Source organism: Artibeus jamaicensis, unplaced genomic scaffold, assembly GCF_021234435.1.
Source record: "Artibeus jamaicensis isolate MK-2021 breed Jamaican fruit bat unplaced genomic scaffold, CSHL_Jam_final contig_311, whole genome shotgun sequence".
Lineage (NCBI taxonomy): Eukaryota > Metazoa > Chordata > Mammalia > Chiroptera > Phyllostomidae > Artibeus > Artibeus jamaicensis.
The window spans coordinates 10686987-10759075 of NW_026521717.1; positions in this window are offsets into that span (position 1 = coordinate 10686987).

A 72089-nucleotide genomic window follows, 5' to 3' on the forward strand; every position below is an offset into this window, starting at 1 on the left:
ATGCAAATACTTAGATATCCTTGATGATGACCCAAAACTACTAAGTCAACCTACCCTGAAACTCTTTTACCTTGGGTCTTCCTGTAATCCATATTGCTAAATTTTCTCATTATATAAATCCATTTGATTTGTATTTTTGTACCTATAATAGAAACCCTAATCAATGTGTCCTAACATTTATTAATTTGATTGACATCATATTGTTTTTGGGGTCTGTGTGCTGGACAGTTACCCTTCCCCACACACTCCAATCCCTTGTCTGTCTTTCTCTGCATCCCACTTTGGACTGTATTATCTGACTTATCATGCTATCTTGCTTCCAGTTAGGGTTAGAGAATGATAGGCATCAGTAGGATATGTGAGGACAGAGGGAGACATTGGGGTGTTCAACATTTCCACCAGTTTAGAAGCTGCCTTTCTTTCTGTAGGCAGCTATGCCACTCCATGACCACAGCTTTTAGAGGGGGTCCTTCTCCTTGGCTCCAGGCACTTTTCCTTCCTTGTTTCTTCAGCCTTGGGTGGTAACAGCTTTCCTTTTTGACTGCCTCTGGCTTCCCAGCATTTCTTGTTAATTTTTTAAAGTTTGTCCATATTTCTGAAAATGGCCTTTTATTAATGTCTTTTCATTTAAACCATCTGTGGGGAATCCTGTTTTCTTCCAGAACTTTGACTGATGTAATTTGCCTTCTGCCTCATTTCCTGACCTTTATGGCTGAAATTGGGGTTTGGCAAGGAATTAGAGGATTTCTTCTGCTTATTGATTCACTTTGTATGAGTGAGGAACTGGTAATTTTATTAATGCAAATATTTTAGGCTTTATGGACTGTGCAGTCTCTGATACAACTATAAACCTTGCCATTTTTAAACAAATGGGTATATGAGTGTTCTGATAAAACTTTATTTACAACAACAAGTAGGGTCCAAATTTGGTCCCCAAGCCATGGTTTGCTGACCTTTGAGTTAGTTCATTCAGTTTATGACACTGAAATGAAATAACTATTGGAAAGGAGGAAGTGAAACTATCATTATTTGCAGATGACATGATAGTGTGCATAGAAAACCCTATAGGCTTTGCCGAAAAAACAAAAATACTTGAGCTAATAAGTGCATTTGGCAAAACAGTGGGATACAAAGTCAATATTCAGAAATTGAAAGCATTTTAATATACTAACAATGAAATATCATAAACAGAAACAAGGAAAAAATTTCTTGTACTATAGCAAGAAGAAAAATAAAGTACCTAGGAATAAACTTAACCAAGGAAGTAAAAGACATGTAGTCAGAAAACTGTAGAACACTAAAGAAAGAAATTAACAAAGATACAAACAAATGAAAGCATATATCATATTCATGGATTGGAAGAATTAGCATCATTAAAATGTCCCAAAGCAATTACCCAAAGCAATTTATAGATTCAGAGCAATCCTTATTAGAATACTAAAGACATTTCATAGATATAGAACAAATATTTCAAAAATTTATATGGAACCATAAATGACCTAGAATGGCCTCAGCAATTTTTAGAAAGAATAAAAAATTATGACGGACCACAATACTTGATATCAAACTATAGCACAAGGCCTATAATCAAAACAATCTGATACTGACATAAGAAAAGACACATAGGTCAATGGAACAGAATAGAGAGCTTAGAAATAAATTCATTTCAATGTGATCAGTTAATAGTTAACAAAGGGGGCAGGAACATAAAGTGGAGTAATAATAGCCTCTTCAACAAATGGTATTGGGAGATCTCGACAGGTACATGCAAAAAAATGAAACTAGACCACCAACTTACACCATATACTACAATAAACTCGAGATGGATAAAAGACTTAAATATAAGTCACTACACCATAAAAATTTTAGAGGAAAACACAGGTAGTAAAATTTTAGATATCCCACACAGCAATGTTATCAGCAATATTTCTCCAAGGGCAAGGGATATAAAGGAAAGAATAACCAATTGGACTACATCAAACCAAAAAGCTTCTGTACAGCTAAAGAAAACAATAGGAAAATGAAAAGGGAACCAACCGTATGGGAAAACATTTGCCAATGATACCTCAGACAAATCTTTGATCTCCAAAATATATAAAGAACTAATAGGACTCAACACCAGGAAGACAAAAATTCCAATTATAAATGGGCAAAGGGACTGAACAGACCTTCCTCCAAGAAAGTCATACAGAGAGCCCAGAGACATATGAAAATGCTCAACATCACTAGCCATAAGAGAGATGCAAATTAAAACCACAATGAGATACCACTTCACACCAGTTAGAACAGACATCATTAACAAATCAACAAACCACAAGTGCTAGCAAGGATGTGGAGAAAAGTGAACCCTAGTACACTGTTGGTGGGAATGCAGACTGGTGCAGCCACTGTGGAAAACAATATGGAATTTCCTCAAAAAAGGAACTGCCTTTTGATCCAGTGATCCCACTGCTGGGATTATATCCTGTGTAAGAATCTTGAAACACCAATCTAAAGAACCTATGCACCCCAGTGTTCTCAGTAACATTATTTACAATATTCAAGTGCTGGAAATAGCCTAAGTGTCTATCAGTAAATGAATAAATTAAAAAACCTGTGATACATTTATACAATGGAATACTACAAAGCAAAGAGGGAACTCCTACCCTTTGTAATACCATAGATGGAACTGGAGAGTATTATGCTAAGTAAAATAATTCAGGTGGTGAAATACAAAAGCCATATGATTTCACCTATAACAGGAATTTAAAGAACAAAACAAACAAATGAGTAAAATAGAGCAAGAGACAACAAAATAAGGGAAAAATTGACCATGGCTAGGGTAGGGGGAAGGGATAACAGGGGAAATAAAGGGAAGAGTCTAAACAAGGAACATATATAAAGGACCCATGGACATGGACAACAAGGGTAGGGATCGACTGTGAGAGCCAGGGTGGGGGAGGGTTGGCAGGGCATGGGAGAGCAACTGGGGAAAAATTGGGATAACTGTAATTGAACAACAATAAATAAATAAATAAATAAATAAATAAATAGAAGAACAAGATGTTAGTCTCTCAGAGAGTTTACAAGAGAGAATGCTTTGTGAGGCAAGTTTTTTTTTTTTTAATACAAGATATCTCTTGCATGTACAAAGGTATTCTGGAGAGATAAGTTTTATGTCAAAGATAGTGTGGGGAAGAAAATCTCGTTCTCCAGAGCACAGATGCAGTAATCAACAGGGTGGGAACTCCCACCCTTGGCCAGTTCTTCCAAACTCCTCTAGTGAGTCTGAGCTAGATTGTTAGGTCCAAGGAAAGGCTGGATTTTAGAATCCACTTTCTGCCAGTACTGTATTTTGTCAACCAAGGACAGGAAACAGGCATTTCCAGAGTGGCTCCTTTGGCTAAACAATACTTAGATTGGTAAACTATTGAAATCTCAGTTCTTCTTAGAAGGCTTTTGGATTTTTCAAGGTCATACTGCCTCTGCCTCTGTGGTGTTTCCATAGGAATCTCCCTATATGTATCTTTGCGTTGATGTTACATTTTGGTGTGTGGTGAGTTTGTGGTGCCCATCTCTGCCCTCAGCTGCTAGGCAGTACAGGCTTTGAGGACAGAGATAGACTCAATTTACCTTTCCATGTGCCAATAAAACCAAGCACTGGGCCTTACACACAGTGGATACTGACTGCTTAATTTACTGAGATGAATTTGATTATTAAATAATTATAATAACACTTAAGAGCACACCTTGAACATTACTTGAGACAAAAGCATAAGTGAAGGTCCATACATTGCATGCTTAAGTATGTGACATCAAACTATGTCTATGGCCTCACTTGTCTTCCCACCCCTGGCCATATAGCTTGCTCACTGGCAATTATACATGTGATTTGGGGTCAATGCTCTCCCCCCAGCCAGCCCTACTGTACTCAGCCTGAGAGATTACATAGACTTCTAGGGGCAAAGCAAAGTGGAAGGTGGGCCCAAGCTTAGGATTTCTGGGCTGTCCTGGGGAATCTGGACTGAGTACTGAGTGCTGAGCACAGCACTCTTTTACTGATGGACACTTAGGTTGTTTCCAACCCTTGGCTATTGCAAATTTTGCTACTATAAACATTGGGGTGCATAGGTTATTTTCAATTGGTGTTTCAGGATTTTTGCAGTATAATTGTAGCAGTGGAATTGCCAGGTCAAAAGGCAGTTCCTTTTTTAGTTTTCTGAGGAAATTCCAAAGTGTTTTCCACAGTGGCTGCGCCAGTCTGCATTCCCACCAACAGGGTGCCAGGGTTCCCTTTTCTCCACAACCTCACTGGCACTTGTTGTTTGTTATTTTTTTATGATAGCCATTCTGACCTGTGTGGGGTGGTATCTCATTGTGGTTACAGTTTGCATCTCTCTGATGACTAGTGATGCTGAACATCCTTTCATATGTCTCTGTGCGCTCTGTATGACCTTTTTGGAGAAGTGTCTCTTCAGGGCCTTTGCCCATTTTTTAATTAGATTGCTTGTCTTCCTAGAGTGGAGTTGTGTAAGTTCTTTATATATTTTGGAGATCAAACCCATATGTGAAGTAACCTTGGCAAATATATTTTCCCATATGGTTGGTTCCCTTTTCATTTTGCTGATGTTTTCTTTGGCCATGCAGAAGTTTTTTATTTTGATGAAGTCTCATTTGTTAATCTTTCCTTTATGTCTCTTGCTCTAAGGTAAATATTGGTGAAAATATTGCTGCATGGAATAGCTGAGATTTCCTGTCTATGTTTTCTTCTAAGTCTTTAAGTTGTCACAACTTATATTTAGCTCTTTTATCCATCTTGAGTATATTTTTGTGTATGGTGTAAGTTGGTGATCAAGTTTCATTTTTTTAAATGTAGCTGTCCAGATATGGTACACTTACACAATGGAATACTATATAGCAAAAAGAAAGAAGGAGCTTCTATCCTTCATGACAGCATGGATGGATCTGGAGAGCATTATGCTAAGTGAAATAAGCCAAGGGTTGAAAGACAAATACCATTTGATCTCACTTATAAGTGGAACCTAATCAACAAAGCAAACAAGTGAGCATATTATAACCAGAGACATTGAAATAAAGAACAAACTGACAGTAACCAGAGTGGAGGGGAGTGGGGGGGTATTGGGACAAAAAGGGGAAGGGTTATCAAAGAACATGTATAAAGGACACATGGACAAAGCCAAAAGGGGGTAGGATCAAGTGCAGGAGATGGGGATGGGTGGGCAGGGGGTAGTGGTGGGTGGAAAATGGAGACAATTGTACTTGAAAAATAATTTTAAAATAAAGTGTCTAAAAGTTAAAAAAACCCCACAACATTGCTGTATATGAAATAAACTCAGCAAAGATTTTAAATAACCATGGTTCTCATAATTCCACAGATGTGCTATAGAAAACCCTAGCTGGCACTAGACCTAAGATAGTGTTAGAGACTTATCTTTAATCACTGGGAAAAGAAGAGAAACATTTAAAGCTACAAGTAATTTCCAATGTCTAAGTGTAGTGACATGAATTTATCTCAAAGGCAAATTGTGGTATTTGGTCTGGGAAAGCAACTTAAGTCTCCCATTTGTTTACAAAAATGTAAGTTAAATATTCACTCATTGTTCTAGAAGGGAATGTGAGGTTAATATTAACCGGAATACAGATGTTTGAGACAGATGTTAAGCGTACTATTTGATAACATAAATTTTGGGGGAAGATTAAGCCAAACCTCTGTTTGGGAGACATAGATGTGTGGGTGTGGGTGTGGGTAGGGGTATGGGGTGCATGTTCTAGTATTTCTAAGCCTGTCCCACTCTAAGGATACTGTGTATGCAGCTGTTGTTTTCCAGAACTCCAGAGCTGAGAGTCAAGGATGAAGGAAAGAACAGTATCCTTAGAAAAACAACTCTACCAGGTACTTGATATATATCCCACAGGGTTATTTCTGTCACAATAACCCCCATGTAATAAAGCTTAGTTATAATTTCTGATGTACTTTTTCTGCTAGGGTATTTCCTCTGGAGGAAAGGAATATTGACACTATCAGCCTACCTGGCTTATCATCCTAGCAAAATGAGAAAAGAGGAGACAGTTTTCTGAGGAAAGGGATGCTCCCTTCAGTGCTTAAGGCCAGCTGGTCCTGAATTCTGAGGACCACAGGTGATGGTGGGAATGGGAGGTGGGCATGAATTGGAATCTTGACTGGAGAAGGCCAAAAGACTGGCCTTGAAGACATAACAGTATGCATGGACTCTGAAACACACTACTTCTAGTCCAGGTTGTACTTTCTTTCTCTAATATCCAAGGTTTTGTTGAGATAGTGTTGAAGTTGAAGTTTGATCTCTGAGTGCTAATGAGTGTTTAAGAAAGGATATCTTACCTACTTGGAACTAAATGTCCAAGGAGAGGGCAGGGCTAGATCTAAAGAGAGTACTTTTTAAGAGGGTTTCTCAAGGATTGCTGCAGGGGTAGAACAGAGAAACAGGAGGGTCCTAACCATGTGTAAAATTGAACAATGATGAGCAAAGGTAAATTTCTTTATAGGCAGGTTGGAGCTCAAGACAACCATAATTATGAAGCTATGATATGATAACACTGGATGTTTGAGTTATAAGTGAAGTATAGTTGCTTAATTTGGTTATTAACTAGAGGTAATTTAGGAATAGACACTGCATATGAACAGCTATGCTAAAGATCAGATCCAAGTAGAAACTAGCCCCTTTCTTTAATAAGATAGTGTAATTTAAGTCTTTATGACAAGTGAATATATCTACATAGCTACATCAGCAAGAAATGGAACTCTTTATCTGTAAATCTGAGATAGGAAATGAAGTTTTATTATATGAGCTTCAAAAACTTCCTCTAATTAGGCAAAATGATTTCAATAAACTATTAATTTCCCATGACACATATATAAAAACCCTAAACATGAAAGAAATAAGATCATGTTATAGAAACATAAGGAATTGGTAGGTACAGAAGGTCACTAAAGGAAGTCAATTTTCTACTAATCTACTTGAGAGATCAAAAAATAACAAGCAAATACCAATTTGAAATCAGATTCTTCCCCACTTCATCATGGCTTCAAGGGACTAACATACCAGACAAGACCATCCAGAAGGTGGGACATCTTGATTTTACCCCAAAATAAGCATACTTATACAGAAAACCAAAACAATATGAGAAGAAAAAGCCAACATGTAACACATACTGACTCCATAAAACAGTAAATTTATATCTGGTACCTCAAAGAGCTGGCTCTAGGACACACACAGTGGGTGCAGGAGCCTTGGAACTGATTACCAATAATTCACACTAGATCAACAGGTATATGCTGAAAGCAGTCATATAATGCATAATGATGCCCATTGGCTTCTTGATTTTAATAATCTCACAACAAATGAGAGTATATTACACTCTTTTTTTGATGAAAATGGAAGCTACTATTTTTCTTCAATATAACTGAGTCCAGATCTATGCCCAGAAAAGTTACAATCTCATTGAGTTGCTTCTTAATGCATGCCTCAATGTCTCCTTTCAAAAAAGATTCATATTTCACTGATACTGTGAAACATATTTAAAAAGTCACTTTACACAATTAACATTAAATAGAAAGAAATTATGTTTTCCACTTAGAATATATTATAGATTAATTATCATTTGATAATATTTCTTGAAATACAGCTTTTTTCCCCCTGCTTACATAATTTCCTTTGGAAATCTGATGGTATGATATTATCTTTTAACCACAGTTTTCTAGTAGAGATTTCTGAGAAATCTTACCAATATTTTCCCACCAAAATATCTTACCAATATTTTCCTACTCATCTCCTGGCTGGAAGCAGCAATTATTTCCCTCCTTTGAACAGTGAAGACAGAGAAGAAAACACCAGTGAAGTTTGCTCAAGGTCACATGGTAAGTCAGCTGTGGTGTCAGGCACTGACTTTTTGGGCTCCAGACTCCCAACCAGGACTTATTGCCTTAGTCAACAAGACTGTTCCACCTCTAATGGCCATGGCCTTTAGTGGTGTTGACTGCTGTTACCATTTCTAACACCAAACTGTAGTAGAAGAATTACAGGAATGCTCAAAAATAGGACAGTGGAGACTGGAGGACATTCTACTTTGCTGGAACTTCTTGAACTAAGTTTTTGTCACATTTGATGAACTGCAAATATTTTCTTCTTAGGTTGTAAGACCCTGTTATTCCAAAGGCTATCAGACAGTTCTGATTAGCTGATCCTTCACTCATCAGAATAGTTGTTTTGCAAGGTCCATTTTAATGCCAACATATTTGGGGGTGAGTTTTAAAAGCAGGTTTTGAAGAAGTTTCCCTTTGAAGTTATAAAAGTTTTTTTGGCAAATATGAATGAAATTTAAGTTCTAATTCAAATCTACACAGATTTGAATTAAGTTTATATAGACTCTTGGATAACTTATCATGTTTGGCAATTTTATCTTTTACAGTATTTATCAAAATATTAGCTGTTTAAACTATTGCCTGGAAAAAATAAGTAGTAGAAAAGTGTCTAGGAACGCCAAAACATGAGGGTCAATATACTGCATTTGTACATGCCGCCACTAAGTGCCTGCTCTTGGAGGTAGCATGATCTTTACTTTCAAGGAGTTTAGCTTTGAATGACAAGAAAAAACTCACAAAAAAGTAATAAAAGCTATAATGTATACAAAGTATTAATGTTATGAAAGTATAGAGGAGTGGGAAATCATTTTATGGGAGACAAGAAAGCCTTCATGGCTAAGACTGACTTTTATCTTTCCAATGGTTGGGAATGTTATACAGGGGGATGAGGTTCCATGGCTCTCACTTCACATGGGCAAAATGAAACATGAGCTAATTCAGGAAACAGTGATTGGACTGACACATGAGTTTTCCATCTTAGTAGCAGTCTCTAAAAATGCTCATGAAGCATTAAGTAGAGACAGTTAATCATGATTTACCAACTATACATACTTGTGTGGTCTTTTTACAGTCTCTATTTTATAGCTAGCAGATGGAAGATCCTGTCACATGGCATGTGAAAATTAGAGTGTGATGACCTGATGGGCCTCAGGGACACTATTTTCCATTTGGGCAATCAGCACACCCTTGAACTTCGTACCATGCCCCTGGACCCATGACTGCTTTTTATGTATGGAAATTTGCCTTTGCCTCTGTACCTGGGCATAATCTGTTATTTAATAACATGATGCTTATTACTTTGTCCAGATATTTTTCAATACCTTATCAGCATGTTCTTTTTCAAGTAGATCTATTAATTTACTATAGAGGATCTATCATTTATGATGAATGAAAGACAACCCACAGAATGGGATAACATATTCACCAACACATCTGAGAAGGGGTTACTACCCAAAATTTATAAAGAACTTACAAAACTTAACACCATAAAAACAAACAATCTAATTTAGAAATGGGCAAAGGACCTGAATAGACACTTTTCCAAAGAAGATATACAGATGACCAATAGACATGAAAAGATGTTCAATGTCACTAATAATCAGAGAAATACAAATTAAAACTACAATGAGATATCACCTCACACTTGCAGAATAGCTATCATCAATAAATCAGTAAAGGAGTGCTGGCAAGGATGTGGAGAAAAAGGAACACTTCTGTACTGCTTGTGGGAATGTAGACTGGTGCAACCACTGTGGAAAGCAATATAGAGATACCTCAAAAAATTAAAAATGGAACTGCCTTTTGGTTTGCAGGCCTGTGCTCAATCCACTGAGCTATACCAGCCAGGGAATTTCAGGGGAAAAGGGGAAGGATTTACAGGAACTAATAGTATCAAGGACACATGGACAACACCTAAGGGGGGTGGAAATGGGAGGGAGGTGGGGAGCACTGGGGGGGGGTTGCTGGGATGGGAGTAAAAGACAGAAAACTGTACTTGAACAACAATTAAATAAAAAATGGAACTGTCTTTTGACCCAGCAATCCCACTTCTGGCAGTATATCTGAAGAAACTCAAGACACTAATTCAAAAGGACATAAGACCCCTATGTTCATTGCATTGTTATTTACAATTGCCGAGACATGGAAACAAGCCCAGGTATTCATCAGTAGATGAGTGGATAAAACAGCTATGGGACATTTACACAATGGAATACTACTTGGCCATAAAAAAGAAGAAAATTTTACCCTTTGCAACAGCATGGATGGACCTAAAGAATGTTATGTAAGTGAAATAAGCCAGTCAGAGAAGGAAAAATACCATACGATTTCACTCATATATAAAATATAATGAACAAATGAACTAACAAGCAAAATAGAGATAAACTCATAGATAGAGAGCAGGATGACACCTATGGAGGGATGGTGAGGGGTGGAGTGATTGAGCAAAATGGAAAAAGGACTTGGACATGGACAACAGTGTGGTGACTGCATGGGGGAGGGGTTGTAAGGAGGTTAAATGGTAATGAAAAAATCTAATAAAAATTTTTTGAACAGAAAAGAAAATCTTATCACTATAAAAAAGAGTTGTTTGTTATTAAAATGATGTGCCCCCTAATATGTATGCAATACTTTTCATCGAATGTTGGATAGACGAATGAAAATTTGTTTCTATTTTAATATGAAAATAAGAAGTGAAGCTTTACTAACTTATAATATGCAGCATCAGGGATACATCAGAGACTCAAGTCACCTCCAAATGTGAGTGTGAGGTCAGAGGGATAATAGGCATGACCTCAGTCATTTGCAATCATTGAAACTTGCATTTATAATCCTATTTTATTGCATTTTGTTTTATTGTTATCAAGTTTAAATGAAATCTGCAAATATCTTAGAAGAAATTCCTGTAAAGAAACTGTAATTCAAAGATATTTCTAGTAATGCAAGCCCAAGTTAAAATAATGAAAAAGGCATGGAACAATTACTTTGTTTTACAAGGTCTTCTGCCATATTGAAGTTAAAAACATGACTGCATATTTTAATCTGATAATAAATTGGCCCCAAAAAATATAATTACCAAGAAAAATTTTTAGATAGAAATTTATGACTTGTTGTTACGAATAATATGGCTCTAAGAACATATTGTGCCTCATTAGATAATAACAGTAGTAAGTAAATATGATTTATAAATAAATATGCACATATTGAGACATAAATTTGAAATGTTAGAGAACTTGAGAAAGAGTATCTGCTTGTTTGTGTCAGGCACCTAATAAGATTGAAATCATTCCTATGACCACTACTCACCAGATGACACCTGCTGTTTCTGCCCATAACAAAATGAGATCCCATGAGCCCCTTCCTTGTGTCAACACTGCTAAATTATGGTGCTTTGAAATCCCATTTGTAGACTTTATGTTGAGTGTCTCCATTCAGCTTAACATTCTATCTGTAGCTATCTTAGTTATACCCTGTTTGTTTGGCATTAGGTCTAAGAAAATTGGATAATAAATGTTATTTCTATGGTTATACTTTTATTTCATTCTATTTTAATTTTGTTGTACTGGAAGTGAGGAAGGCCTTCATCACCATATATGCCATCTGCAAAGGGCACCTTCATTTATGTGGGACAAAATATACCTTCCAATCAAGATGGTAAAAATACTAAAATGGGTTCCTTCCTAAATTTGACCTTCCTATGCACTATAGAATTTCACCCATATCATAAGAACATAAAAACAAAACTGTGTACCTTACTGTGAGATGGCATAGGGTGGCATATCTATGTAGTAAATAGGGGCCTAGTTGTATTGTACTTTCCCATCTCCTAAATAGAGGTGTTGGAGAAGGTGGTAATAATTAGTGACTTGTCTTAAGTTGAGCCAGTACTAACTCCCAAATTTGACTCTTGTAAAATCCTTTTTTTTTTCCCCTGCAGAATCCTTGGAAGGGATAAAAATGCTTAGTGTTACAGATACAAATATGTATTTTACATGCTATAGATAGTTATAATTTTCTAATTTATTTTTTAAATTATTTATTTATTTATTTTTCAAGTACAGTTTTCTCTTTATTTCTCCCATCCCAGCCCACCCCGCCCTATGCACCCCACCTCTAATTTATTTTTAATCTCTTCTTCCTTTTATCCAAGGGCTCTGGGTAACTGATATAATTCTCTGTCAACTCCTGAGGTTTAATAAAGTCTTTTGATAACTTTAATATTACTTGAAATCCATTAATTTTGTAATGTGCTGCCTCTATCCCAGCAGTAGTGACCATAAAATAACAAAATAGAGTGCAAGAATTTGTTCATTGTTTGTAGGTTGGGGATAAAAGTCATATTCTAAGACAAATTTACTGAATAAGATGGGGGCACTAGCTACAACAGGCTAGAGATCTGTTCTGACCTTGGGCTTCTTTCAATTTGGAGTGACAATTAAGCCAAACCAAGACAATAACAATAATAACAACAACAACAAACAGAGATATGGGAGGGGTGTGGAATATATCATTTCAAAATGGTGAAACTGAATACTTCAGTACATGATGTTAAAAATGATTGGCATTAATTACGTTCTCTTAGTGGATTACTTAGTGACTCTATGCAATATTAATTTTATTGTTTCTTGCTAGGTGGTGTCAAGTGCCTGATCTGAAGGAAGTAGGTTAGTTGACCAAACTCCCTACTTTAAGGGGAGTCATGTATGCCCTCAGAGAATGTAGCTTACTGTCCCTCTGCAACTTAAGTCACTGTCCAAGAGCTGTTAACTTCCTTTCAGTTCTTTGCTCATCTATGTTATGGAAAGCTGCCTTTCTCTCTCCATTTGCCATTGAAGTTTCCTGAACTCTGCTCAAGGAGGTTGGCTCATGGGATCTCTCCCCATATCCTACTAAGGATTTCAATCTAAACTTTGTGTTTTTTTTTTTGCAGGATGTATCATGTCCTAATTGAGGCCCAGCAACTCTGAAACCAATTTAGAGGCCTCTGGCAAATCTGGACGGCCCCAGCCTCTTCACAAAATGAACATATTTTCTTTTTATTATTCTAAATATTATAGCAACAGGGCCAAACAGGTCCCTGCCAGCTTACCTGTTAGCTCCCCACTGTAGGGCAGTGGGACCAGGGAAATACCCCATCATGTCTGAACACAAGGAACTAGACACTTTGGCAAGATTGGGGAATTGGGTTTTAAATTTTTTACCTTTAATGGAATTAGAATTGGTTGCCACATAATTGCCATACATAAGCTTAGGTATGAAAGACTGAATGCAACACCTCACACTCAAAAAAATGATCAATCACATACCATCACAAATACAGGTGCCAACAATGCTAATTCAAGTCAATGGCAAGGAGAAGTTCTTAAAGTTATGTGGCATGGCCTCCACCTGCTTTACATTGTTTTACAACACTATAAAAATTCATGTTTCCTTTTATCATAAGAGAATAAGGGCTTCTAGGAGTGTTGGGGGATGGGTATGTGTACACATGCATGCGTGCAAGTATATGTATGCTCACAAGTACACCCTTGCCTTTGCTCATGTGTATTTGTCATAAAACTTGATAGAAATACAAGTTTTGGCTGTAAGAAAAGCTTTTTTTATGGCAGAGTTATAAATTGCTTCAAGAAGTGATTTTTCAGTTAAGAGCTGACTGCTTCCTCATGAAGTGGCCAAACCAGGCCTGCCATTCAATGAAGCTTGGAGACCAGTCTTAGGCAAGATGGAATGTTCCTCTAATTGTCACTGTCTTTAGATGAAAATAGGAGGAGGTGTTAATATGATGTAATATATAATATTGAGTATGAAATGACTAAGCAGTTATATACTGAGCTACTGTTTGGGTCAGAGAAGAAACAGAAATGCTATTTGTTATACAGATGATGTCTGTCCACCATATTTCTATTCAATAAATGACCCATTTGTAGTTATGACTGAAGGCAGTAAATTTTTGTACCTGTGTAGTGTGTTTTACAACTTTTTCCCATCCTATAATTAGAACTCCAAGCCCAGGGAGAGATATCAAACACACATGTCTAGCTAGACTTCGAATTTCATAGCACATCAGAATTAAAGCTAACATTAACAAAATATAATGGAGGTCAACAAAGATACTCATAAAAGTCCATTGAGAAAGACTCCTCTTTAAGCAAGAGATTAAATCATCTGGTCTCTGAAGCAAGAAGTAGACGTCCCAGAACACCAGTCCAAATAGCTGTGAATAATGGAGGACACACAATGTATAGACTAGATGCACACTCACCTCCAGTAACCGTTTGTAGCACCAGTTTTTTAGAGTAAAGCAGCAATTTTCAAACAGAAATTCAGCACACTGATTTTCAACCAGTGTTGCAGCACACTGGTATGCCACAAGAATTTTTAAAACAAGTAATACCTATTTAGTCAGGGATGCTGACCTCTTTCTTCTTAAATTATTTTAAAAAATATTGACAACAGACAACACAATAGCTGTCCAGTGTGAATGAATCAAAATTATACCTATACTTTTGTAAGATTGGCAAAAAAGTATAGTATATTTTTTGGTAGTTTATTAATTAGTTTGTGTGTGCCATGAGATACAAAATATTGAAAAGAGTCAGTGATCAGAAACCACTCTATTTCTATTTCTGTGAGAGTTCACTGAATATAACTGTAAAACTTTGGTTCAAATGTTACAATAAAAACTGAAAAGTTATGGGATTGAAAAATGCTTAAAATACTTTTTAAAATAAGAAATGTATATTGGTTGCCAAAATATGTTTTTTCTTGCCATATCAACTATTATATGAAAAATAGAATATTAAAATGAGCTGATTTATGAAATAAATATGAACAATATCAATTAGAGGCAGAAAAATTTCTAGAAAAAAAACTTGGATGTTGTTCTCCATACGTTGTTAGAAATTCTTGCTGAAGAAGCATCTCTTACCTTTAGGGATAGCACAGATTAGCCTTTTGCTATAATGTTTCTGCCACAGACTGCTGCTGTTCCAGGGTCCTCTCTAAGGTGATGCAGAAGGCCAAAGTTGGCCTGTGTTCATTGTTTTCAGTGTAGCTAAGAACTTTTATTCTATCTGGAACTGTGATACTTCCCTGTTCCTTTTCATTCATCATTTCCCACAACAATGTTATCCAGTATATTCCTTACTTGATTTCACAAAACATTTAAGAAAATAAAAAGCACTGGGAAAATATATGCATTCAGAAAGCAAAATCTCAAAAACTATTGCATCCATATTTTTGAAAAATATTAATTGCTTCTTCACTTTATCCCTTTATATAGTAGAATTTTAATATATAATTTATGTACATATAATTTATACATTATATTTATATATTACTATAAATCTTGAGTAGATTGATAAATGACTACAATTCTTATTATACAGAGTTTCAGATCTATTTTTCAAGTTTTGTCATGTACAAAATACCTGAATCAGTACACCGATTTTCCCAGCCAAGATCCTACTATACCAGCAAAACTAGAGCAGGCAAAACTAAAACGAGCAGCATCCTTTGCAACCTTTGGCTTAGTGAGGCTGATTTCTGTCTGGGTATGTGGTGTGCTCAGTGGCTCCACCAGATGGAACACCTAACCCAGTCAACACCCCTCCCACCACTGCATGCCACCCTGTAGGAGAGAAAGCTGTGCAGCAGATAAGGACAGATGAGGAAGCGTTCTCCTTGAACAAAAATTGTAGCACTCCTGACAACAATAGAAAGAAGTTTTAGTTCAATAATATGGAGATGGGGTGGCTTTAGGTGTCTCGTTAATTACTGGAAGCAGAATTTCTTTAAAAACTACTCTATTGTTGTTCAAGTACAGTTGTCTGCATTTACTTCCTACCACTCCCCACCCCACCCCCACTTGGTTTTATACACGTGTCCTTTATAGTTGTTCCTAAAACTCCTTCCCCCCTACCCGCCATTATCCCCCCCTACATCCCCTCTGGTTAATGTCAGATTGAAGTCACATTTTTTTTTCCTGGCTTGTAGCAAAGTGGCATATGTTCTCACCCCATTTTCCCCTTGCTGCTGCTTGCAAGGGATTATTCATTTCCCTAAATTATGCTTTTCAAAAATTAAAAATAAAATCAAGGCTCTTGTTATTAAAGTCTCACTATCACTGCTCTAGCCTGTAATGAAAATGCCTGTCACAAAAATGCCCATGACAGTCCCAGGAATCCAGCGTCTTTTCCTCTCCCTTCCATGTCTCCCTCTTTCTGGCAAGGAATCTTAAATATGTAAATCAATAAAAGAAGGCATTCTTGTACACCTTGGGCCTAGTCTCCTTTTACAGTGACTTCTCTTAGCACTTAATAACATGGAGCTTAAAATGCTTGTTGCTAGCAAAGATTGAGAAAAGGCCTACCTCATTCCTATTATGCATACCTTCCCACAATCCAGCGTTTCTGCTTTAGTAACTGGCTTTCTTTTTCTTTTAGTTATTGTGTTTAACTTCCAGTCCCCCCTCTGTATTATTTTGTCTGTGTTTTTTATAGTGTTTCAATACAAATACCTTGGAGTTCGTTTTCTCTTAAGCAAAACTTCTCAGGAACTGTCCAAAATGCAGGCTGGAGCTAGTTGGAGGCACCAGTCAAATGTTCAACACATGTAGAAGCTGCAAAAAGCATTCCCTCAAAGCATTTCCTTTACATTCTAATGCACTTAAAATTTAGTAATATTCCACTTTGGAAAAATGTAAGTTGTTTTCTCTCAATGAGGCAGATCATGACTTTTCTATTTGTTAATGTGGGCATGCACACTGTCTTTCATAATTGAGATGCTACAAACACATCAATCAGCAAGAAGTGATGTGAATTATTTTCTAATAAACAGCACACAATATTGTGTTGATCCAGGCATGGTACATTTTCCATGCACCTAGTGACTAATAATGCATATTTGTAAATTTCCTGGCTGTTTTGGAAATAAGGTTTATAATTTTTCTTTTCCTTCATTAAGCTAAATTATTTACTTCAGTCAAACTCTTAGGCATTTCATGTTTAGACTCTATGCAGGAGCAGCAAACATTGTGGTTAAGCATTTGGGCTTTGGAGTCAGAAAGATCTGGATGAGAGGACAGGGTCTGAGTGACTTTCTACAACTTTAATGCTCTTGAAGCCTCAGTTTCCTGCTATGAATGAGAGATCAACAGTCAAGACTGCCTGAAAAGATGTTTGTATTTTAGAATATTGGATTCAGTAATGTAGGTGATATCAGCTGTATAGTTCTTGGCACCTAGCTAGAATTCTTTAAAAGGTAACTGATTACTATATTCAGTTGATTTTATCTTCTTAAGAAATGATGGTGAGACACCATCCACAGAGTGTTCAGGAAGTAGTCAGCTTTTAACATCATAATAACCTCCTAGAAGAGTATTCCATTTCTACCCTTGGGTATGACATCATGCCCTATAGCTGTCCTCCTGTATCTCTGGCCTCACAGTGCCACATCATTCTCTTCAAGCCATTAACTGTCATCTTTGTCACTGTCTTCTCTCTCTTCCCCTAAGCCAAGCTGTCATCTGTCCCTCTGGGCTTGTCCTCTGAAATTCATTCACTTCACTCCATATGAACATCTACTGCCATAGCCCAGGCCATCAGTGCGTATTGCCCAGGTGACTGCCAGAGCCTCTCTGCTGGTCTTCATGTACTCAGCCTCTCTCCTTCTCTACTGAAGAGTGATCACTTAAAATGCAATTTGAATAAATTATCCTCAGTCAACTCTCTGCTTAAATCCCTTTCTTTTCCTTGTTCTAAGATAAAGATTGCTAACTCAATCTTCCAGAACCTGTAATACCCAGCTCTGCATATCTGTCTGGCTTCATCCTGCATCACTCTCTTTCTGCATTCGACCTTGCTAGACTCCTGCTCCCAGCAAGTGGAGATTCTTGACTGAGCACTGGCTTCTTTTCTCTTCTTGCATTTACTTTTATATTTATAAGGGGGACAGAAGAATTCATAGCTTTCTTTTCCTTCCTAAGGGCTTGAAGAGGTTCAGTGAGTTCAGATTTTCCACAGATTTTTGGAAAGTTCCAGGTGAAATGTCAAAAACAAGTGCAACATGTTATTAGTATTTGAACTATGTCCAAACAAGGTTGGTATTTCTAATAGAACTGAAATTAGACTTGAACTATATAGTTCAACTATAACTGAAATTAAACCAATAGCCATTCTTTTAGCATGTGTGAACTTCAATTTCAAGGCCAAAGTCTAGCTAAGAAAATGCAAACATTTTGAAATTTTAGTAGAAAAAGGTAACGGAATGTTCTTTTTTTTTTAAAATGTACTAGGATGTTCATTTTTTAAAATTTTTATTTAGTTATTTTTCAAGTACAGTTTTTTGTCTATTTCTCCCATCCCAGCCTCCCCAGCCCCGCGCTCCCCACCTCCCTCCCATTTCCTCCCCCTCCTAGTCCTCATCCCTGTGTCCTTCGTACTTGTTCCTCCAAATCCCTCCCCTTTTTTTCCCCTTAAATTCCCTTCCCTCTCCCCTATGGTCACTGTCCCCTTGTTCTCTATTTCAGTGTCTTTGTTTTCATTCTGCTTGCTTGTTTGTTTTAAACCTCAAAAAAAGTTTAGTTTGGGACTCAGTCCCAGACGTTATGGCAAGTTTGTCAGGTACCCAGAGGTGGATCAAGAACTGACCAGGAGACCAGACGCTTTAATCCCTACCCCCTGCTAAAGAGTGACAATTTCTGGGTCTAAAGCAGAAAGCTGTTCTATAGTCATTTCTGGGTGACATCCCAACAGAGCCCACCTCTTCTCTCCCTGCTGTTGTTCTATCACCTGTGCTTCATTTTCCTTTATGTGAGAGGTAACCTCCCAGGGGATCTATGAGAAACTTGGGCTGGAGTTAAGCTGCAGAAGGTACTGAAAGAAGCTGCAGGAAGGCACCCATCTACTCACAATGTTCTCTATATTGATAGCTTCTCAATGGGAATTCCTAGTTTTTCTGATGCTTAGACATCTTCCAGAATATATGGCTGAATAGTGCAGTTGTCATCTTCCTGTCATCTCAGGAGTGGAAAGTTGGGGGGAACATGGCCAGGGCTGGTCTATGTCTTATAGTGGAGCCTGAGGTCTCATTAATTACTTCTCTATCTGCATCTACATTTTACTGACAAGAGTGAAGAGGTGTTGAAATTGTTACTATTTTCAATTTTGGTCAATTTATTTCAAATTGAACACTTTGAGCTTCAGCTAAGAGCTTTTCTATTAATATCCATTGGCTATTTATTGCTATAGGAGTGTAATGATGACTTTTGAAGGTTAAGGGTTAAATCCAGACCCCCTCTTTTAGCCTCTTCATAGCACTTGATATTTTTTGAAGTTACTGCACCTGTAATAATTGTTTTAATATCTTTATTCCTTGCCAAACTGACCATGCCATATGTGCATAGAGCCCTGAACATCTTATATCTTATTTACTGTTTTTACCCCACATGTTGGTAGGTCTTAAAATATATATGTGTGTGTGTGTGTGTGTGTGTGTGTGTGTGTGTGTATGGATAAATAAAAGTCAGTGAAAACCAGATTATGTGCCATCAAATGAGACATCCCACAATGTTATTATGGGGTTGAAAATGATGAAATATACTGCTACTTTTTAACAAGGCCCCTCAGAACCTCCTTATACTGATGAAATAATAACAATTTATAACAAAAAAAGCTAACACATAGATAATGCTCACAGTGTGCTAAGGTAATGTTCTAGCACTGTACCTACATACAATAATACTCATAACAGCTGTATGAGGTAGGTGTTACTATTCCCAATTTATGGATGAGGAAACAGAGACTCAAAGAAGTTGGAGACTTGTAAAATTGTAAAGAGAAGAGCTGGGGTTGATATCCAGCTCTATTCTCTTAACTCTTGTTTTAGAGAACTGAAAGTCAATGCCAGATTAAAGAAAAGAAATAAAAGAAGTTTATTCTGAGTCCTACTCTGCCCAAAGCCCTAACAGGGACCTAAAGACTAGATATGACTCTGTCCCTGTCCTGAAGGAGTTGCCAGGAGTTAAGTAACATTTAAAAAACTAAATAAAAACACAAGGCAATAAAATCTCTGTGGAGATAGGGTATGACTAATTATTACATGAACTGTACTCATCTTAAATGCCATGGTACAAAGGAAGGAGGAGGGGACAGCCAAGGCCTGAAACAGACCAGGAAGGCTCTATGGAGAGCAGCTGACCCTGAACTTAGCCAAGAAGAATGGCACAATGTGGATGGGTGGAGGGGATATGAAAGTCACACAGGATAATGTTAGCAAATATTCCACATTGAAAGGTTTTCCTTTTAATATAGATTCAAAATAATGAATAAAGTACTGTCCTGAAGCCCATATTATTCTCCACCTCTGAGAAGAATGTGGGATTTTTGGTCAAGTCAGTAGCTCTTTTTCCACATTTGTTTTTCCTGGTATAAAATGAAAATATTACTTGCCATATTCCTTCCCATAAAAATTTTGAAAGAGTTTAAAATTTTCCATAAAGCTTTAAGAATCTCTTTAAAGTAGTATTATTAAACCACATTATAATCATCATTACTGTTTTTGCTGTTGGTTTTTATTATCATTATTGTCAAATTGCCCCCAAGGAGGCATACTTGCTAGTGCAGTCACAGCCTGCTCAGGCAATTAACTCTCTGTGTTGTGACCCACCTGACTGGAGTAGGTTGGGCAGAACCATGGTCTCTGCAGATACTTCCTCGAGCAATTCCTGCTTGTCCAGAGTGTTGTCTGTGATGAGAGCCTGCTTCCTAACTCCCTTTGACCAAGACTGCCACTCAGATAATTTTTTTCCTCCAAAACACACAATACTTTAAAAAATGAATTGATAATTAAATATCAGAAACTTTCAATATGAGTCTAGAATTCTACCTTCCCTTTCACAGAACTGACAACAATGGGCCCACAAATTTAGCTCCTGTTACAGCAAAGATCAAACATTTATTGAATGTATACTCATGCAATGACTAGGCCCCATGTAGACTTTGTCATCATGAGGGCATAACTGTCAATCCTGTGAGCATCTGTCTAGTTTCCATCCAAAGCAATGGAAGGTGTAGGATAAGCCGCTTGTGGTGCCACACTAGGTGAGGAGGGTTCCAGGGATGAGTCAAACTGAACATTGGTGGCATTACTCATTGCCAGTCCGAGGAGAATGAGCTAAAGAAAAAAGAAAAGTCTGAATTCAGAGTCTGGAGCCAGAGCCAGAAAGTCAGGAACTAGGCACCTCTGATTGGAGAATGGGAGCCAAAAGCAACAGTTCTGGAGCAGATTCCAGGAGTCTAAGTGCCTGCCAAAGCATGCCCTTTAATGACATTGTTTATGTTGATTAGATAGCTTATACTTGTACATTATAAACAGTGGGGAATTACATACCTACATGTCCTTACATAAGTACATATGTACACCCACACTGAAGCCCATGTTCAACAACTCTTATTTCATTGTTGGGGTGGGTGTGGGTTGACAGCATTGTGTAAATGCTCCCTGGCACTTCCAATATGCAATGTGCAACCAGAGTTAAAAACGACCACTCTAGGTGAGTAGATTTTTTTTGTGAAATACTTTTTCTATTCAGTGACCTCATTCTCTAAATAATTGTTTCTTTTGCATAAAACCCCCTTCTTTTGAGGTTCTTCTCTTTCTCCTTTAGTTCCCTGAGATGGTGTCTGGGTGGATGAGGGCATCTTACTGCATTTTGGATCTGGGTTTCTCTTTGACACCTCTGAATAGCATCTTTTGTTTTCCTATTAATTGCAACTCGAACTGGTCCCTTGCGGGACATGCTTTGGCTGCCATTGATGTAATAAGGGTCTGACAGCCTCCCTGCTAACCTAGTCTCACCTTGCCTCATGTGAGTGCCATGAACTCTTCAGGGCCAGTTGTTCTCCCTCTTTGACCCAAACAATCAGCCCAGCAGACTCTGCAATGCTGAACACAGCCTCATCACAGGGGACCCATGGTAGTCTAGCTAGCCTTGGAGTGCCCCTCAGAGCCCATGCCAGCCTGGGCTCTGTCTAAACCATGAGAAACAAGTGTAGCCCATCAAAGAATAATGGAGCACTCCATGTTGAGTTGTTACTTTACTTTAACGGGGCCTCACTTGTGTGGGTGCAGAAGCAGCTGTTAAGAAGATATACTCCCAAAGTTCTTAAAATTGAAGCAAATGCATCCTGCCCTCAGGTTTTCCCATGAACTGTAGAGTTCCCCATCAGGTTTCCCATCTTCTGCTTTACCTGTCATTTTTCCCATTTGTCTTCCTAGAATTTCTCTGGTTGTTAGGGGAAATTTTACTAATATTTCCAGTCAAATTCTGTCTGGGATTCCCATGTCAAAGCTTCTTTCCTGACTCCAGCTTCACTGAGGCTTTGCCAATTGGGATGTCATTGATAAGGAGACCGAACTCAGGAAGACTTCACACGATTGACCTCATTACAAATTAATTTTTAATAATTATTTTTTCAAATGTTCTGGGCTATTCTTACTCATTCTTTCAGATGAAGAATCTAGAAGGTTTATAATCATGGGGAACAGTTTCTTATATTACATCTCTTTTGTGGGCAAGAGGTCTTTTAGAGTGACCCAAATCTGAGAGACAAACTCCCCTGCAGTGGTTTCAAAGACACCTAAAAGTTCCTCGAATGTTACGGCTATTATAACAAAATTTCCTCTTTAAATCAGAAGAAAATGATATAGTATTCACTGGAATGTTTACAGATATTCTGACTCTCCTGGATGGGAAGTCTCTCCTTCAAATGGTAGAAATTAGGTATGGCCATTCAGAGCAAGTGTGAACTTCCTCATGGTCTTGGTGTTCTCTGCCAATATGCTGGGCATTGTTCTGGGTGGTGGCTTCCCCATAAGTTCATGTCCTGGATTGAGAACACGATGCAGCAAAACCTCATACAAGCCTCAGTGGTTGTGTGGCATGAGTGAGAAACAAACCTTTGATGTTTTAATCTCCTTGGATTTAAGAGAATTTGTTAGCACATCATAACTGAGTTTATCTTGAGTAAAGTGAAGGAGAACCAGCAAGTGTTTGTACATATGTGACCAGAAACACAGAGCACACATCCACCCAACTCAAACACTCTCTTTTTTTTGCTCTCTCTCCCTTTCTTTCAATTACCTCATTTATACTGAATGATTGATTAATCCTTTTAGAAAATAGATTATAGGTCCAGATTTGCTCTTATTTACTGAAGGAATGATCTAAAACAAAAACTGGGAGAGAAAAATAACAAGAGAGAAAAGGACACAGACTGGTGGTCTCTGCTAAAATTGATGGGGATGTATTGTTTTCCAACATGTTACCTAAAAAACATGAAGTGAGGGCTTCTCTGGGCACAGACACACTTTTCCCTGAGCTGCAACTCTTGACACCATGACCTGTCTTCCTACTTTTTTTTTTTAATCTTGCCCTTCCTCTTTTCAGATCCCTACTAAACAGTGTAGAAGAAAACCTGTGGGACCCTAATTTCTCTGTCTTTGGAAATATGCACTTTCAAGGAACCAGCTGCCTGTCACTTCTCCTCTGGACCTCACATGGTTTTTCTAACTGAGAGGCTTATAGGTATTTTTAAGACACTGCTTTCCCATGACAAAGCCTGCAGTTTCTTTAACCAATATAGCAAAGTAAAGCTACTCATGTTTCTAGTTTAAAAGTCCCAAACTGACATTTTATAGCATGTGAATGCCTTTATAGCATGTGTGTAGTGTGTGGAATGTTAATTATTCCAGATTACTATGCTCTTTTCTCCCAGGTCCCACCCATCTGCCTCTATACCTGGAAGGAGAATGCCATGTTACCATGGCCCCACTTTTCATACTGTTAATTAATTTACCTTTTGGCTACCACTTGTTATTATTTGTTTAAAATATTATTTAAAAACTTAAAAGTGGAATAAAGGATAAAAAGAAATATGTATTTATAGTTTAAGATAAGAACCAAAATATAAAGTAGCCCAGAGCTAGAATGAAAGTTACACCTTAAAATTTTTGTCTCTTGCTAAATGTAGGCTAAAATTGGATTTTTCTAAAAAAAAAAAAAACAAAAAACCCTTTAAAGTTTTATAGTGTCCATAAGGTTAACCAAATTAGTTTAGGAAAAAGAACAATGGTTTCCTATAGTAAGTATGAAACAATGTTACCCAGGGCTTCTTATATAAAGAAGACTATGTGAAGTGATGACAATATCTTCACTGTAAACACGTGATAGACTTTGCAGTGTTGTCAGGTTTAATTTCCCTTAGTATAGGATGATAGCATTGCATGGGATTTCACTTGGCAAAACAAGACATGGGTGGTGGGGTTGATTTGATGGTGGAATTGTGCTATCTAGGAACTCAGCTCTTTAATTAGCTGGTTGATCCAGGGATGAATTTCAAACAGTCTTGAAGAAAATTATCAAACCTCCATGAATTGTTATTTAACTGATCCAGCTTTTGAAAGGTGTAGAACAGCAGTGAATTTGGGAATATCAACAAAACATGAAGTATTAATATTCTATGTGGCTACTTAAGTACAGAGCCACTCTGCTTAGTGCAAACAATAAGTGGAATAGAGTCAACTCAAAAGAAGTCTAAATGGCAAAAAATAAATAAATAAAGGCACTCTTGGACAGTGACAGTGGCTACAGAAATTAGTACAGTATTGTTGGTAGGCATTTTATTAACAGACAAACATACAAGGTCTGTCCAGAAGGTATCTAGCCATATAATATGAAAAACAGAGGTATTTAGCCCTGGATGGTGTGGCTTAGTGTATTGACTGCTGGCCTGTGAGCCAAAGGGTCGCTGGTTCAATTCCCAGTCAGGGCACATGCCTGGGTTGAAGGCCAGGTCCCTAGTAGAGGGCATGCGAGGGGCAACCACATATTGATGTTACTCTCCCTCTCTTTTTCCCTCCTTTCCCTTCTCTCTAAAAATAAATAAATAAACTTTTTAAAAAGAGAGACATTTATTGCAGAAGATACAAGATACGAGAAACATTGTAAATAAGACAATGACTCCTTAGTGCCCTTAAAGCAGGAAACTTGGGACCTTGCACAGTTCCATTCTCCATCAGCTGCCCTGAATCTTACTGGTGGTCTAAAATCTCTTCTTTTTCAAGGGTGATTTTAGTTTGGGGAAAAGCCATAAGTCACAGGGCTCCAAATCTTGGCTATACGGGAGCTGTCACCTGGGTGATTTGATGTCTCACAAAAATACTGCATGAGACGTGATGCATGAGCAGGTGCATTGTCATGATGAAGCTGTCAATTACCAGTTGCCCATATCTGTGGCTTCTGAATCATCTGAGTAGTTTCTGGTGAAGAATGCTCAAGCTTAAAGCAAACTTTAATGCAGAATGGTTGCTCTACTCATTCAGTCATTTTGAGTGTGAGGGACACACTGTACACATGCTAACTCAACAGCCTCTACTGCTCCTACTGACTAATACAGTGAAGTTGTTATTGTTCACACATGCACATTCCAGTCCACTCTCCTTGGCTGCCAGTTTACATCAATATTGTGCAAACCATTCTAGTTATATTAACAATAGCTGGAGTTTTTTTTCAGAGAGACCTCATATATGTACCCTTTGATTCATCAATTCTATTTCTAGATTGTCTCCTGGGAAACTATTTCATGATATATGCAAATATTACTGTATAATAATATTTGTCAGTTTGTTGTATGAATTAATGAGAAAATGAAAACAGTCTAAATGCTGCTGGAATTTCATTTCTTGAATTTAATTTTTTCTGTAATGCTGTTCAAGAACTCAACTGTTAGAAATGGGAGACATTCAAGAACTGAGGTTTGACTATATTGTGTTACCTGCATGCAATAGTATACTATTTCACTCTTTAAGATAAGGTTTTTGATAATATTTATGGGCATGGTCAGTGTACATTAAACATTGATAAATTTTACATAAAGCAGTTTACTAATGAAGTGTGGTTTCTTTTGTATGCAAAACAGTATCAAAATACTATATAAATATGTAATAGTTATTTTGCATATGAAACAAATTTTTTCCTCTATGTACTTCTTTCCACTAAGCACTTTGGATCTGCATTCCTTTTTCTTTTAACAATATAAGATTCCACGTATATAATGCCACTTTCAGTTATTACAGGTACTCTGCAGTTTAAATCCGAAATCTCAAATCTAGGTCCATTGTTATCACTCACCTCTTCAATGTCAGCCTGAGGAATGTGGAATGTGAAGGAAGAGTCTGCTCTAAGGAGAACAGCTTTCTACATAATGATCCAGCCATGGGCAGTGTTCTTGTTGAAGTCTTTGTTGCTCTGGTTAATACCAGATGATAACGCTGCTTTCTGTGGGGTGGTGATCCAAACGCAGACTCTTTGAATGTGTGCATTGTCAGTTCTGCCATGCACAATCACTTGCAAAGGGGGCAGTAGGGCAAGATGAGCTTGACCTGGGTAACTTCTGCAGTTTTCACTTGGCCACACAGAAGCCATATGCCTCCAAGGTATGACAAATTGTACAGGATTCTGCTACCCCAATGATACCCCTTTTACCAGACTTCCCTCTCTTTTATGGTCATTTATTTGCCAATTTAAGCAAATCCACCACCTAAGTAGATATCCAAGGGAGAGTGTATGTCATTCCCCTCTTGTTGCAAGCACCCCTAATCTGCTTCATTAATTTTCTGGACTCTGTCCTCACTGACTTTGAAGAGGTAAGACCATGAACATCTCCATTAGAGGGAAAGCAAATTCCTTTTTATTCTAAATCTAAACACACTATAAGATTGATGACCTCAGTGATTTCCACTTTGTTCTTTTTATACAGACTCTGGAGGAAGGAGTATGGGGATGTTGGTTTGCTGTTCAGGGACTGATTCTGTCATCTCTCTCTCTTTTTTTTTTTTTGAAGATTTTATTTATTTATCTTTAGAGGGAAAGGGAAGGAGAGAGGGAGAGAAACATCGATGTATGGTTGCCATTCGTGCGTCCTCTGCTGGGAACTGGCCTGCAAGGAACCTGCCTGCAACCCAGGCATGTGCCCTGACTGGGAATCGAACTGCAACTGTCTGGTTTGCAGGCCCGTGCTCAATCCACTGAGCTACACCAGCCATGGCTGATTCTGTCATCTCTTATAAGGCCTGAGATAAGGTGTCTAGTCCATGGCTTGCATTTTATCTCATGTTGGGACCTCGGAGCCTCTTGATTTCAGTTTTGGAGTTTTAATGGAAAAAGTCCCAATCTTATAAATAGTCCCTTTATCTTATAAATAAATACCACCTGTACACACTCCCAGAAAGAATTCTAAAAGGTTGTGCATCATTATTAACAATGTTTGCATAGGAAAATTATGGTTTTATAGTTTTCTGCCTTCTATATAAAAATATTCCTCACATTCATAATAAAGGGGATATGCAAACAATATTTTATTAAAAAACAAATGTTTGACTTAATAGGCAAATGAATAAATAAGTTGTGGTATATCCATGCAATGCAACAGTATCGAGTAATAAAATGGAACAAACTACTCATGCTAACAGCAACATGTAGGAATCAAGAAAATATGCTGATCAGAAGAAATCTGACACAAAACAGTACATATGCATGATTTCATTTGTTTGATGTTCAAGAATATATAAAGCTCATCTATAGTGATGAAAGTAAAATCTGTGACAATAGATTAGAGGGTGGGGAAAAACTATTAGGTTGGTCAAAAGGTTCCTTTTTTTTTCCCATAATATAACTCTAGTAGTGCTTAGCTATCATTAACTTCATTCAAAACAATATGTTAGATTGTATTGTGACAGCTTTCATATCAGCATGCATTTAAAAAATCAAACTGGTGAATTTTTGTGTAGCTATTTTAATATTGAGAAAAATATGCAGCATTTTTGGCATATTATGCTTTTTTCAAGAAAGATAAAAATGCAACTGAAACACACATGAAACAAGATTTGTGCAGTGTACAGAGAAGGTGCTGTGATTGATCAAACATGTCAAAAGTAGTTTGCAAAGTTTCTTGGTACCATTGACTTTTTGGGCCAAATAATTCTTTGCTGTGGGGCTGTGTTATACATTGGAAGATGTTTAGCAGCACCCATGGACTCTATTCACTAGAAGCCAATAGAGGGAGATGGCTGATATATTCTAAATATCCAAAGTCAATAAAATTATTGGTGAAAATGAAAAATGTGTCTTTTATTTTACTGAAAAGAAAACAATAAATGGACATTTTGACCAACTCAATAACTGTAGTGGGGCACAAAGAAACTTTCTGGTTTCATAGAAATATCCCATTTCCTTGTTGTGGTAGACATTTTTATAAACTCACTAAATTGTACATTTAAAATGGGTGCATTTCACTTTAAATAAGTTATAATTAAGTAAATTTGATATTTAGTAAAAGTTGTTTGTTTTACTGAATCAGTGACCTATGAGAGTTATTAGGGAAACATGAATCAAAAGTTCAATGAGATACTACTTCATACCCCATAGAAAGGCTATAATTAAAAAAAAGAAAAAGAAAACGAGTGTTGGGGAGAATGCAGAAAATTTGAGTCTATTTTACATTACTGGTAAGAATGAAAAATGGTGCAATCACTATGAAAATAGTTTTGCTATTTCTTCAAAAAAAAAAAGGTGTAAGATTGTTATATAGCCTAGTAATTTCACTCCTGGTATCTATGCCAAAGCATTGAAAGCAGGTATTCCAACAAAAATTTGTACTCAAATGTTCATAGCAGTATTATTTTCAATAGCTAAAAGATAGAAACAATTTAAATGCTTATCAATAGATAAATAGATAAGTAAAATGTAGTATATCCATGCAATGAACTATTATTCAGCCATAAGAAGAAATGAAATAAGGAGAGGTGCTAAAATAAGAGTAAACCTTGAAGTTATGCTCTGTGAAAGAATCCAGATGAAAAAGACCACATATTATATGAAATAGCCATTATAGAAAAATTTATATGAAATATTCAGTATAAACAAATCCAGAGAGACAAAATACAGACTGATGGTTGCTAGTGGATTGGAGGTCAGGAAAATGGGGAGTTACTGCTTAATGGATATGAGATTTCCTTTTGGGGTTATAGAAAGGTTCTGGTGTTAGTGATGATAATTGGACAACTTTGTAAATGTACTTAATGCCACCAAATTATGGACTTTGAAATAATTAAAATGACCAACCATGATGGAGGCATAGATAGATACACTGTGACTCCTTGCACAATGAAAAGAAGGACAAAAATTTAAAAACAAAAAACAATCAGAACTGCCAGAAAATCAAACTATATGGAAATCCAACAACCAAGGAGTTAAAGAAGAAACATACCAACCCACCAGTAGGAGGGGTGGCAACAGGCAGGTGGGGTGGAGAGGATTCATGCAAGGCGGCAGCTGGAGGCAAGATGGTGGCTGGTGGAGTGGGCTGTTCCACATTTGAGTGTGGATAAATCAGGAAGAACAACTGGGGAGCCAGGCAGACCCTGCAACCCAGGGTTCCAGCATGGGGAAATAGAGCCTCAAAACCTATGACTGAAAAAAACCTGTAGGGATTAAGGGAGGAGAACTCTAAGCCTCATAGGAGAGTTAATTGGAGATACCCACAAGGTTTTAGAATGTACACAAAACTATCCATGCAGGAATCAGTGCCAGAAGGGCCCAATTTGCTTGTATATAGTGAAGGAAGTTACTGAAAGTCCACCAAGAGCTGAGTAAGTGTCATTGTTCTCTCTCAGACCCCTCCCCCACATAAAATGCCACAACATAGCACTGTGGGTTGCCCCACCCTGGTGAATACCTAAGGCTCTGCCCATTACTATGAAACAAGCATGCCAAGACCAAAAAAAAAAAAAAAGCCCAAATGAGAGAACAGATCAAAGCTCCAGAAAAAAATACAACTAAGTGATGAAGAGATAGTCAATCTATCAGATGCAGAGTTCAAAACACTGGTAATCGGGATGCTCACCAGAATGGCTGGGTATGGTCACAAAACAGGAAAAAGTGAGGCTATGCAAAATTAAGCAAAGAAAAATATACAGGGAATCAACAGTGATGGGAAGGAAACTGGATCTCAAGTCAACAATTTGGACCAGAAGGAAAAAATAAATATTCAACCAGAACAGAATGAAGAAACAAGAATTCAAAAAAAAAATGAGGAGAGGCTTAGTAACTTCTGGGACAACTTTAAATGTTCCAGCATCTAAATCATAAGGGTGCCAGAAAGAAAAAAGGAAGATCGAGAAATTAACAACTTACTTGAAAAAATAATGGAAAATTTCCCCTGTCTGGCAAAGGAAATAGACTTCCAGGAGGTCCAATAAGCTTGGAGAGTCTCCAAGAGTGGGACTCAAGGATACACACACCAAGCCACATCATAATTACATTACTCAAGATTAAAGGTAAGGAGAGAATCTTAAAAGCAGCAAGTCAAAAGGAGACAGTTACCTACAAAGGAGTTTTCATAAGACTATCAGCTGATTTCTCAAAACAAAACTTGTAGGCAAGAAGAAACTGGAAAGAAGTATTCAAAGTCTTTAAGGGCAAGATTACTCTCACATCCAAGATTGCTCTATCTAGCAAAGCTATCATTTAGAATGGAAAGGCAGTTAAAGGGCTTTCCAAATAAGGTCAAGTTCAAGGAGTTCATCATCACCAAGCCCTTATTATATGATATGTTAAAGAGACTTATCTAAGAAAAAGAAGGAAATCAAAAGTATGAACAGCAAAATGACAATAAACCCACAACTATCAACAACTGAACCTAAAAAAAAGAAAAACAAACTAAACAGACAACTAGAATAGGAGCAGAATCACAGAAATGGAGATCGCATGGAGTGTTATCAGTGCAGAGGGTGGAGGGGAGAATGGTAGAAAAGTACAGGGAATAAGAAGCATAAATGGTAGGTACAAAACAGACAGGGAGGTTAAGAATAATGTAGGAAATGCTGAAGAGAAAGAACTTATATGTACGACCAATGGACATCAACTAAGGGGGGAATGCTGGCGGGAGTGGAGGAGAATAAAGGAGGGATATTGGGCAACTGTAATAACATAATCGATAAAATATATTTAAAATAGTTAAAAAGGAAAAATTATGATATGTGTATTTTAGCACAATAAAAACAATCCTTGAGCCAAATGTTATGGTGTGACAGTTAATGCCTCTTTTCTACTCCTATTATCATGTGAAGAAATTTCCTGAGTTATCCTCCTGGTGTCTCAATTTGTTTCAGTCCCTTTTTCCTCCTCCCTTTGGGATTGATCCATCCTAGGGAGGATGTTCATGAGACCGGGTTGCTACGGTATGGTAGAGACCTGCTCTTGCCCATCATTGCCTGTGATGGGCTATACCTACCTCATTCATATCTAAATCATGATATCCAGACTAGCTTATAAATAAAGCTGAATTTTTGCATCATATGACTTCTTCATCTATCCATCTGAATTTCAAATTTAAGTTGGGTGGAAAGGGGGATTCCTTGCTACAAACTCTCGAAACCCCAACATACCCGTAGTTTTAAACCACAATGCATGGCTGTGATTTTTTGATGTAGGTGTGAGCAAACATTCACCTTAACTATTTTTAAAAGTTAAGCCAAAAAGTTGACAAATAAAAATCTGTATTTGAGGAATGAGACTTACTGGTGTGCTCGCCAAGCTAAACTTGGAAATTTTGCTTTATCTAATCAAATAGGTTGGTCTACTCCATGTCATTTATTAATTATAACCTAGCTAAAATTAGAGAGACATTTAGAAAAAACATTTCAACCACTTTATTACTGCTGGTATTTCTTCATTTACCTCTCCACATTCCCCTTTACTGTATGCTACACTTTTCTTCTTCTTCTTCTTTTTTTTTTTGAGGGTAATGCTTACAGGAGTTAGTATAAAATTATAAAGACATCTTGGGGAAGATGGTGATGGAGAAGGACAGAGCAGATTCTACTTCCCCCTACACATGGGAGAAAAACCTGGCCAATCTATAGAGGAACAGAGCAAACAGCCAACAGTACCCCAGCATACATAAAAATAAGAGACCAAAAACTGTAGTGGATGGTGAAAAACCAGACAGTAAGGAGACAGCTGTAGGACAATAAGGTCCCAGGGACCAGAGCATGGACAGGGGCGGTGGTAGCAGCCTGGATCAGCACCCAGAGCCCGGGGCTGGGTCTACCACAGACTCCTTGGGAGCTGCAGGACTGCCACAGAGTCCTTGGGAGATAGCCGGGTCAACTGATACCTCCCTCCCTGGCCAAGCAAGGTTTGAGCAGCACAGGGAGAGACTTGGTTGCTTGAAGTTGCAGAGAGGGGAATAAGGACAAAGTGGCAAACACACAAGGGCCAAGATCACCCATGGAGTCTGTGGTTGCGGGCTTGGGAGAGTTGAGAGTTGCAGTGTCCAGCTCTGACCCCAATAGTCGCCGGTCTGGCTGGAAAATTGGGATTTACTGAGTGGCAGGCTTGAGCAGGAAGGATTTCTCAAAAAGTAAAACTGCAACTGTCGCTTGGCTTACTCCCCACCCAGTCTGGCAGCAATCCCAAGGTTTCATGGAAGTCCCTCCATTTCTCCACAGCATGGGAAGAATTTGTGCCCAAGCCGGGCAACCTGGCCAGGCACACCCACGGCGATGACCCCGGGTGAAAGAACGCTCTAAAGAAGACCTGGATCCCCTGCATGGGGCTCTGGGGAGAAGTGCCAGACTAGATATTGGGAAAGTACTCACAAGACAAGCTAAGTACACAAGATAGACCACACCAATTGCCCCTAAGCCTGGTCTAGCAAGCAAGACCAGAAAAAACTGTTTGGCCAATTTGGAACCAACAAGAGGTGTTTTTTTTTTTTCAAGTAATCTTTTTTTGTAATTTTTATTGCAAAATTACTGCATTAATGCAAATATTACTGTATAATAAAACAATAAAATATTGTTTTATTAATGCAGTTTTATTTTTCAATACCTTTTTCCTCTCTTTCCTTCTTTCTTGTCTTATTCCTCCTTCCTTTATTTCCAATTTTATCTTTTCTCTCTCCCTTCTCCTGCCTTTTTTTTAAATATCCACAACTGAGACAAAAAACTTGGAACTGTGAAAGGACCAGAGTTGGACCCAAAGAGGGGGCATCCAAACAGTAGAGACAGAGAGAAAAATCTCACTTTGCTATTGCAGAGAAACTACGATCTACTGCATATTTGCATTTTTACTTTTTCATTATTCTTACATCTTTTATTTTAACAGTATTTTCGTATTTCTCTTCTTTATTTATAGTCTTCTTTGCTTGGCTGGTTATATTGTATCATTTGACAGGTTTCCCCTGTCCTGTCTTCCACATTGTATTGCTAGTTTACTATCCTTCATGTCACTTGTGTTCCTTTAGCACACTACTCAAAGTTCTATACCCATTATTCATGTTATCCAGATCACATATATTCAGTCATATGATGGTTGCTCTAATATTATTGTAAATAACAGCTGTTCCATACAATTGTAAATACTTCACAACACCACTCCAAAATCTTAGCCCACTTCATGGTTTCCTGAACTTTATTTCTGTAGTGGTTAAATCTATTCTCTCACACACTACACTTACTTACTATCCTTTACTCTCACCTTACCTCAGAATCTGACCTCCCACAACCTCACTGCTTTCTAGATGCAACTCATAAGCCTCCCCTCCCCAACAAGAGTCTTATCTTCTGTCCATCATTTATTAAAAGTGGCTAGTTGGGTTGAAGATTACCCTTAACACTATACATAGCCAAAGGATCTCCTATCTCTTCTCTACCAGCTGCTACTGTAAATATCATAGAATAGTCTCCTGCTGTCATAAACCATTTTGCCTTTCCCTCCAACTGATCACAAAAAAGAGTAGGTGGAAGCGGTGAAAATCAGGATACCCACTGGAAGAGGAAACCCAACAACAAAGGAACCACCAACAGATACCAACACAAGAAGGTGAAGGAGGAAGTAGAAACTACACAAACCTCAATCCAGGACCTATCTGGAAATATAACTAAATAATGGAGAAACTACCCAGCACAAACAACTGAACAAGAGCAAAAGAAAATCCTCAAAACCTTGTACACACGAAGGAACTAGCTTCAACACAACCTGCCCACACCAGCACAACAAATTAAAACAGGTGGTGGACAGAGGGACCATCAGTTAACCAGCTGGTGGGTAGAACCCACAAAAAAAGATAAAAAAATAAACCAAACCCAAAGACAAACACAGAGTCAACTTGAAGGACAGCCCAAGACCCGTAGGCTTGGGTGATCAAGGAGACTACATCACTGAATCTCATAGGTATTATACCAAAGAAGTTCACACCATTAACCCAGAAAGCCACAACAAATCAATTTAAGAAGTTGAGGCTAACAAGAAAAGTCTCATAAACAATGGAAGAACAAAGAAACAGCCCCCAAATGAAAAAAAAAAAGAAAGAAAGAAGCCTCAGAAAGAATGCTAGACGAAACAGAGGCAAGTCAGCTATCAGATATTGAATTCAAAGCACTGGTTATCAGGAAGTTCAAAGAGCTCACAATGAGCTACGAGAAACTACAGGGGAGCTACAATGAACTCACTGAAAACTATAACATGAAAAAATAAATAGAAATTATAAGCAAGGGCCAAGAAGAAATAAGAATACAATGTCTGACCTGAAGAACAGAGTGGAAGGAATCAAAAGCAGAATTGATGAAGCAGATAATTAAATCAGTGAGTTAGAGGACAAAGTAGAAAAAACACCCAGAAAGAGCAAGAAAAGGAAAAGAGGCTCAGGAAGAATGAAGAGAGATTAAGAGAAATGCAAGACAATATGAAACGTAATAATATCTGAATAATAGGGATACCAGAAGGAGAAGAAGAAGACCAAGGGAGAGAAAACCTATTTGAAAAATTAATGATGGAAAAATTCCCTAATTTGATAGAGAAAAAGTCAAACAAATCCAGAAAACTCAGAGAGTTCCAATCAAGAGGAACACAAAGAGGCCCACTTCAAGACACATCATCATTAAAATGGCAAAATTGCAAGAAAAAGAGAGAATCTTAAAGGCAGCAAGGTAGAAAAAGGAAGTAACATACAAGGGAGCCCCAATAAGGTTAGCTACTGACTTCTCAATGAGAACACTCCAAGCAAGAAGAGAATGGCAAGAAATATTCCAAGTAATGAGAACCAGAGGCCAACAACCAAGGCTACTTTACCCAGCAAGGCTATCAATCAAGATAGAAAGCCAAATAAAGAGCTTCCAAGATGAAAAAGTCTAAAAGAATATGCATCCCCCAAACTAGCCCTGCAAGAGATGCTAAAAGAACTGCTCAAAGGAAAAGAAGAAAAAGAGAGACAGAGAGGAACACAGGTACAAAAATGGCAATGAATAAGTACCTATCAATAACAACCTTAAATGTAAATGAATTAAATGCTCCAATCAAAAGACACAGAATAGCTGAATGGATAAGAAAGCATGACCCACACATATGCTGCCTACAAGAGACCCTACAGGGCAAAAAGACCTACACAGACTGAAAGCGAAGGGCTGGAAACAAATTTTCCAAGCCAATGAACAGGAAAAAAAAAGCCCAGGTAGCACTACTCATATCAAACAAAATAGACTTCAAAAAAGGGGCCATTAAGAGAGACCCAGAAGTTCTCTTCAAAATACTAAAGGGAAAAATCCACCAAGAAGACATCAACATTGTAAATATATATGCACCCAACAAAGGAGCACCCAAATGTATAAAGAAAATCTTCGAGGACTTCAAGAAAGATATTGATGGCAACACAATTAGAGTAGGGGATTTTAACACCCCAGTGTCAAAAATGGACAGATCTTTTAAACAAAATATCAACAAAGGTATTGTGGCATTGAACAATACCCTAGATGAAATGGACTTAACTGATATATATAGAGAGCCTTGCATCCCAAAGAAGCAAAATCCACATTCTTTTCAAATGCACATGGGACACTTTCCAAGATAGACCACATAATAGGACACAAAACAAACATCAACAAATTCAAGACAATTGAAATCATACCAAGTATTTTCTTCAACCACGAGGAACTGAAACTGGAAATCAACCCCAAAGGAAAAAACCTAAAACACCTCAAACCATGGAGATTGAATCCCATGCTATTAAACAACAAATGAATCAATAATGAAATTAAGGAAGAAATCAAAAAATTTCTGGAAACAAATAAAAATGAACTCACAACAACCCAAAACTTATGGGACTCAGTGAAGGCAGTTCTGAGAGGGAAGTTCATAGCAATACAGGCCTACCTAAAAAAAATAGAAACATTTCAAACAAACAATCTAACCCTACACCTGCAAGAACTCGAGGAACAACAACAAAGACAGCCCAGCGCAAGTAGAAGGAAGGAAATAACCAATGTCAGAGCAGAATTAAATGACATAGATGCTAAAAGCACAATTCTAAGGATCAGTGAATTCAGTAGCTAGTTTTTTTTTGAAAAGATAAACAAAACTGATAAGCCTTTTAGCAGACTCATCAAGAAAAGAAGAGAAAGAACCTAGATAAACACAATAAGAAATGAAAGAGAAAAGATTACAATTGACATCAAAGAAATACAAAGTATTGTAAGAAATTACTATGAAGAACTATATGCCAAGAAATTTGAAAACCTAGGTGAAATTGACAAATTTCCAGAAAAATGTAATCTTCCAAAACTCAATGAAGAAGAAGCAGAAAGCCTGAACAGACCAATATCAGCAGATGGAATTAAAACAGTAATCAAAAAACTCCCAACAAACAAAAGCCCTGGACCAGATGGTTTCACAGGAGAATTCTACAAAGCATTTAAGGAAGACCTGACCCCTATTCTTTACTGACTATTTCAAAAAATTTGAAGTGATGGAAGACTCCCAAACTCTTTTTTATGAAGCCACCATCATTCTAATTCCAAAACCAGATAAAGACACAACAAAGAAAGAAAACTTTAGGCCAATATCACTGATGAACATAGATGTTAAATCCTCAACAAAAATTGTCAAACTGCATTCAACAATGCATTAAAAACATCATAGACCATGACCAAGTTGAATTTATCCTAAGAATGCAAGAATGGTTTAATATTCACAAATGAGTAAATGTTATACATTGCATAAACAAAAGCAAAGTCAAAAATCACATGATCATATCAATGGATGCAGAAAAAGCTTTCGATAAGGTACAGCACCCATTTACAATAAAAACACTCAGCAAAGTGGGAATAGAGGGAGCATTCCTCAATATAAAAAAGGCCATATATGAAAGATCTACAGCCAACATCATACTCAATGGGCAAAAAAAAAAATCTTTTCCACTAAGATCAGGAACAAGACAAGGATGTCTACTTTGACCACTTCTGTTCAATATAGTATTGGAAGTTTTAGCCACAGAGATCACACAAGAAAAGGAATAAATGACATCCAAATTGGAAAGGAGGAAATAAAACTCATTATTTGCAGATGATATGATAGTGTACATGGAAAATCCTATAGAATCCACCCCAAAACTGCCCAATTTAATAAATGAAGTTGGCAAACCAGAGGGATAAAAAGTCAATATCCAGAAATCAAAGGTATTTTTGTACATCAACAATAAAACAGCAGAAGCAGAAATCAAGAAAAAAAATCCCTTTTGATATAGCAAAAAGAAAAATAAAATACCTAGGAATAAAGCTAACCAAGGAGGTAAAAGACCTGTATGCACAAAACTACATAACACTGAAGAAAGAAATCAAGAAAGACACCAACAAATGGAAACATATATCGTTTTCATGGATTGGAAGAATTAACATCATGAAAATGTCCATACTACTCACAGCAATTTAGATTCAATGCAATACCTATTAAAGTCCCAATGGCATATTTCACAGACATAAAACAAACACTTCAAAAATGTATGTGGAACCCGGGGAGAGGGGAGAGAATATCAGGGGAAAAGGGGAAGGATTCACAGAACCAAGTATAAAGGACACATGGACAAAAACTAAGGGGGTGGAAATGGGAGGGAGGTAGGGAGCACTGGCGGGGTGGGCTGGGATGGGAGTAAAAGACAAAAAACTGTACTCGAAGAATAATTAAATAAAAATAAAAAAAATTATATGGAACCATAAATGACCCCAAATAGCTGCTGCAGTTTAGAGAAAGAAGAAGAAAGTAGGAGGGATCACAATACCTGATACCAAATTGTATTACAAGGCCACTGTAATCAAAACAGTTTAGCACTAGCATAAAAACAGGCACATAAACCAATGGAAGAGAACAGAGAGCCCAGAAATTAACCCAAGTCTCTATGGTTAATTAATATTCAACAAAGGTGGCAGCAACATAAAGTGAAGTAAAAGTAGCCTTTTCAACAAATGGTGTAGTGAGAACTGAACTGCTTACCTGCAAAAAAATGAAACTCGAGCACCAACTTACACCATACACCAAAGTAAATTCAAGGTGGATAAAGACTTAAATGTAAGCCATGATTCTTTTAAAGTCCTACAGGAGAACATTGGCAGGAAAGTCTCAGATATTTCATGCAGCAACATTTTCACTCATATGTTTCCTAGAGCAAGGGACATAAAGAAAAGAATAAACAAATGGGATCTCATCAAAATAAAAAGCTTCTGCATGGCTAAAGAAAATAGTATTAAAATAAAAAGAGAGCCAAATGTATGGAAAACATATTCACCAATAATATCTCAGACAAGGGTTTAATCTCCAAAATATATAAACAATTTACTGTACTCCACTCTAAGAACACAAGCAACCCAATTAAACAATGGGCAAAGGACTTGAACAGACATTTCTCCAGGGAGGACATACAGAAGATCCAGAGACACATGAAAAAATGCTGAATACCACTAGCTATCAGAGAGATGCAAATTAAAATCACAGTGAGATACCACTTGACACCAGTCAGAATGGCCATCATAATAAACAAAGCAACAAACAACAAATGTTGGAGAGGTTGTGGGGAAAAGGGAACCCTGGTGCACTGTTGGTAGGATTACAGACTGGTACAACCACTATGGAAATCAGTATGGAATTTTCTCAGAAAACTAAAAATGGACCTGCCTTTTGACCCAGCAATTCCACTGCTGATCTCACCTTTAACAGGAACCTAAACAACAAAACAAACAAACAAGCAAAATATAACCAAAGACACTGAAATAGAGAACATGCTCACAGTGACCAGAAGAGAGAAGATAAGGAATTTCAGGGGGAAAGAGGAGGGGTTTACAGGACACATGGACAAAAACTAAGGGAGGTGGAAATGGGAGGGAGGTGGGGAGCACTGGGGGGTGGGCTGGGATGGGAGTAAAAGACAAAAAAACTGTACTTGAACAATAATTAAATTTTAAAAAATGCTTAAAAAGGAAAAAACTGTACTTGAACAACAATTAAAATAAATTTTTTAAAGACTATAAAGACAAAATACTACTTAAAATTAAAAATAAATTTTAATAAATAAAGAATTATGGTATCATATTTTTCTCATTTTATATTTTAAAAACTTGTTATTTAAATTTCCCAATGTATTTGAAAGCAAAAACACCCTATTATTATAAAACTGCTATCTAATTTAATGCTTTAAAAATTCTGAGTTGCACATCAAAGGGGATACAAAAAACTTGAAAAAAAAAAAGTCTGGTATTGTAAAAAAGAGCCAAGGAGTTTTAAAAATGAAAATATAAGAAGATTTAGAACAAAGCTTAATTAGCAATAAAATAAATATATTTAGACATTTAAAGGGCTTTTACTGAGGCAATAATGTGTCATGATACTTGGTCATCATAGTTGAATTTTCTTCTAGAAAAGGAATGGCTTACTTACATTGAAAATTGCTAGATAATTACTAGATATCAGCAGTTGTTAACAGAGACTGGAGAGTTTGAACATAGACAGTGAAGAAGGACATTCTCTCTGCAACAGCTTGGTGCAGGCTGTGAAGGCATGCATGGAGGTGTGGTTGTGCTCCTTTCTATCTCCAATTATGTTAGAATGTCACCAGCTGGTAAAGGACTATCGAGCTGGTTGGAAGGAGTGGGTGAGAAGGCAGCCTAAGTGCCCCCAGCAGATTTTATTCTTTTTTTATTGTAATAACAACAGTGGTTGCTATGACTATGACCTTTACTCCTGCAAATTTTTAGAAATCCTTTCAGTAATCCACATGATCTCCAATTTTATCATCTATATTGATCTTGCCCTCTTTCTGAGACAAAGAATCTTGAAAGGGCCAAGACTATATAGCTCCAAGGAGGAAGGAATGTAATCCCATGTTACTGTTGTAAATTCAGTGTGGGTGAAAAATATCAATGAAAAATGAGCCATACACATTGTTGCCCAACAGGTTTGCATATTTTACATTGAATATTATAAGCTGAATCCCTAGATCTGACCAAAATAAAAGCAGAAAATTCAAGCGTATAAGGTTAGGAAAGACAGACCTGCACATGGTAGAGTAGATAGGTGCTGTGCTCACCTCCTCCCATTACCACATCAAAATTACACCTGAATTTAGAAGCATCTTTCAGAAACACTTGAAGACTAGCTTCTATTAATTAAGTCCCATTAACTAAGGATGTAAAAATGAAGCCACATTGAGAGTGGTAGGAGGAGCAGAGTGAACTTGAATTGCAATTCTTACCCCTATGGTGTAGTAATTAAGAATCAGGAGATATATATTGGCTGCAGAGATTTCCTTTTGTTAGGAAATTCTCTGCCTGGTTTTGTTGCATCCGCTGTCACGAGAAACAGAGGTTCGGAGACTTTCAGAATTTTCAAGATGTTACTTTATTGGCCAACTTTATGGTTACTTTATTTTACCTGCACAGGGGCGAGCTTTCTGAGTGTCCGAGGACACTATGCTCAGGAGATCTGCAGATGAGAGCTGCGCCCCGGCGCTTACAGCTATGTCCTTATATAGGGGTATGCAAGCAAGCTTTGAACAGAAGCAGATGTGGCTGTTAGCTATTGGCTAGCTCTAAACAGCTGATTGCCATTGGCTTATTAGGGAAATTCAAAAGGCTCTTTGTGTAGTTGGCAGTTAGCCCTTTTAGGAAGTAAAAATTTCCCTGTTCCTGGTCAGCCTAACTTTATCCGGGGCTCGTTTGGGATTGTCCCTTTTCAACACCTGTTTTGGACCTCAACAGTTTTAGGCATTGTAACTGCCTCCCATGGCTAAGACTGAGTAAGCAACCTCCAGAATGCAAGCCACAAATAGACAAAGCTTGTCTCTGGTAGCAAACCCTGCCTCACCTTACTCCCCTGCCCCTAAAGCATGGTCCATAGTCAATGACAGGTATGACTCCTCAGAGAGAGGGGCAACCTAAGCCAGACACAATCACTTGGGAGGCCATCATGGAAGGACTCAAAGGGCCGCAACGAAGAGGGAGTGATGGACCCTCTCCACCCTGGCTATTCTGACATAGCCCAAGTCCCCATATCCATCAGGCTCTAATCCATTTAAGCCTAAAACCCTATGATGGGGAAGGCGGTGCAGCCCTGTGCTGGAAAGGGTGGGTATCTGGGGTAAATCAGGCATAAGAAAGAATATGTAAAATCCTGTGAAACCCGCTTTGTTTAGAATGCTCTCATTTAAATAATAAGGGTCCAAGCAAGAAGTTTGTTCCTCAAAGTTTTATGTCTCTTTAGCTATCTGACCCTGACTGAGAATAAGCCCTTATAGTTCTTTGAATGCTATCTATTATTTGATCCTTACCTGTATTCTTATGCAAATGAACCCAATAAAAGCCCCTGAGCAGGGGTCTCTTGGCCCTTCTCCTTTGATGGATCAGCCACCTTTCCTCTCCAAACAGATCATGTCTTGATAGTTTTACTTTTATCTGTGGTGGATGAGGGGACTTTGCGGGCAGAGTTGCCTCCACACCCTCTAAACCCTGAGGGGTCCTAGCCCCATGTGAGGCTCCCCAGCACAAAAGCTCAGTGCTGGGAAGAGCAGTATCTATTGCGTATGGTTGTAAAAAAAACAGTGGGGATTGCAACTGAGTGAAACAAAGGGCTGCAGGAGTTTTAGGTGTTCCTCTTGAGGAGACCATGCAAGGGCTTGCTTACTCCCAAATTCACTTGCTTCAGGCCCCAGTGCAGAAGTAGCATTTTGAACAGTGCCAGGAGTAGCATCTTGAACAGTGCCAGGGATATGCAGTGAGGAAGTAAATTGACTATTTCCAGGGTGAGGTCTGGAGAGACAGGGATCAGGGCAGTTCTTTCTGGGGACATAAGCACTGGCTGAGCCCTCCAACCACAGAGTTGGCACCATATCTAAGTGTCCATTAACCAGGCTAATATTGTTTACTCAGCCTTGGTGATTACTTGAAACCCCACTCCACCCAACTCTCACACCCTGTCCAAACCTATTTTAGCTTTTTAACTGCTTGAGCAGCCTGCCTCAGGTCATGTTGTGGACTTTCCTAAAATCTCTCAAAAGTCTACAAACCACCAAACAGCAGAGGCTGGCTTTGGCATGTCTTATAATTCCTCCTGAGCAACCCCAAGCCCAGCACAAGTGGCAACCAGTATTAATTTGCATGGTAATTCCCTATCAGGTGACTCCAAGCCTGACATAAGCGGTGGCCAGGCTTGACCTATAATGTAGCTTCAACTAAATGGCCACAAACCCAGCAGAAGTGGTGGCTGGCTTCAACTCACAGTGTGGTGCATATCAAAATGTCCCAATCTGGACATTAGCTGCAGCCAGCCTCTGTTTGCAGCATAGTCTTTCCCAAGCAGCTCCAAACATAGCATAAGTGGTAACCAGTCACAAATCACTTTGTAGCTTCTACCAAGCAACACAAACCTGGCACAAGCAGCAGCTGACCTTGTCCTGCAATGGAACCCCTCCGCAGAGGCTCCAGAAATAATAAATATGGTGGCCAGCTTCAGAGCATACCAGAGATCCACCCAACCAGCTCCACAAACAACACATACCCAAAGGGTGGACTTGGATGGAAGCAGAGCCCTATTAAAGTGAGTTCTACTCTGTAGGATCAGCTCCCACACAACAGCTTATCTATTCTAGTCATTACCAGCCCTCATAGCCAGCCAGCCTGAGGGTCAGTCCTGTCCACTGACATGCCAACAGCCATCAAGGCTCCACAACAACAAAAAGGCACACACAACCCACATAAAAAAAAACACTCCTGGAGCACCTGGCTCAGGTGATGACCATGGAGACAGCACTGCTGAGACTCACAAGGTATCTTCTACATAAGGCTACTCTGTCAATACTGGGATACAACTCTACCTAATATGTAGAAACAAACACAGGGAGTCAGCCAAAATGAGAGGACAAAGAAATAGGTCTTAAATGAAAGAACAGGTTGGGAAGGACATACTTTGTTCCTGTACAAATTAATTTAGTTTTTCTTTAAATCAAAATTTCTACTAAAATTAGTAATAACTATATCTTCTGCATAGGCATTTTCTTTCTAGGTATCTAGTTTGGAGAAGAATTTACATGTTTATAAAACAACATTCATTAAAACATTTTCTGTCACTGGGACTAGTTAATAGCAACCTTAACAAAATGGAATAGCTAACTTATCTGTGGAGTATTCATACCATGAAATATTGTACAGTAATTATTAAGAAGAAAGTAGAGTTTTATATTTACACATAGAACACATCTTAGATATCATACTAAATGAAAAGGCAAGCTTCAAAAAGATCCATAAAATAGAATTCTATTTGTATAAATAACAAAACATAAAATCCAACTATTTAGAGAATCACACACACACACACGCACACACATCTAAAAGCTTCCTATGTTCCAGTTTCTGTGCTAATGTCTTTATGTATAGTTTCATCAAAAACTCATAATAGTTTTATAAGATATATACTATTAATATCCACATTGAAAATGAGAAAACTGAGGCACAGTGGTTAAGTAACATGCCCAAGAGTCACTGTGTAAACATATGAAAATATACAGAAAAAGTCTAAGAAGGGTGTACAGAAAATGATAATGAGATTGTCTGCTATTAAAATAATAATAGCAATTATATATATCTTACTTAGCTCTGACTTCTGTATGGCTTAAACAAAATTTTATTCCTTACAATTCTGGAAGATGGAAAGTCAAAGATAAAGGTACTACAGATTTGGTGTCTATTGAAAGCTCTCTTCCTACATCCTAGACTGCCACCATTCTGCTGTGTGTTCACATGTCTTGGTGTGTGAGTGTGGACAGAAAGAAGGGTTTTATCTCTTTATCTTTTTATCTTTTTATAAGTGCACTAATTTCAATATGCAAGTTTCACCTTAAGGATCTCATCCAAAATTAACTGCCTACCAATGGTCCCACCTCCAAATATCACCGCATTGGGGGTTAGAGCTTCAACATATAAATTTTGATGGGAGACACAAACATTCATCCATAGCAAAGTATGTGTGTGTATATGCATATATATAAAGTAAAAAATAATTAAAATAGGGAGGAAAAAGTTAAAAAACCTGACCATTTTTCCTTCTTTCTAAACTTTAATCAAGTAAGTGAAAAATTATCTATTGACCTGAAATCTGCTTTGATTCATGTATTCATAATGTTATCCTGCCTCTGCAAGAATCTCTAGACCACTTATTTGTAAGTCTTGCTTCCTCAAGCACACACCAGCCTTAGTGAAGATGAATAGTTCATAATTAGCTAACTGTCACATGGTAAGGAAAATATCACTGGCATTCCCCAATATTCAGATCCTAAGAAGTAGGGAGTTCCAACACAAGGGAATAGTTCCATTTATTTGGTGTTTTCAGGCCCCAAGTTGCAGAGTCACTGAGACTTTTGAAAGTCTCCTAATTTCTCTAGTAGCTTCCCGGGGAGTTCAAAAGAGATTCCATTTTCATGGTAGTTTGTGATTCCCTATCTGGACAAATCCATGCTATCCTCCATTCCATGACCTTCCCAATTCAACACTCATCTACTTGCTATCATTGGTACCAAGCCTACAAGAATGTTTTCTTAATGAAATAATTCTCTCTGCTTACCAGTGTTGACATTATAAACTCATTTAGTGTGTATACACAGGGTATTCAAAGGGAATTGCAGCAATTCTTATTGTAATAGCCTTGCCCTGGACCATATCGTGTCAAATTCTCTCCAGGACAGTCAGAGGACATTTTATGGAAAGTAACTCAACTCATTTCTTTATGGTCACCTTCAATGGATCCAAAGACAGTGTCCAAGAACTCTGGGGTTCTCTCTCTTACCTTGAGCTGTGCTCTGTCTACTTGGATATTACACTCTAAAGTTAAGAGAAGATGATTATACTCTTTTAAATCAGAAATATGCAGTTGCTATGAACATTGTGGTGCATAGGTTCTTTGAAATGGATGTTTTAGGGGACTTCTGCCAAGATGGAGGCATAGGTGGATGTGTCGTGCCTTCTCACACAACCAAGATTAGAGAAAACTAAATATTAGCAACAGAAAACACAGCCAGAACACGGAAAATTAAACTTTTCGGAAGTCCGTTAACAACAAATTCTTCAGCCTGACCAGTAAGGGGGAAACCGGTGGCTGGTGAGGCGGGATTGAACAGGAGGACTCGGCCAGACAGACTCAGGCCCGCGGAATCCAGGCGCAGGGTCGGACCTAGTGAGCGACCTAGCGAGCGACCAGGCGAGCGACCGCGGGGGAGACAGCGGGGCAGCGGGGCTGCGTGTTGACTGAGGTCGCGCATTTGTGCGCGGGTGGACAGGCGAGGGAGTGGGCGGTTGGACCAGGCCGGCAGGTCCCCACGGCAAGCGGCAGTGGAGGGCGCCGCCATTTTCCTGCTCTGACCCCACCTCCACATACAGCGTCATAACCCAGCGACTCTGAGTGGCCCGGCCAAGGTGAACCACCTAAGGCACTGCTCCTCCGCACCCAGCTGTAAGATGCGGCAGAGGGGGTCGCCATTTCCCCGCTCTGGCCACGCCCCCACATGCAGCGTCACAACCCAGCGACCGGGGAATCCAAGCCGCCGCTTCTCACACTTAAAGGGCCCGAACAGACCAAGAATGGCGCAGGAGGATCTCAGAGCCCCAGAGCCAATAGATCTAAGGGATGAAGAAATAGCAAAACTCACAGATGCACAGTTTAAAACACTGGTCATCAGGATCCTCACAGAACTGGTTGATTATACCGACAAATTAGACAAATATATGAAGGCGAAACTAATTGAAATGAATGGAATTGCACAGGACACCAATAGCAATGAAAAGGAAACTGGGACTCAAATCAATGGAGTGGACCAGAAGAAAGCAAATAATGGCCAAACAGAAAAGAGTCAAGAAGCAAGAATTCAAAGAAATGAGGAGAGTCTTAGGAACCTCCAGGACATCTTTAAACGCTCCAACATCCGAATTATAGGGGTACCAGAAGGGGGAAAGGCACAGCCACCAGTGGAAAACTTATTTGAACAAATAATAAAGGAGAATTTCCTCAATCTGGCAAAGGAAATAGACTTCCAAGAAATCCAGGAAGCTCAGAGAGTATCAAAGAAGTTGGACCCAAGAAGGAACACACCAAGGCACATCGTAATTACATTAGCCAAGATTAAAATGAAGGAGAAAATCCTAGAAGCAGCAAGAGCTAAGGGGACAGTCACCTACAAAGGAGTCCGCATCAGACTGCCAGCGGATTTCTCAAAAGAGACCTTACAGGCAAGAAGGGGCTGGAAAGAGGTATTCAAGTCATGAAATCTAAAGACCTACAACCAAGATTGCTCTATCCAGCAAAACTTTCATTTAGAAAGGAAGGACAGATAAAGTGCTTCTCAGTAAGATCAAATTCAAGGAGTTCATCATCACCAAGCCCTTATTATATGAAATGTTAAAGGGACTTATCTAAGAAAAAGAAGTTAAAGAAACATGGACAGTGAAAGGACAACAAACTCACAGTTATTAACAACCACACCTAAAATGAAAGCAAACTAAAAGGACAGCTAGATCAGGAGTGGAAACATAGAAATGAAGATCTCAAGGAGGTTTAGCAACAGGGGAGTGGGAGGAGGAGAAGGGGGGAGGAGGTACAGAAAATAAGTAGCATAGACAGTAGATAGAAAATAGATGGGGGGGGGCAAGAATAGCATGGGAAATATAGAATCTAAAGGAATTGAGACACATGGTCATAAACTAAAGGGGAGTAATGGTGGGGATGAGGGGTAGGGTGGAGGGGAATAAAGGGGGAATAGAACAACTGTAACAGCATAATCAATAAAAAAATAAAAAAAAGAAATGGATGTTTTAAGAATCTTAGGATATAATCCTAGCAATGGAATTGCTGGGTCAAAAGGCAGGTCGATTTTTAGTTTTCTGAGAAAATTCCATAATGTTTTCCATAATGGTTGTACCAGTCTGCAATCCCACCAACAGTGAACTAAGGACCCCTTTTCCCCACAACCTCTCCAGCATTTGTTGTTTGTTGCTTTGTTTATGATAGCCATCCTGACTGGTGTAAGGTGGTATCTCATGGTGGTTTTAATTTGCATCTCTCTGATAGCTAACAATATTGAGCATCTCTTCATGTGTCTCTGGATATTCTGTATGTCCTCCTTGGAGAAGTGTTTGTTCAGGTCCTTTTTCCATTTTTTAATTGGGTTGGTTGTCTTCTTAGAGTAGAGTCGTGTAACTTCTTTGTATATTTTGGAGATTAAACCTTTGTCTGAGGTATCATTGGCAAATATGTTTTCCCATACAGTTGGTTCTCTTTTTAATTTAATACTGTTTTCTTTAGCCGCGCAGAAGCTTTTTATTTTGATGAGATCCCATTAGTTTATTCTTTTCTTTATATTCCTTGCTCTAGGGGACATATAGGGGTCAAAATGTTGCTGCGTGGAATATCTGAGATTTTCTTGCCAATATTCTCCTCTAGGACTTTAATGGTGTCACGGCTTACATTTAAGTCTTTTATCCACCTTGAATTTATTTTGGTGTATGGTGTAAGTCTGTGCTCAAGTTTCATTTTTTTGCACGTAGCTGTCTAGTTCTCCCAACACCATTTGTTGAAGAAGCTATCTTTACACCATTTTATGTTACTGCCCCCTTTGTCGAATATTAGTTGACTGTAGAGAGTTGGGTTGATTTCTGGGCTCTCTGTTCTGTTCCATTGGTCTATGTGCCTGTTTTTATGCCAGTACCAGGCCGCTTTGATTACAGTGGCCTTGTAATACAGTTTGATATCAGGTATTGTGATCCTTCCTACTTTGTTCTTCTTTCTCAAAAGTGCAGCTGCTATTTGGGGTCATTTATGGTACCATATGAATTTTTGAAGTGTGTGTTCTATGTCTGTGAAATATGCCATTGGTACTTTAATAGGTATTGCATTGAATCTGTAAATTGCTTTGGGTAGTGTGGACATTTTGATGATGTTAATTCTTCCAATTCATGAACACGGTATATATTTCCATTTGTTTGTGTCTTCCTTTGTTTCTTTCTTCACTGTTGTGTAGTTTTCTGCATACAGGTCTTCACTCTTAAACATAAATAATCCCGCCCAGTCTGACATGATTCTTTGTAGCATTGAGATGCCATCATTGGTTTTTTAGTTATTGTTCATTGTGCAGTGAGAATATGGAAGGGAGAAGAGGTCCTGGATTTTGGTGGTGTGCAGTTTGTCAAATACAGTACAAATGTCGATCAGTATCTAAATGGGCCATAGTGATTTTTTGTGTTTTTTTAAATTTAAAATTATATTAAAAAACTATATAAATTTTGCCACTTCTTATAAAATAAATGTATCCTTTTGTGGAGGAGGAGCAATTATTCCTTAAGTAGTTACTGAATGCATTTATTTACATTTAGCATAGGTTTCAAACACATAAACAGTCAGGCACTCTTTAACAACAGGGATAGAACTTGAGAAATGCATTGCTAGGTGATTTCATTGTTGTATGAACATCATAGAGTGTATTTTCACAAACTTAAATAGTATAACCTACTACACAACCAAGTTATATGACACAGCTTATTGCCCTAGGATACAAGACCATATAGCATGTCATGGTACAAAACAACATGATATTAAATCAAGCACAAGAGAAAATGATGCAATCAAGAGACTCAGTAAACTCTGCTGCTGGCGTAACACAATATACTGTTTTACAGCAAACTTTTTTTATAAATAGAAAGAATGCAATGTAAAATAATGATAAAAGTATAGTAGAGTAAATATATGTCAGTAACACAGTCATTTATTATCATTATCAAGTACTATGTATTACTAGCCAATAGGAATTTTTTATGTTTATTGTATTCTTATGAAACCACCCTAATATACACAGCCCATTGTTGACTAAATCAATAACACTTGTAATACATGTAACAGAAATGGATGAATACTACCTTAAGACTCATTCCTACTGGAATGTCCTGATTATTAACATAATTTTTAAGCAATGACATTTTGTTATTAACCACTTTTGAAAGGCATGCTTAATTAAATTTTTTAGAACTGAAGAGAATCTCAAAGTGTATTGAATATTAGGGAAGTGATAAAAAATCAAATTTACAACAGAGTCTTTTTATTATGTCATACCAGCAGAAACTGGGCATAATGAAGTACATTTTGTGTGGGGTTTTTTGTTTGTTTTTTGCATTGTATAATAATAAAGGGTTTTAATGTTTCTCAAAACATTTTTATTGTTGTTCAGCTACAATTGTCCCCAATTTACCCCCTTACTCTCCTTTGCCCTACCTATCCCCAACTCCCACATTTATCACCCTCCAGTGATGACCACTCTACACCCTTCAAACTTGGCTCCAAAAGAACATATTTGTCAAAGAACAATGAGAATTCTAGCTCTCTAATAAAGGGCAGTGTTGAGCCTGTTTCTAAGCAGATCTTCTGGATGTAGATCAGTATTCTGGGGAAGTGGCTGTGTGAATCTAAGTTGAAGCAAGTTGGATGACTAGAACACTTCTCTCCTAATGACATCTTTAGTAACTAGGAGTTCTATTGGTTGCATCATTTTACTCATAAATCTATCTGGATATGTATGATTTATCAAAATCAGTCTCCATTGCCCACTCTTCTCAATTTTAAGTTGGTGTTCCCTTTAAGAATAAAGTACTTAGATAACTTTGATGTTCATATCTGAGTTAAGTACTTTCACCCTAATGAAATTTCAGTATGTGCTCTTCAGCAATCACAGTCAATAGCAGAAAATTCCTGATTTCATTTAAAAACCTTGTTAATATTTCTCTCATTCTTTCGAAAGATTTAGGGAAACAAATCTTAAATTGATAATTGTCCTCACATGTTATTTATATCTTATCTTATGTCATAACTGAATTTGTTTTCCTTTTCTGGTGCATCCCCCCCCTCCCACCTCCTAGTTCTTTATTGCCCTCATTCTAATTGCCAGTGTTCTTTTTTCTCAGCAGTACCCTCCAATGAAAGGACACTTTAATAGTTTTCTCTGAGTAACTGCTGTCCATAGCCCCCTAGAGACCTTCTTTGTGTTCTCTGCAGGTAACCTTTTCTTTACTGCAAAAATTCTGTAAACCCTCAAAAGAAATCTTGGGAACATCTGTTTTTAAGGTCATTATTTACTAATTGATGTCTATCTTCTCCACTATGTAAGGAATGTATTTTATGCTCATGAAATATATTCCTTACCCCCACTCCTGATCATCTTGGCAATAAGAACTACAGCCTCTCATTATTCTTTAAGCTGCACATTTCCTCTTATAAAAGAAGAAATATTAAGTAGATAAATTCTCTGCTTTTATGACTTTACTATGTTTATCATTTGGCTGTTTATTGAAAATGACAATTGTGTGCTGACTATGTGTTAAGCACTGTTGGAGCTACTTGGGATGAAAAATAGAGATGACACCACCCTTGGCTGCTGGGAGCTCCTAGTCTACTGGGTGCTATAAACACATAAATAAATATAATATAGTGAGAATTACTAAAAGAGTTAGAAGAAAGTCTCTGACACCAAAATTGCCTTCTATTAAAAGAGTGGGGGTAACAGAGGAACACAGGAGGGAGAAGAGAATCATGTATTTATCCCTCAAGATGGTTGAGCAGTGTTTTGAGGATAGAATAGAAGTTCTTCAGGAAAGGCACACGGATGGGGGGACATGCAAGGAAGAAAAAGGCAGCAAGTGGGAAGGAAAGTAAGGACGCATGGAGAACCATGACATTTTGAGAGAAAGCCACTATTGGCTGTTGTAGGGGCAGTGCCTTGGGATATAAATGGGGAATTGGGGGTGAATATGTATACAGAGCCCAGAGAGCAAAAATCCTTATATGTGATGTAAGGATTTTACTCTATTTCCATTAATTCTTCAGGTAATGATATGATATTGAAGACATTAAAAAGTCTCAATTGACTTGAAGTCTAAAAGCAGTTGGTAGGTTTATGATAGGAAATAGATTACCATCATAGAAAAACCATTTAAGTAGCTTAGTTAAGAAATTAAAGGTCAATGGGAGTGAAGGTGAGAGTGTAAATTAATAAGAACAGGAATCCCACAAAGACTTATTGAGCCCAATCAGCCAAACTTTGTCTAACTGAAGAAGGCCAAGTGGAGCCTGGAGACAAATTATAAGTGTTGAGGAAGGAGCAGAAAAGAGCTAAGTGTCATTGACAAAGTTTTGACTTGGGGCATCTGTGTAAATTTCAGTGCTATAAACCAAGATGTGATTCAGAAGAAGAAAAAAGATGGGTGGTGGCAGGGTAGGAACTTAGTTCCATTTTGAACATATCACATTATGAGTTTCTGGATGGTTATCAGAGTAGACTTGGACTCAAGAGAGGACAGTGAAAAAAAGAAAAAAGGAAGAGAGAATTAGTTTTTGTTTTAGGTGCTAAGACCTGTGCTATGCACTCAGAGTTCAGTGAAAAGGGATGTTAACAATTTAGTAAATGTATTGCCACTCAGAGTTCTAGTAACTCCTTTTACTAGAGATCCAGTCCTCTTGATTTGTGGTGGGCCTTCGGATTACAGAGAAGCCATGCAAAAATTATTCTATGATTCTCGGTGAATTTTCATGTCATTATGAATATATATAGATGTTGTAACCTGAGATGTCAATAGTCTGTTTAATCATGTAAATTGGATAGGTCCAGTGTTGAACTATGGCCTTTAAATTAGAGTCAAGTTTTCCATAATTCCAATCTAGACCGAACCATTGGTATTTCACACAGGGTATTTTTAAAAGACTGACACATCCAAACTTTAGCAAATTCACAATTGACAATTATGGGCCATGGGAAACAAATGAGGACACAGCTATGGGTGGAAATGGGATAAATTTTCACCCAAAAGAACCTGGGAAGACAAGTGAGACTTAATCATGTCTTTCATAGCATGTGGTAGAAGCAGGCACAGAAATAAAATCCATAGAAACCTTGTGTCTTACGAGAGTTTGAGACTGGGCAGGTTAATGTGGGGTTCAGGCAGCCAGCAAGAAGAAAATAAGTGGAGTAGTCGGGAATTCTGGCATATCTTTATTCTGGGGTGGAGTGATCCACACTGGTGGAGAGCCCTGACTTCCTTATATACTAAGTGAACACAAAACCAGCAGGGTTTTCATATATGAAATTACTGGTTATATAACAAAGTTTGATTCTGGGCATGTGGACCCTTATCATGGTTATATGAACATTGCTGAGTCATAGTCTCCCTGACATCTGGGTGAGGCAGCCTTACTGACTCCATTTTCCCTTCCTTCTATCCCTTCAGGGTTCCTCACCATACAATTTACATGAGGGTGTGTTCTGGGAGGGTCCCTTGGTGAGGAAGGCAGAGCCCTGCACCCAAGTGCAGCAACAGCAGTACAAGCCACAACAGCAAGTGACCAAAACACAAGCACTGCCACCCAAGACAGCAAGCGTCCACCATATTTATTCATGGATGCCTATCATTCCTGCAGGTGATCACCTGTTAGCCATTTGATAGCACAGGTCTCAGAAGCCAATGCCCACAGAGCTTGGCTAATGTTGTGAGGGACATTTGGAATGTACACACAACATTTGGCCCTAACTAGGGTACATACCCTGCCTTGTGATGAAGTGTGCATGACTAAAACCATGCAATTTTGTAAGACCACTTTTCATAATTAATACACATCCTCATTTAAGAAGCACAAGGAATCATTTTTTGTAGTCAACACATGAGCTGTATGCAAAGCCAAAGCAGTTATCTTGGACTCAGTAACAGTAGAAGCAGCTTGAGGAGAAAAATATGGCTAGTGGGTAGTACCACCTTGGGGTAGGCTTTGCCTGGTGCCATGCCTTAAATGCTTAATTGGCTGGATTGTGGGAGTTTTCTGAACTCAGGTAGGCAGATAAGGCCACCCCCAGGTACAATGGCCAGTCCAATTTCTGGGCAAGCAGGGCCACCCATGGGAACTGCAGCCCACACATTATTCCATGCCTTGCAGTAATGCTTAAGAGTTTACTTCTCACACAGACCTATCGGAGTCCAGCCGATCTGGGCTTGTCCTTTGAGGTTCCCAATACAGAGGGGGGGCTGGTCTAGCCAACTCCATAGCCTCAGCCACGAGCCAACCCAAGTCATCCCATATGAAGTAGCCACCTAATGGCAGGGGCCAGTCATACCATTGTTACACCCCCAGCATAGATACTGGTCCAGGTAGTGTTCCATAAGGAATGTGCACTGTTACATTGGTGCTGTGACCAAGTTCAATTTGAGACAGAAGCTAGAGAGATGTGCCACAGGAGGCTGGCAGCTATACTAAGGGAGATTTCAGTACAGATCCAGCTGATTGGTTAGCCACTTGAGGCATAGGTATGCACCCAGTCAACTAAGGTGTTAGTTTGTATCCTGGGGTCAAAAAGACAAAGCAGTTATTGAAACTAAGAATGGCAAATCATGACCTTCATGCAATATACAAGCAAGTTTCTGGTAAGCTAATAAGATGGTGGCTGACAGAGGGGCCTTCCTGGGCATGAATACTATACCTTTAGTGCCTGAACAGGGGGTCCAGCATCTATTTGCAATAAGAGTGGAGAACTTCTTATGGGACATGAAGATATCACAAAGGAACCACAGAGAGGCATTTAGTGGTTTGCTGGCCCTGGGTATGCTACCTGCAATGTTGAGGGGCATGTCCCAGTCAACAAAGGTACTATTTGCAAGTTTCTCTCTACCCTTTATCCCCAAGGGGCAACAAGGGCCACACAACACAGGTGGTGGCTTTTATCTCCCAAGGCCAGATCCAAGTGGCTGTCTGCTCTCCCTATAGGCTCTCAGGTATATGCAATAGAATATTTTCTTGTTTTCCCATGTATGGTTTTAGCAAAACATCCCTAGTCTGTACTTGTAGCTGAATTGGAACTGCAGTCCAGTAGAGTAGTGTTTTCACCAGAGCTGGGCTCCCTCTCCTACTTCTCTCATTTAGAGTTTGGAAGACCATAAACATTTCATATAGCCCCCCAATGTAGCAGTGGCATCTGTGGCTCACAGGCCCTACTTTAATAGGCCATTGTATTGTTTGATCATTCTGGCAGCTTGAGGGTGATAGGCTGGCCACATGGAACTTCCAGTTGACTTGTATGTCTCAGACCCATTGCTTCACCAAGGCCCCAGTAAAATTCATGCCTTAATCACTTTCAATGATCAAGGGCCACCCATAGGTGGTGCTTAAGCACTCCAGCATAGCTATCACCGCTTTTTGAACTGGGTGGTGTGTAGGGCATACAGCCAACAGTCCAGTGGTCATGTCCACACATGTGATTGCATAATTATACCTCTTTGAAAAAGGCAGTGGTCTGATCATATCAACTTGCCAGTGATCCTGTGGTACCCATCCCTACACTATCTGCCCAGTGGTTCCCACAGGTCACTGAGGATGCTTTCATAAGCAGACAACACAGGTCTCATAAGCTTTCTGTACCTCTGCTAAAGTGACAGGTAACCCCCAAGTTTTTACTGTAGCCCACATGGTCTTCTGTCCAGCATGTAAGAGGAGATGGTATAGCCACTGGGGGATTTCTGTTCCTGAGAGGATGGTAGGCACCATTTCTAGCCATCACACCTTGGTTAGAGTATAACCCTCATAATTCCTCAGGAGACAAGGGGTACATGCCCAGTCACATGATATACAGTGATTTATTTCTCATGGCCTAATTTCCATAGGTCTTGCCATGTGGCCTGCTCCCATAATGGGCTACGCATAACCATCCACTTATTTGTATGCCATGTAGAGATCCATAATGTTCATCCCCAGTATACCAGGTACACCACCCAACTATCAGTGCAAATAGTCAGGGGTGGTGCTTCATTTACAACCCACAAGCCACATGGCTCACAGTTCTGCCCACTGACTACCAACTACTCCAGTGTCAAACCAGATTGTATCTGTTTTTGGTTGAATCACTATAGCAGTCTACATGGTGGGCTGGCCACTGCAGGGCCCATTGGTATACCATGCATATGAGGGAATAAATACCTGCCCTTCATGAAAGAGACCAGCTTCTATTTCTTCTCTAGTGGCAGGGGCAATAAGGCTTTCATTGACATAGGTAACAGGGCCCAATACTTCTGGCAACTTAGCCCATGGGGGCCTAGTCAATAGAGTACTCTTTTATTACAGATAAGCTCCCCCACTTAGCCAATGTGAATGTCTGGACCATCCCCTTGTGAGGCTTGGCCATCCAGTCTCAGATCCACTCTCCAGTGGGGTAAGTTGTCCTTACTGTCATGGGGGCAGTTTTTGTTATAGCCTCCTTGGCCAACAGGGTAGCATATACTACCACCAGTTGATTTTCAGTTAGGGAGTACTGTACTTCTGCTCCTTTCCATTGTTGGAACCAGAATCCTAGCAGTTAACACAGCCATTCTGATTGCTGTCAAAGATCCCACTCAAAGCCTTCTTGAGTCATGGCAAAGCTAGCTCACAAGATATAGCAGGATCCAGAGCATGCAAGAGCTAAGCATGTTTAATGATGCACTTTGCTCCTTGGAGCATTTGTTCCAATGTCAGAGTCCAGTTCCATCATGTTCTCTTTTTTTTTACCAATGTGTGTAAGGGCAAATAACCTATGCAAGGGGCAGGCAGGAGCACTCTCCAGTACCCAAGCAGGCCTGAAAACTTTTGTAGCTACTTCACAGTGGTAGGGGTAGGACTCGCCTGAATTGTTTCTATTGTGGCATCAGGGATCACTTTTGTCTTACTTAACCAGACCACACCCAAGTATTTGACAGATAATCCAGGCCTTTGCAGCTTGGCTTTGGTGACTGCCCAACCACAGGACTGCAGGTGCAATACAAGACTTGTGGTACTGTCTTTTCTAATTCTGCAAGAGAATCACTGATAAGCAAAATATCATAAATGTATGGCCATTTAACTAGATCTCCCACTACAAGCCCATGACAGATGGTCAGGTTCCTGTAATACTCTTTTTTTAAAAATATTTTATTCATTTATTGTTAGAGAGAGGGGAAGGGAAGGAGAAAGAAAGGGAGGGAAACATCAATGTGTGGTTGCCTCTCATGTGTGCCCCACTGGGGACCTGACTTGCAACCCAGGCATGTGCCCTGACTGGCAATTGAACCGGCAACCCTTTGCTTCACAAGCCTGTGCTCAATCCACTGAGCTACGCCAGCCAGGGTCCTGTAATACTCTTGAAGGAGCACTGTAAAGGTTCATTGCCAGCCTTCCCTGGTAAAAGCAAACTGATCTTGATTGTCTGGAGCAACAGCAATGGATAAAAAGGCATTTGCCAGATCGGCCACAAAATGGTAGATCCCAGCTCATTGGTTAACTGGTCCATCAGTTCCATCACAGAGGAGATCACTGCATGTATTGGGAAAATTACCTTATTCAGGACCTGATAATCCATCATCATTCTCCATGTGCTATCTGGCTTCCACACTGGCCACATGGGTAAGTTGAAGGGACTGTGAGTGGATCTAATTGTTCCTAACTTTTCCAACTCTCCTATAGTTGCCATAATCTCCTTATGTCCTCTGAGCAGCCAGTACTGCTTAAGTGCCATCCCCTGTTGTGGGGATGGCAACTGAATGAGGGAATGTTTATTATGCCCCTGCACAATGGCTTTTATCACTTGTACTCTCAAGCGGAACTCCCCCACAGTGCTTTGCAGCCACATCAATGCCCAGGATACAGTCAGGAATGGGAGACACATACACAGTGTTTTCATGGGGGAGTGGTAATTGCCCAATACTCAGGGAAAGTCACATGGCCTTCACCTTTACACTGCATCTTCTATAACCATCAATATGGGATGCAGGCCCCAGAAATTTGTCAGGGTTTTCACATAGGAGAATACATTCTGCCCCTGTATCTACTAGAGCCAGGATCCACTGAACATTTACAGGAGACTAGTGGATAGTCAATTTCACATGCAGCCTCTGGTCCCTGCCTGTGCCCTAAAGATGGGTTCCTCCACCCTTCCCCTATTAAATTTCCAAAGGATATCTTCTTCTCAGGAGGTTAGCACAGCCATATGGTATTCCAGATACACAGGACAGGCTTCCTGGGTCACACCACTGGGTTTGCCCTTCACCTCCTTCTTCTGGGGCCACAGGGAACATTGGTCAGCTTGCAACAGTTTCTACAGTTTTAATAAGTAGGCATTTGGTTTCCTGTCAGTCTTGTTTCAATCTACTCCAGCTCCCAAAAGGTCTAACCACATATGGGTCCTAGTCACCTTAAAGGCTTCATTTTTAACCTGAGAGATAGAGGGGGCTCAAGACACCATTCAAACTCATTTTTGCTGCAACTGACTCTCTGCCTCTCCCAGATTTGCCACCACTGTGGTGACATTATTAATACAGCGCCCAACACAAGGGCCCAAAATAGTCACGAGGGATCTAAAGGAGGAAGAAGGGGAAAGATGCAGTACTAGATCCCTCATCCCTGCTATAAAGCATTCATCATTGGGGTTATGAATATTGAGATTAAATATGGCCTGGCGCATGCCCAACTCCTATAAGATCTGCATTAAGTCCAGACTGCCATTTGCTCACAATGTCTGGCACACCTTCTGAATCTGCCCAAACCATGCAGATAGTGGCCATGACCCATTCCAACAGAGAATGAGGTCCCTGTTCTTTTCCATGTCACTAGGTATTTTGCAGCCACTAGTGCAGGGAGGGTGAGTCATAATGGAAGCTAACTTTCATCTCATTATCAGTGCACATGATACTATCTATCCCTAAATCTCAAAGTCAGAGGAGGCCCACTGCCAGAACTGCTAGATCTACTAGCTCATCCTGCATATAGGGATGATACATCATGTGCTCAGCCATCTGAGCAGGGCCAGCCAGATTCCTCTCAGGACCCATGGGCTGGTGTGATTACATTTTCTGTAATCACCGGGTGGGCCCACGGGGAACTTGGTTCCTCTTCTCTGTCCTCAAAATCATCCACTATGATTGTGGAAGGGGACTGCTGTGACTTCACTGTCTGGACCCCCTACAGGGCACAGATCCAAGCCTTCAAGGCTTCCTCTCTCTCTTTTTCTCTCAGTTCTTGTAACTTTGCCACATTGTGAAGAGCAGTCTCTGTCTCAGCTTGCAAAGTTATAAGAAACACTCAGCTCCTGGGCCCCACAGCTGCACAAGTGCTCGGCTTTTCCAGGATCTCTCCTATGACCTGCAGGGCCCTTTCTAACATGTCTGGAGCACCACTAACATTGATCCAGCCCTGGCAGGGAGCCCAAGCCACAAGGAGACTTACCACTGAGTACCACATGCTGGTGGCAGGTCACCCCTCCAAACCCTCTCTGGGAATGCCTATGCTTCCATACCCTACTGTGACGAATCCTGCCAACTACACCAAGTATCCTTCAAGTGTTCGTGGCCAGGCAGGTTAACGTGTGATTCAGGAAGCTGGAATAAAATGTTCAGAGCTGTTGGGATGTCTGACATGCCTTTATTCTGGGGTGGGGCATCCAAGCTGGCAAAAAGTCCCAACTTTCTTATATTCTAAGTGAACACAATGCCCGTGGGGTGACAATATATGACATTACTGATTATATAACAGAACTTGATTCTGAAATGAAGGCACTTATCATGGTTGTATGAACACAGCTGAGTTATAGTCACCTGGATATCCAGGCGAGGGAGCCTGACTGACTCCCTCCCCTACAAATGGTAATTTGTAGGGACAAATTACCATTGTCCCTACACCTGGTAATTTCAGAGAGACAGAGATTTCATCGGGGTACATGGGAGCCTTGCAGGCAATACCCAAGCCAGTAACAGTTGGAGGAAGGCATGTGTAGGGTGGAAACCAGGGAGTGCCTAATGGAATAATATCTGCCCCGAGTCTCTGATGGTGAGTAGTAGCTATCCAGATAAAAGGATGTGTAGAGGCATTGAAGAGAGAGAAAATGGTGGGACGAGGGAAGGAAGTACAAGGGTAAGACAGTCTAGTGAGTGTCAAGGGCTTCATACATCAGTGTCTTGAAGTGTAAAGTGTTAAAAGGAGAGGGTGAGAAACAAACTAGAACAGGAGCAGTAGTGAATCTGGAGTGGTGAGTGGGTTAAGAAATTTGGTACATACTTGCAGCAGGTGACAGAAAGCTAGTGTATGAATTCAATGAGGGGACCAACATGCCATCTCAGAAGTTATGTGGAGGACAGAGAGGAAAACAGCCTGGACAAAGCAAACTTAGCTCTCATAATAGGTCAGATGAGAAATGATGAAGGTCTAATTCAGATAAGGGGTAAGAGGGCTAGAGAAGAGAACAGAGCCAAAATACTACACACCAGGGAAGTAAAACTGATGGTCAGCTAAGACTTTGGTGCTATGGACCATGGTGGGGAATAAAAAAATCCCTTTTTTATGAGAGGTAGGAAAATAGGATAAATATAGGTTCAGATGTACTAAATTTGAGGTCTCTACGGACATCAAGAGAGACATCTAGGCTGAAAACAGTGATTTAGGTGGTACTGATGATGGTGGAAAAGATGGTGATAAAACTTTTCTGAGCACCTGCTCTGTAAGTTATTTTACTATTTTATGTTCATTAGGTTGTTAATTCTTGCCTTGCTTTATTCTTTTTCAAAGACCCCAATCACTGTATCATACCAAATGATTCATTTGTTCAATATCTGTCTTACACTGTAATACAAGTGCCATAAGGAGGAGGAATTTTTGTTTTGTTTATCACTATATATCCAGTGCATAGCTACTCAAAAAATCTTGGTGAATGAATAAAAGAATTTCATGATAACTGTACCAGGTAGGGACAACCCCTCCATTTTATAGGTGTGAAAACAAGCTTGAAGGATTACATATATTGTCACAGATTACATGTCTAATTGCTAGAAGTTCCAGGATCCTAATCTCAGTCCCCGTGATTCCAGAAAGCTAAGCTATTTGCGACTCTCCAAACCACTATTAGCATAAATAACTACTGAAACTACAGAAAGGCATTGATCCCACTTTCCAGGAAGAAGGTGTAGAGTTAAAAAAGAAAAAGGATATGCTTGGTAACCCCAACCATTATGGAAGGAAGAAGAATCTCCAAAGGCCACCAAAAGAAATACCAGATGAGTAAGAGAAGACACTAAAAGAAACTATGTTTAAGAAAACAAAGGAGAGACTACCCAAGTAAGGCAGTAGTCAGCAGTGCCAAACTCAACTTAAAAGGTCAGGTAGGGAATGCTCTGGAAAGAGTATATAAATTGGACATCTCCATGGATGGACTAAGGCCTCGAGGAGTGACAGGCAAGTTTTCTTAATAGCAGAGAGACAATGAGTGCCTTGTCAATGCAATGATGATGAGAAAAGAGAGCACATGGATCAGTACTAAAGGAAAGGTAGTGGAGGCTGGGAGTAGACAACAATTGTCATTAGTTTTCTGTGAGAGGAAGGAGGAAAACAAGACAGTGACTAGTAAGAAGGAAGCAAGAAGATATTTCTTTATAAAGGTGGCAAGGAATTAAGCTCTTAGTGCTTGTACTTGATGCTGAATAAAAATGTGTGTGTGGTATACATGTGTGTTATCTATGTGCATGTGGTATGTATGTATCAGTGTGTGTATATAGGGGAATGTGTACACAGAAGAGTGTATGGGTGTGTGTGTTTGATATGCAAGGTCTGTCTGGAAAAAAGTCCAGCCATTGTTAATATAATGAGAATGGTTTGTGCAACATTGATGTAAACTGGCAGTCAAGGAGAGTGGACTGCATATGCATGACCAATGATGAATTTACTGTATTAGTCAGTGGGGGCAGTAGATGCCATTGAGTTATCATGTATACTTTGTGGCCATTGCATTCAAAATAACTGAGCATGTAGAGCAACAAATGTAAATCAAATTTTTCTGTGAGCTTGAACATTCCTTCACAGAAACTATTCTGATAATTCAGAAGGCCACAGCTATGGGCAACTGGTGATTGGCAGTTTCATAATAACAACATGCATACTCATGCATCATGTCTTGTGCAGAGATTTTTTTTTTTTGTGAAACATCAAGTTACCCAGGTGATTCGGTCCCCTTACAGCCCATATTTAGTGTCCTGTGACTTCTGGCCTTTCCTGAAACTAAAATTGTCTTTGAAAGGAAAGATATTTCAGACTGACAATGAGATTCAGGAAAATATGACATGGGAGCTGATGGTGATTGAAAGAACTGTGAGGTCCCAAGGTGCCTACTTTGAAGGGGACTGAGGCATCATTGTTCTATGTACAATGTTTCTTGTATCTTGTATCTTTTTAAATAAATGTCTCTATTTTTCATTTTACATGAATGGATATCTTTGGACATATAGTATATATGTGTGTGTTATTTAGTGTGTGTGGTACTTATGTAGGTGTGTGTGTATATGAGAGACTGTGTGGGTATATGAGATATATGTGTGTATGGTGCATATGCAGGGTATATTTGAATATGTGTATGTGAGGTGTGTATATGTGAGAGTATAGTGTATATGTGGGGGTATGTGTATATGGAAGAATGCATGGGTGTGTGTGGTGTATGTGTGTATATAAAAGTGTATGGGTGTGTGGGGGGTTATATATGTTGGGGGATATCTATATGTAAGAGTGTTTGGGTATATGAGGTGTGTATGTATATAGGCAAGGGTGTGTATATTTAATGAGTCAATGAATCAGTAAAATCTAATATCTATAAACCTGCTTGGTAAATTGTAGAATGTAAAAGAAATATAAAGTGTCATTATTCTTTGCTTAGGTTAATCTTTGGAAGATTGTGAATTTAAAATCTCTTCCTTATGCTGTACTACAAAAGGTACTCGCCATGACTGTGATGTACTTCACGCATCCTTTCTTAAGAGATTGTGCATCTTATCCTATGCCATGCAGGTGTATCCAAACTTTTAGCATCTCTACACCACACTGGAAGAAGAAGAGTTATCTTAGGCCACACATTAAATCCATTGAGACACATAATCACAAAAAAATTCTTATAATATTTTAAGTAAATTTACAATTTTGTGTTGGGCTGCATTCACAGCCATCCTGGGCTGCATGCAGCCTGCAGACCACATATTGACACCCCTGAGAGTTTATAGTAAGAAAATTGCCTCCTCACCTTAAAGAGAGGGAACACACTGTGCATCATTTGCCTGCAAGTTGTTTTGCAAGTTGTATGTACTAGGAAAACATCTGAGAGTAATCAGCAGAGCAGACCCTCTCCCTCTGGTGGACCTAATTTCTCCTGGAGCACCAACAAGTTCTCCCGGTCAGAAAAAAAGGGAAATTGGAGATTATCCTCCACTTTATTTCAAGGACAAGAGTGACTGTGGACAGCATTGGCTACATAATTGGTGAGGCTCAATACAAAATGAAAATGGAAGATCCTTATTCAACAATGATAAGGAACCCAGGATTGTAACAGTAGAACATTATCCAAGGTCATGTCCTTCCCAGTTTGAGTCTGTGTTTAAGAGCCAGCAAAAAGCCTGGCTGTTAATCGAACTTCAGTTCTCATCTTATGCTATATCTTTGCTAACCTGACCATTACTGAACTTCTTCTGCTAAAGACAAGATGACTTCCTGAGATCAGCACATACTCACATGAGGCTTCCCTCTTTCTCTGGCAGGTCCTCTTTTCTTTCTTGTCAGGAATCATCTTTCTGATCTCAACTGGCTTTTCTCCTTTCTTGCTATACTATCTGGGCCATATTGTGAATTAATTAATTTTCAACTCGGAATCTAAGGCAAGAAGCCTCCCTTACCAATATATTTGGCGAGTTCCTGAAAATGTGAGCCTACAGCTATTAATTATATGTGATACTATATGTTCCCACAGGTGCTTGTACATTTACAAAGGCTTTTCCACAGGGGATTGCAGAGCATCTCAAGTACTTTTTAAAAATACAGGTCCACCATCACTTATTATCCACAGATTTAGAAAGGAGGGAGTGTACTCTTATAACTTTATTTTTGGTAAATTATTTGAACTGATATGAGGCTTTTTAATAGTGTTAGTCCCACTTAGTGTGAATATTTACATGTCTTACTGTAGAAAACTTCACAAGTTTAAGTACTTCTCCCAGCCCTTGATAGGAGTGTTACACAACTCCTTGATAGGAGTGTTACACTCCTTGATAGGAGTGTTGCATAGGATGTACTCACATTATATTTCTGAAAATACAAGAAATTCTTAAGTTTGGCCTATGTGGGTTTAGTTCAAAAATTGTGATCCAATATTAATATTCCCTTTGGAAACCAATTTTCACTAGTCAATATATAATCTACTATTATTTAATTCATGCACAAACTCTCTGGGAACATAATTAAGTGGACATGAAATCCATCACTTTCTTCAATATTCAAATAAAGGTAACAACACAATTATAAACTTTTTAAGTATTTCTATTTCTTTGGGAATATTTGTTGACTGTGTGGGATTTTAATATTTAAGTCTTTAATTTTTAGTAACAAGTTCCTTGTGAATTTATTAGTGTTGTATGAAGTTAGTAATCCTATATTTAAATACCATAGTAAAGATGGTATGGTTTTAAAAATATAATGGTATTGCAATCAATAAGCATTTCTAAACTTGAGAAACAAACAAAAATACAATTCTAAAGAACATTTAATCCATTGGTAGAAGTATTTAGGTGCTAATGATGACATTTTATTTTCCATGAGAAGCTATGTATAATATGCCTGATGGGTGTTTATAGTTTTGTAGTTAGTGATTAAAAACTAACTGTAGCTGTAAATTGGACAAAAATATAAAATTCTACTAAACGAACTTGATTTGAGCTGTTATTTCTCTTTACCAGTAAGTGAACTTCTCTGACTTTTTAATTTATTTTTGGTCCTTCCTATTCTTCTGCAAATCAATGCCATAGGTTTATTTTCTTTCTCACTTAGCATTTCTATTGTCATTATTGACATGAGTATTTTTTTCAGGGTGGATCCCAGCATAAGCACTCTTTTTTTCTGTCTGACAGCTGAGAGTGCACCTCCTACTCTCTTGTCCAAAAAAATCCAAAAGGAAGGAAATCTTATAATGGCATGCATAATGGCAATGATTATCTTCTTGAAGACAGAATTAAAGACTATAAAATTGATACGAAGTCTAGGATTGTTTTTATTGGCCAAGCTAAGAAACCCAGTACTCGGCAAAACCATTAAAGTTTAATATGATTAATTCTGAGAAAGAGCTAGTAGCCATAATGATAAATACTACTAAAAATGAGAGAGATTTTAAAACATTGTGGTCCTGGCCAGGTAGCTCAATTGGTTAGAGTGTCATCCTGATACACCAAGGTTGTGAGTTTGATCCCTGGTCAGGGCACACACAAGAAGCAACCAATGAATGCTTAAGTAAATAGAACAACAAATCTCTCACTCTGTCTCTCTCTTTCCCTCTCTCTTAGATAAATAAATTTAAAAACATTGGGGAGGAGGGAAGATGGCGACGGAGTAGGACGGAGTGGATTCTAGCTCCCGTATACATGGGTGAAAACCCTGGCAGATCTACTGAGAAATGGCACAATCAATCAACGGTTGGTTCCCCAGCATTTATGAAATTAAAAGAAAAGAGATTGTGATGGACGCTGAATGACCAGACAGGGGCAGGTCAGTGGGGGATCGGGGACCTAGGTAAAGACCAGAGCTGTGGCAGACACCAGGCAGCCCCGATGCTGCCCCTGTGGGTCAGGGTTCAGAGGCATAGGTCTGAGACCAGCGCCAGAGGTGTCTGCCACAGGAGCCCGGACACCCAGCAGCCTCGGTAGGCGAGCAGCACTGGTCATCAGCTCCCTCCCTCCCAGTCTAAGCATGGCTGGGCAACAGGAGCAGAGACCTGTCTACTTGAGTTTATAGAGAGCGTTATAAAGACAAAGGGCTGTGTTCAACTGCGGACTTTGTGGTCGCCAGCCTGGGAGGATTGAGAGGTGCATTGTCGTCACCGGTCTGGCTGGGGATTGGATTGGGCTGAGAGGTAGGCTTTCTGGAGAGGTTTGTTTGGAAAGTGGACTGAGGTGTTCTCCTGCCATGACAGCTTGGCTTGCTTCCCATCCAGCCTGGCAGCAATCCAGAGGAGGGGTGGAAGCATTTGAGTCCTGCCACAGGACTGGAAAGGACTCTGCCAGATCCCGTGGGACCCAAGCAACCAGGAAGGTGTGCGGGCACCCACACCCCAGTCTGGTAGCCTGGCTGGTGTGCGCCAGCACCCCAGCCCACAGAAAGTTCCTGCTGGAACCAGAAAAGCCAGTTTGGACAGTTGGAAACCAACAAGGGAAGGGTTTTTTTTGTTGTTGTTATTTTTCTTTAGTAACTTTTTTTTTTAGTAATCTTATATTTTTTAAATTTTATCATTGCTTTATCTTTCAATACTTTGTTCCTCTCCTTTCTTTTTTCCTGTTTTAGTCCTTCTTCCTTTCTTCTAAAACTTACCGCTTTTTCCTCCCTTCTCCTGCCTTCTTTTTTTGTTTATTTGTTGCTTTGTTTTCTTTTACCCACAAGAGACACAAACAACTGGGAACTGCAAAAAGACCAGAGTGGGACCCAAAGAGGAGGCATCTCAACAGTAGAGACAGAGAGAAAAATTTCACTTTGCTATAGCAGAGAAGCCACAAGCTGCTCAATATATGTATTATTTTTTCATTATTCTCACTTCTTTTATATTTTGATAGTATATTTGTATTCCTCCTCTTTCTGTATAGGCTTCTTAGTCTTGGCTGGTTATATTGTATTACTTGACATGTTTCCCCTGTTCTTTCCTGCACAATGTATTGCTAATTTTCTATACTTTACGCCACTTGTGTTCCTGTAGCACACTACCCAAAGCTCCATAATCCTATTCAGACAGATCACACAGAATCTGTCATGTGATTGTTGCTCTAATATTATTGTAAATAATAGCTGTTCTATACAACTGTAAATACTTCAAACACTGGATCTTAGCCCACTTTACAGGTTCCTGAATTCTATTACTGTAGTGATTAACTCTATTTGCTCACACGCTACACCTATTTACTATTCTTTACTCTCACCTTACCTCAAAATCTGACTGCCTGCAACCTCACTGCTTTCTAGATCTAACTCATAAGCCTTCCTTCCCCAACAAGAGACTTATTTTTTGTCCATCTTTTCTTAAAAGTGGCAAGTTGGGTTGAAGACTACAGTTAACACTATATATAGCCTAAAGATCTTCTATCTCTTTTCTACTGGCTGTGACTGTAAATATAAAATACTCTCCTGCTGTCATGAACCACTTTGTCTCACCCTCAAACTGATCACTCACTCTCTCTCTCTCTCTCTCTCTCTCTCTCACACACACACACACACACACACACACACACACACACACACGGAGTAGGTGGAAGCAGAGAACACCAGGATGCCTGAATGAGAATGCACCATGGAATTTCACAGGTATTCTACCACAGAAGTTCACACCATAAACCCAGGGAGTCAGAACAGATCAATTTAAGAAGCTGAGGCTAACAAGAAGAGTCTCACAAACAATGGGAAAACAAAGGAACTATCCCCAAATGAAAGAAATGGAGGAAGCCTCAGAAAGAATGTTAGATGAAATAGAGGCAAGTCAACTATCAGATATTGAATTCAAAGCACTGGCTATCAGGAAATTCAGAGGGCTCATAATGAGCTACCAGAAACTACAGGGGAGCTAAAATGATCTCACTGCAAACTATATCAACATGAAAGAGGAAATAGAAACTATCAGCAAAGGCCAAGAGGAAATGAAGAATACAATTTTTGTACTGTAGAACACACTAGAACGAATCAAAAGCAGGGTCAATGAAGCAAAAGATTGGATGAGCAAGTCGGAATACAAGGTAGAAATAAAATTCCAGAAAGAGCTAGAAAAGGAAAAGAGACTCAGGAAGAATGAAGATGGATTAACAGAAATGCAAGACAATATGAAACAAAAGAATATCCAAATAATAGGGACACCAGAAGGAGAAGAAGAGGAACAAGAGATAGAAAACCTAGTTGAAAAACAGTAATGAGTGAAAATTTTCCTAATTTGATGAGAGAAAAAGTCACACAAATCCAGGAATCACAAAGAGTCCCAGACAAAAGGAACCAAAAGAGGCCCACTTGAAGACACATCATCATTAAAATGGCAAAATTCCAAGAAAAAAAGAGAATATTAAAGGCAACAAGGGAGAAAAAGGAAGTAACATACAAGGGAGCCACAATAAGTTTAGCTATTTACTTCTATATGGGAACACTCCAAGCAAGAAGAGAATGGCAAGAAATATTCCAAGTAATGAGAACCAGAGGCGTACAACCAAAGCTACTTTACCCAGCAAGGCTCTCAATCAAGATAGAAGGCCAAATAAAGAGCTTCTGAGACAAAAGAGGTCTGAAAGAATATGCCCCACTAAACCAGCCCTACAAGAAATACTAAAAGAACTTCTTTTTTCTCTGTTTTATTTTTAATTTTTAATTGTATTTAGTTATTTTTAAGTAGTTTTTAGTCTATTTTCCCATCCCAGCCATCCTTGCCCATGCTCCCCACCTCCCTCTCATTTCTGCCCCCCTTAGTTCTTGTCCCTGTGTCCTTCCTATTTTTCCTCCAAATCCATCCCCCTTTTCCCCCTTAAATTCCCTTCCCTCTCCCCTCTGGTCACTGTTCCCTTGTTCTCTATTTCAATGTCTTTGTTTTTATTCTGCTTGCTTCTTTGTTTTGTTGTTTAGCTTCCTGTAAAAGGTGAGGTTATATGCTATTTGTCTTTCAACACCTGGCCCATTTCACTAGCATAATGCTTTCCAGTTCTCTCCATGTTGTTGCAAAGGGCAGGAGCTCCTTCTTTCTCTCTGCTGCATAGAATTCCATTGTGTATATGTACCACAATTTTTTGATCCATTCATTTACTAATGGGATCCTAGGTTGCTACCACATCTTGGCTATTGTAAATTGTGCTGCTACGAACATTGTGGTGCATAGATTCTTTGAAATTGATGTTTTAGGAATCTTAAGATATAATCCTAGAAGTGGAATTGCTGGGTCAAAAGGCAGGTCGATTTTTATTTTTCTAAGAAAATTCCTTACTGTTTTCCATAATGGTTGTACCAGTCTGCAATCCCACCAACAGTGAACTAAGGACCCCTTTTCCCCACACCCTCTCCAACATTTGTTCTTTGTTGCTTTGTTTATGATAGCCATCCTGACCGGTGTAAAGTGGTATCTCATTGCGATTTTAATTTGCATCTCTCTGATAGCTAACGATATTGAGCATCTCCTCATGTGTCTCTGGATGTTCTGTATGTCCTCCTTTGAGAAGTATCTGTTCAAGTTCTTTCCCCATTTTTTAATTGGGTTGGGTGTCTTAGAGTGGAGTTGTATAAGTTCTTTGTATATTTTGGAGATTAAACCTTTGTCTAAGGTATCATTGGCAAATACGTTTTCCCATACAGTTGGCTGTCTTGCTAATTTAATACTGTTTTCTTTAGCCACGCAGAAGCTTTTAATTTTGATGAGATCCCATTTGTTTATTCTTTCCTTTACGTCCCTTGCTCTAGGGGACATATCAGTAAAAATGTTGCTGCAAGGAATATCTGAGATTTTCTTTCCAATGTTCTCCTCTAGGACTTTAATGTGTCACGGCTTATACTGGCTTATATTTAAGTCTTTTATCCATCTTGAATTTATTTTGGTATATTGTGTAAGTTGGTGCTCAAGTTTCTTTTTTTTGCAAGTAGCTGTCCAGTTCTCCCAGCACCATTTGTTGAAGAGGCTATCTCTACTTTATTTTATGTTACTGCTGCCTTTGTCCAATATTAATTGACCTCAGAGAGTTGGGTTTATTTCTAGGCTCTCTGTTCTGTTCCATTGGTCTATGTGCCTGTTATTATGCCAGTACCAGGCTGTTTTGATTACAGTGGCCTTGCAGTTTGATATCAGGTATTGTGATCCCTCCTACTTTCTTCTTCTTTCTCAAAAGTGCAGCTGCTATTTGGAGTCATTTAAAGTACCATATAAATTTTTGAAGTGTTTGTTCTATGTCTGTGAAATATGTCATTGGTACTTTAATAGGTATTGCGTTGAATCTGTATATTGCCTTGGGTAGTATCGACATTTTGATGATGTTAATTCTTCCAATTCATGAACAAGGTATATGTTTCCATTTGTTTGGGTCTTCCTTGATTTCTTTCTTCAGTGTTGTGTAGTTTTCTGCATACAGGTTTTTTACCTCCTTAGTTAGGTTTATTCCCAGATATTATATTTTTCTTTTTGCTATATCGAATGGCATTTTTTTCTTGAATTCTGCTTCCGCTGACTCATTGTTGGTATACAAAAATGCCTTTGATTTCCAGATATTGACTTTGTAACCTGCTGTTTTGCCAAATTCATTAAAGTTCGAGCAGTTTTGGGTAGAGTCTATAGGATTTTCCATGTACACTATCATGTCATCTGCAAACAGTGACAGTTTGATTTCCTCCTTTCCCATTTGGATGCCTTTTATTTCCTTTTCTGGTCTTATTGCTGTGGCTAAAACTTCCAAAACTATATTGAATAGAAGTGGTGAAAGTGGATATCCTTGTCTTGTTCCTGATCTTAGTGGAAAAGCTTTTAGTTTTTGCCCATTGAGTATGATGTTGGCTGTAGGTCTCTTATACATGGCCTTTATTATACTGAGGAATGCTCCCTCTATTCCCACTTTGTGGAGTGTTTTTATCATAAATGGGTCTTATAATTATCAAAAGCATTTTCCATGTCTATTGATATGATCATATGATTTTTGTCTTTGCTTTTGTGTATGTGATGTATTACATTTACTGATTTGCAAATATTAAACCATCCTTGCATCCCTGGGATGAATCCCACTTGGTCATGGTGTATGATCTTTTTGATATGTTGTTGGATGTGATTTGCCAATATTTTGTTGAGGATTTCAGCATCTATGTTCATCAGCGATATTGGCCTGAAGTTTTCTTTCTTTGTTGTGTCTCTATCTGGTTTTGGAATTAAGATGATGCTGGCTTCATAAAAAGAATTTGGGAGTTTTCCATCCTTCTGGATTTTTTGGAATAGTCTGTGGAGAATAGGGGTTAGCTCTTCCTTAAATGCTTTGTAGAATTCTCCTGTGAAACCAACTGGTTCTGGGCTTTTGTGTGATGGGAGTTTTTTGATTACTGCTTCAATTTGTTTTGCTGTTATTGGTGTATTTAGATTTTCTGCTTCTTTTTCACTGAGTTTTGGAAGATTGTATTTTTCTAGAAATATGTCCATTTCCCCTAGGTTTTCAAATTTCTTGGCATACAGTTCTTCATAGTAATTTCTTACAATCCCTTCTATTTCTGTGGTATCAGTTGTAATCTCTCCTCTTTCCTTCCTGATTGTGTCTATTTGTGTCTTCTCTCTTTTTTTCTTGGTGAGCCTACTGAAAGGCTTGTCTATTTTGTTTATCTTCTCAGAGAACCAACTCCTTGATTCATTGATCCTTAGAATTGTGTTTTTAGTTTTTATGTCATTTAATTCTGCTCTAATCTTGGTTATTTTCTTCCTACTGCTTGCTCTGGGCTGTCTTTGTTGTTGTTCCTCAAGTTCTTGCAGGCATAGAGTAAGGTTGTTTGAAATGTTTCTGTCTTCTTTAGGTAGGCCTGTATTGGTATAAACTTCCCTCTCAGGCCTGCCTTCGCTGTGTCCCATAAGTTCTGGGTTTTTGTGAGATAATTTTCATTTGTTTCCAGAAAGTATTTGATTTCTTCCCTAATTTCATGTTTGACCCATTCATTGTTTAATAGCATACCATTCAGTCTCCATGATCTTGGGTGCTTTGGGTTTTTTTCTTTGGGGTTGGTTTCCAATTTCAGTCCCTTGTGGTCAGAGAAGATGCTTGGTATAATTTCAATTTTCTTGAATTTTTGAGGCTCGTTTTGTGTCCTATCATGTGGTCTATCTTTGAAAATGTTCCATGTGCATTTGAAAAGAATGTGTATTTAGCTTCTTTGAGATAAAAGGCTCTATAGATATCAGGTAAGTCCATTTCATCTATGGTGTTGTTTAATGCCACAATATCTTTATTGATATTTTGTTTGGAAGATCTGTCCATTTTTGATGGTTGGGTATTAATATGCCCTACTATAATTGTGTTCCTGTCAACATCTTTATTGAAGTCCTCTAAGATTTTGTTTATTTATTTGGGTGCCCCTATGTTTGGTGCATATATGTTTATGATGTTAATGTCTCCTTGGTGGTTCTTCCCTTGAGTATAATGAAGTAACCTTCTGGTGTCTCTCTTTATGGCCCTTTTTTTGAAGTCTATTTTGTCCGATATGAGAATTGCTACTCCAGCTTTTTTTCTTTGTCCATTTGCTTGGAAAACTTGTTTCCAGCCTTTCACTTTTAGTCTGTGATGGTCTTTGGTCCTGAGGTGGGTTTCTTGTAGGCAGCATATGTGTAGGTCATGCTTTATTATCCATTGAGCTATTCTGTGTCTTTTGATTGGAGCATTTAATCCATTTACGTTTAAGGTTATTATTGATAGGTACTTCTTCATTGTTATTTTTGTACCTGTGTTCCTCTCTGTCTGTCTCTTTTCCTTCCTTCCCTTAAAGCAGTCCTTTTAGTATTTATTGTAGAGCCGGTTTGGTGGAGGTGTATTCTTTTAGACTTTTTTTGTCCTGGATGCTCTTTATTTTGCGTCTATCTTGATTGAGAGCCTTGCTGGGTAAAGTAGCCTTGGTTGTAGGCCTCTGGTTCTCACTACTTGGAATATTTCTTGCCACTCTCTTCTTGCTTTGAGTGTTTCCATTGAGAAGTTAGTAGCTAACCTTATTGTGGCTCCCTTGTAT